General features: G+C 34.3%; 5 protein-coding genes across 6 annotated transcripts; 3 read left to right on the forward strand and 2 right to left on the reverse strand.

The window, feature by feature from the left end:
* Positions 1–10,383: 10,383 nt before the first annotated feature.
* LOC143557846 (sodium/hydrogen exchanger 2-like) lies at positions 10,384–15,384 on the forward strand. 2 transcript variants are annotated; one of them, XM_077046818.1, is made up of 14 exons: positions 10,384–10,748; positions 10,844–10,962; positions 11,611–11,708; positions 11,820–11,879; positions 12,066–12,112; positions 12,200–12,394; positions 13,095–13,141; positions 13,225–13,291; positions 13,371–13,471; positions 13,550–13,651; positions 13,733–13,871; positions 13,971–14,033; positions 14,916–15,002; positions 15,073–15,384. In XM_077046818.1, exons 1-14 carry the CDS (start codon positions 10,584–10,586, stop codon positions 15,379–15,381), a joined length of 1,599 nt encoding a protein of 532 aa, XP_076902933.1. In that variant the 5' UTR covers positions 10,384–10,583; the 3' UTR covers positions 15,382–15,384. The 2 variants fall into 2 exon arrangements, with proteins under 2 accessions (XP_076902933.1, XP_076902934.1); XM_077046819.1 differs by having other exon boundaries at positions 14,916–14,984.
* A 1,330-nt stretch (positions 15,385–16,714) lies between these two features.
* On the forward strand, positions 16,715–17,696 carry LOC143557848 (protein NETWORKED 3C-like). The gene is made up of 2 exons (XM_077046820.1): positions 16,715–16,818; positions 16,931–17,696. Exons 1-2 carry the CDS (start codon positions 16,719–16,721, stop codon positions 17,638–17,640), a joined length of 810 nt encoding a protein of 269 aa, XP_076902935.1. The 5' UTR covers positions 16,715–16,718; the 3' UTR covers positions 17,641–17,696.
* Positions 17,697–25,090: 7,394 nt separating this feature from the next.
* On the reverse strand, positions 25,091–31,521 carry LOC143557849 (protease Do-like 2, chloroplastic). The gene is made up of 20 exons (XM_077046821.1): positions 31,314–31,521; positions 30,607–30,783; positions 30,066–30,116; positions 29,631–29,704; positions 29,476–29,539; positions 29,247–29,291; positions 28,705–28,812; positions 28,033–28,110; positions 27,824–27,890; positions 27,639–27,697; positions 27,437–27,536; positions 27,223–27,359; positions 27,027–27,130; positions 26,786–26,873; positions 26,599–26,684; positions 26,481–26,505; positions 26,323–26,394; positions 26,161–26,211; positions 25,977–26,037; positions 25,091–25,551 (listed from the first exon to the last, which is right to left on the reverse strand). Exons 1-20 carry the CDS (start codon positions 31,500–31,502, stop codon positions 25,304–25,306), a joined length of 1,884 nt encoding a protein of 627 aa, XP_076902936.1. The 5' UTR covers positions 31,503–31,521; the 3' UTR covers positions 25,091–25,303.
* Positions 31,522–32,656: 1,135 nt separating this feature from the next.
* On the reverse strand, positions 32,657–38,625 carry LOC143557835 (U1 small nuclear ribonucleoprotein C-like). The gene is made up of 5 exons (XM_077046808.1): positions 38,563–38,625; positions 38,414–38,456; positions 36,584–36,625; positions 36,281–36,509; positions 32,657–33,030 (listed from the first exon to the last, which is right to left on the reverse strand). Exons 1-5 carry the CDS (start codon positions 38,568–38,570, stop codon positions 32,756–32,758), a joined length of 597 nt encoding a protein of 198 aa, XP_076902923.1. The 5' UTR covers positions 38,571–38,625; the 3' UTR covers positions 32,657–32,755.
* Positions 38,626–45,756: 7,131 nt separating this feature from the next.
* Positions 45,757–49,203, forward strand: LOC143557836 (RNA-binding protein BRN1-like). Its single transcript, XM_077046809.1, has 9 exons — positions 45,757–45,997; positions 46,153–46,235; positions 46,925–46,976; positions 47,104–47,229; positions 47,313–47,392; positions 47,460–47,639; positions 47,730–47,934; positions 48,640–48,783; positions 48,864–49,203. Exons 1-9 carry the CDS (start codon positions 45,829–45,831, stop codon positions 48,995–48,997), a joined length of 1,173 nt encoding a protein of 390 aa, XP_076902924.1. The 5' UTR covers positions 45,757–45,828; the 3' UTR covers positions 48,998–49,203.
* The last annotated feature ends 22,886 nt before the right edge of the window (positions 49,204–72,089 follow it).

A 72,089-nucleotide genomic window follows, 5' to 3' on the forward strand; every position in this document is an offset into this window, starting at 1 on the left:
CTCACCAAACCTAGATAGCTCTTAAACGGGTTATAACATCTCATTATATTAAAAAAATAATCTCATCAAATATTTGATATGAAAATCCTATAAAATAGGAATATACTAAAAATTAATATTCTATTTTATTTAAAAAAAGATATTATTTATAATTAAGAAACAATTTTATAATAAAGAAAATAAACGGGTAATGGGTATCACCAAACCCAGATAGCTTTTAAACCGGATTATAACATATCATGTATTTGTGGAACCATTTTATCTCAAACCTCAAGTATATTAATTATTAACATAATAAATAAAATTAAAATCCAAATATAAATATATAAATATTAAAAACAAATAATTTAAAACAACACCCGTAATACGGGGGATAAAATCTACTTTAATATTATATATGTATACTAGATTTTATCCCCCGTATTACGGGGGTTGTTTTACATTATTCGTTTTTAATATTTATATATGCATATTTGGATTTTAATTTTATTTATTGTAATAAAGTTAATAATTAATATACTTGAGGCTTGATGATAAAATGGCTTCACAAATAAATAAATGATATGTTATAATCCGGTTTAAGAGCTATATGGATTTGGTGATACCAATTACCCGTTTATTTTCTTTATAATAAAATTGTTTCTTAATTATAAATAATATCTTTTTTTAAATAAAATAAGATATTAATTTTTAGTATATCCCAATTTTATAGGATTTTCATATCAAATATTTTATGAGATTAATTTTTAATATATAACCCGTTTAAGAGCTATCTGGGTTTGGTGAGACATTTACCCGTGAATTCGGGTCAAATGCGTGAGAAACCTTCATTTACAAATAAAGCAATCTGATGACTTGAGAGAATGGTTGTTTTACATTTTTCGTTTTTTAATATTTATTTTTTGGATTTTAATTTTCTTTATTGTAAGAGAATTAATAATATACTTAGGGTTTGATGATGAAAGGGTTTCATAAATAAATGATATGTTATAAATCGTTTAAAAGCTATTTGGATTTGGTGACCCATGACCCGCTTATGTTTTTTACTGTAAAATTGTTTATTAATTATAAAAATCTTTTTCTTTTTAAATTGGATATTAAAGTTTAGCATATCCCTATTTTATAGGATTTTCATATCAAATAATTGGTAAGATTAATTTTTAATTTAATGAGATGTTATAACCCGTTTAAGAGCTATCTGGTTTTGGTAAGACCCATACCCATGAATTTGGGTTAAATCAATGAGAGACCTGCATTTAAAAATCAAGCAATCTGGTGGCTTTCATAAAAGGGGGGAGCGACCACATCGCGACACGTAGGATTTTAGGGGCTTTGTTTATATATATTATAGATATAGATATTTTGTTTTTAAATCTATTAAAATGTATTTTTTAAATATAAGGACTGTTTCAATTTATTGTGTTTTTATATTATTTTATGCTAGGGCTAGTTTGGTAATTGGACAAACAACGGGGACCAAAACTGTAAATTGACCAAACCATAAGGACTATACGTGCAAATAATTTTAACGGGGTTAACAATCTGTTAAATTAGGAGTGTTGTTGGTAACAAAAATGAAAGTTGTGATTAATACTAGTCACATTGTTAGTTGGGATTAATATTGGTCAAATGTCAATAGTTTGTATTATTAAAATCCAATTTACCTAAAAGGGATTAGTATTATTCCATTATCTTGTTTGATTACATAGGAACGAAATGAGTCATCATTTATTATTATTATTATTATTACTATTAACTAGTTTTAGGACTCCTACGTTGCGACGAGATCATTAAACCGAATAAAAATAATCATAGAAACATTAAATCACGCATTATTGTGAAACGTTAACTCCAATTTAATATAAAAATAGTTCTATTATAAAAAATAATAATGATAGTGGTTATAGAATAATTATAATATTATTTACGGTAATATAATAAAATCTAAACGTACAGTAATAATTATATCATAATAATAATTATAATATATTGAAAATTATAACATAACTAGTATTTCAACCCCCGCGTTGCGGGGGTTTGTGAAACCATACTCGATACTCGAAACTCAGATCTTGATGATCGAGAGTCAATCGAATCTTCTTGATACACGTTGACCCGCAAAGTAATGTTCACATAAAAGTGGATCATATATGTGCGCCACTTCTAGAAATGAATGAAAGATGGAGTTGTCCCATCTGTCGGGTATGTGACAAAGGACAAATTAAATCAGCTAGGCTCAAATCTTCGCTACGGTTGCAATATGCCTTAGCGTTTCATAAACATTCAGAGCATCATCATACCCAAACATACTATTCCTTTAAGAAGAGGTATCTTTTATGTTTTACCTAAAGTTTAATAGACATTTGATTGTACTTAGTAGTGTTATCCATGTAATAACAAACAGCAACTACACAAATACTATGTGAAAACATACAAAAATTGGCTATGAGAATGAAGACACGAAACTCTCCTCAACTATTAGCCAGTAGATTCTGCAATCAGTTAAAAAAATCGGATTAGCCAATGTATCAGACTAAAAAGTGATACTGGATAAGAAAATCTAAAATCAAGCAAGAGAGAATAGCATCGGGAGTGCAGTTAGCACAAATAAAAAATCAAAGCATTAATGGGCTTCATAGGTGTTGACAATTCGTATTAGAACTGTATGTGGTTTTCTCACTTTCTATCAGATGTAGTAAACACTTGGTTGGTGGTTGGTTGGTTGGTTCAAGTGTGTTCTTCAACCTAATTTCAAATCAGAAGTAACGTTTGAAACATATGGTTGTTTTGTTGAAACTTTTTATAGTCCGAATATCTTTTCCGAACAATGTTTCAGATTTAGTGTTGGGTGACTGTATAAGTATGCAGTCTCTATGAACATTGTTGATCATCATCTCATTAAATGATCCCTCAATTATATTAAAATTTATGTTATAAACTTAAAACACAAAGTTCAACTTTTATGACTTGTGACCAAACCTTTGCGATTTGTAGCATGGATTGTGCAACATAGTTTCCAAAAGGATGTTGCATAAGCCTCAAAAAGTTTGTAATGTTGATAATATTGCATATGGTAGGGGCATATTGGTCATCTGGAGCATCCTTGAAACACTTATCTTGCAAAATCCCCAAATTAATAACAGGTTAAATGACAGTTAAATTGTCACACCCCGTCAAGACGGAAGCGCAGGCGTTCGACGTCATGTATACCATAAGCATATGATTATCGCAAACATAATAATATTAGGATGCCATTAGTAAATAGTTTTACAAAAACAACTTGACTTTGAAACATTAAACACTAAAAATAGGATTTTCCAACTACTACAAAAAAAATCCCATTAGGTTATAAGCGCAAATGCTTTTCAAAAGCGGCATCCTAATAGAGCAACCTTTGGTCTCAAAACGTGGTGGTCCATCTTTAGTTAATTCACCTGAAAAACATACTAGAAAACGTCAACACTAGGTTGGTGAGTTCACATATTTATATATAAAATTAGTTTTCTTGTGAATCTTGTATGTGAAAAAAAATAACTATTCAAAGAGTTTTCTAAGTCTTGTGTATAATTAAGCCAACAGTTTAATCCTAAGTCTTATGTAACAGTACGTAGAATAAGTAGAGCTATTAATAGTGATCCATCACAATTTCGCAAAAAGAAAAGTATTATTAGCCAAACCAAAACGTTTTTGGTATCCACTTTTGTGGCGCAAATATTCTTGTGGTCTTGTTAAGCCAAGACATCGGGTGGCGCGAATCTTGTGGTCTTGTTAAACGCAAGACATCTTGTGGCATTATTCTTGTGTTTGTATAAAACTTAGTTGTATTGTATATAAAACTTGCTTATAATATGTTTCTAGCATCATACAGTCTTGTGATCGTATAAAAACAGGTTTTAGTATGTTTTTCCCCCGAGGTTATAAAAACAATAAAAAGCGTAAAAAAGGGTCGTGAACTCACCTACCAATTTCGTTCTGGTGTTCTCAAGAATATGTCTGGCTCTTGCGTTGTCCTAAATATGTAAGGACAGTCAGGGTCTAGTTATTATCTTACGAGCCGGTTTATGCCAGTTGTTCACTCAAGTTTGTTATATTCGTTTAATTCTCGTGCTACGTTACGGACGTTACTTGAAAATAAATGTGCTCATACTATGTATTTATTATGAGCACACCGTATTTTATTCTTCTTGGATTGCTTATTTGGGTACACTTATTAGCAATTGAAACTAATTCTGTCTTATGGCTAAATATAGAATAAAACTATTTATTTTCATAAAACAAATATTCCTTTAGAACACAAGTGTTTATACCAGAGGGTTCATCTTAAATTTCCATAAAGATGTTTATGGTTTTATAACCATATTTTGTACCATAACATCACATCTTTTTACAAAAACTTAGATACGTAAACTTGATGTTTTAAGAATGTATCACCATGTTTTAGTCATATATATATTATCCTACTTATTAACATGTAATTTACTAATGTGTTTAAAGTTTCTAGACTATGAGCTTTTTAAGACATCCAGTTAACTTTTGGGTGATGATTATAGCATAAACCTTAGATTACATATACGTAAGTATGTAACATAAGGCACTAGAAGCTTACTTATAACTATAAGTGGTGTATGTAGGTGTGATTAGGAAGAAGAATAACACAAACTTGAGTTTGGATCCACTTCGTGATGTCCGGTTCTGCAACTCGACACTCCAAATCCTTGCCTTTGATTGAAAACCGGTGACGGGTTCGATGTGTTCGGTTTACGGTGAGAGACCGAAGAATATTTTGGACCGAGTTCAGATCTAGTAGTGGACCGTAAAGGTGTATCGGGTCGGTTTCAGAGCTATAAACTTGTGGTTTGCTGGTGGTGAGTGGTGTTAATTGGCGGTGGAAGGTGGTGGTTCCTGGTGGTGCTTCAAAAGTGAAAGAGATGAGAGGTGGTGGACTGGTGGTTCCCGATGGTTTTGGAGCTAGACGCGAAACAACAACAGAGGGTGACAAAGGGGTGCTTGAGTGGTGATGCGGTACTGGTTGTTCATGGTGGTGGAGGGGCGGTTGGTTGTACGGGAGGTAGTGTACCGGTGAAGGTGGTGTCACTATGGAGACGGCGTACCAGTGGAGGTGGAGTGACGGTTGTGGTATTGTGCAGGTGGTAGTGCAAGGGTTGAAAGGGTGGCGGATGGTATTTTGGCAGGGGAAGGTGGTTTCGTTGGGTGGTGAAGGTGGTGGTTGCTGGCTGTGCGATGTGAGACAAGGTGCAAGGGTGGTCGGTGTACAGAGTCAACGAGAGAGCGAGTGTGTCTATTGTGTGGTTAGGATTGTTGATATAAACCCTCTCAAAGAGCATGGTCTTGCAATTAAACTATTACACATATAGTGATGTTTGAGTAAAGATCTAGTAACAGGTGTTGTGATATTCAATTGGATAAGAATGCAAGGATTGAGATTTGAAATTTGGAACATGAGAATGGTTGGGGTTGTGTGTTTCCAACCGAAAATTTCAAATTTCAATCCTTGCATTCGTAGAGAAGGTTAAATATTAGTGGATAACATTTAAGATTGGTGGTCAAATATGTATGTGTCGGTTTAAATATAATATTTTTCTTTTCTTCGTTTCCCATAAAACGAACACTCGTTTATTGAAAGATATTATACTCACTCTTATATTTTTATAAACATATGTTATTTCTTTTGTTTAATACTCCTCTAGTATTTTTATTTTATTATTATTATTATTATTATTATTATTATTATTATTATTATTATTATTATTATTATTATTTTTTCCTTTACCAACGTTTAAGTGGGCTGGTCATTCCGAGTGTTTGAGTAGCTTTCTAGAATGGCTTAAATGCATCTATATGCACGTGCGGCTTCTTGTTAAACATATGGTGATTAAATCGCAAAATATCATCTAGAGAGAATTATTGCAAAGAAGTTAGAATTAAGGTTTGGACGGATAACGACTGGATTAGCATGGTGTCACATAGATTAGGTGAAACCACCTCATACCAATTATGAAGACAATTTACTACATAACTCAAAAGTCATACAAAATTAGAGTTCAATAGTTCGTTACTTGATTACTTATGCATGCATCTATGCTCTGTTTGTAAGAGGTTAAGCAAATTGAACATATATGACCTAAATGAAAATAGATAAATATTATTAAGGTATAAACCCTAATCTATCAAACCAAAAAGCGAGTCGACAAATCTAAGCCATAACCTGTTCTGAAAATCGAAACCCACATCTGAAACATCCCGAATGACAATGAATCACTCCCACCTGCCGATTACAAAGAGCATAAGCACATGTAAGGAACAATTAAGAGAACTGAAACGTAAAGAAGAAACATTGAAAAACACATACAGAGAGGAAGCCATAGCTGGTAAATGGAAGGGGGAAGGGGACGGATCATCTGAGATAAAAACCGATACTCAAATAGGGAAGAAAAAAGGTTAACACGTAAGAAGGCACGCGTAAGTGCAGAGCTAAAAGTAAATTGTCGTGGCAAGTTCACCAAACACCTGCATGAAATGTTATACAAAAGGCTTACAAACTTGAACACAGTTGCTACAGTAAAATCACTCACATAATAAAAAAAACTCATTTTTAATGTAATATAGTTTATACAAAACAGAAAGCCTACCGTACAGATGCTAAAGCGTATTTTGCAAGGAACAGTAAACCTTACTCACAAACCAAACTTGAAAAATAATATATAATAATAATAATTATTATTATTATTAGCATTGACTTTTTTCTGTTCCATGAAGGGATGAAAAAAAAAAACATACATTCTAAACCAAGGAATGAAAATCCTAAAACCGGAAGAAGTTGCTTTCTTTAGGGAATGAAGCATTTCATTAATGCATGTCAATCAAACATATTTTATTTCATTTATTTGGAATCATATTATTTTTTTTATTTATTTATATCAAACACTACCTAAGAACTTTCACTATTCAAATAAATAAATTTTGTTATTCACTAATTTTCTCGCTTAATCATTATTAGGTTGGTGATTTTAGCTTAATTGTTATCATTTTAATTACCTGGATACACTTAATACCAAAGAGAAATATGAATAAACATTGATACGATTTAATTGGTAGGTATGAAATACTTCTAGTTCAAAACTACTCTAATTTCAAGACGAACTTTGGGCGTTCAAGGGGCAACGCCTTATAGCATGGTCCAAGACTTGCTTCTAACTGATTGTTTATTCACCATCAGGAAATGATCCTTTAGTAAGAAATGAAGGATCATTACAAATTGTTTGATCATTAGTTATTGAGTAGTAGATGTAAAAGCCGTGGCGGACTTATGAAGTGTTCTCACATGAGTCGGAAAATCAAAAAATTTCTTAGCTAACTATAGCTATACATTCACAGAAGTCGGGCGTGATTTTTACACTACAATAGTACTAAAAATTATTTTTTCACATGAGATAACTGACCCTGTATAGATTTGGCTTGAAATCTCAAAGGTTAATAGGACTATTTCTGAAATGTTAGATTTTCAAGAACTATTTTAAGAATCTCACTTTTCTTTTGGATCATATTTATAATTTTCCCATAATTTATTCTTCTCGTACGTTGGTTTCTATTTGCACATCTTATAGCATATGTAGAATAGATCCGTTGACTTATTCCTAACCGGCTCCCCACTACATAGACATGATGTTGGAATCTTTCAATGTGAGAATCTTTCAAATTATAAAAAATTGCATGGTAAAGTTTAGTATGTGAAAAATATTAGTACATTATACTTTTATTAACCTTTTAGTTTATTGTTTTACAATTGGTTAATTTGTTAGTCATCGGTTTAAGGTTTAAGTTGTCAAGGTTGAGATAATTTTTATCATATTTACAATTACTTTATAAAAATCATATACTAATTAATATTGGTTCACACTCAAATTTACACTGAGTTGCAACTTGCAATTCACATACGTACATAATATAAAGTACCCATTTATCAAATGGTACTTTATATCAAATTTCAATCACAAGTGAACACAAAAAACCATAGTTGAATAATGTAACATGCAATTCTAATAAGATCTAGTAAAAAGATTACCGAACTCATATTAAGAGTGTCCGGGGCACTGACCGGGTACCCCTTTGGGTGGGGTTGGTATGGAGCACCTCTTCAAATCTCTAAAGCAGTGCTTTGATCCATTTCAGTTTCAAGAAATCGAATGAAAAGAGACATAGCATGGACCATGCAGTGGTTGGCGTACTGTGATTGGTATAAATTTAACCTTTTATATTAAATAAAAAAATTAATCTCCATAATATCCATCATCTCTATACATTCTTTGTAAACCCCTAACACCCTAAAATAAATATTTGTTATTAAAAGATATGTATTTTGTGGTTTAACTTTGTTTGGTAAAATATTGTATATATTTAATATATTCACCCTATATTATTTATCAAAGATTTAGTGTTTTGAAACCCGGACCGGTCCTACCGGGGACCCGCTAAACATCCCGGTCCGGGTTGCGTATTTAGCCCGTTTTCTAACAACCCGGGCGGTTTTTACGGTTCACGGTCGAACCGGACCCAGTGACCCGATGGTTGAACCGGTAAAAGCATTTTTTTTTATTGTTAGTTTTAATCGAAATCCATCTTCAATCTAACCTTAGAGAGTTAGAGTAGCTATAAAGAAGAAACTATGGTAGGTATACAGAGGAAGACGTGGTTTAACAGAACATTAACGGTAAAGAAATTCCGGCAACAGTGGCGGCTGAGTATGTGGCTGTATTTGCTTTAGTGCAGAACGTAAAGAAAGAGATAAATGAACAAATGGTGAAGAAGGGTTAAGCTGTGAATAGAATTTGCCAGATTAGACCTGGGTGTGTTTGTATTAGTGATGCCAGTTTGCCATAGTAAAAAGATATATATCTCTACTATTAGTAATAGCAACTATTAAATGGGCCGTTTATTTATTTAACTGTTAAAAATTTAACTTATGTCATTCAGTAAACTATTATTTAACGTAATTTCTTAATTTTTATTTACCTTTCAACTAGTCTAAAATCCCTCTCTATATATTTATAAATGTATATTAAATATATATTTATATACGTCATCCAGGTCAAACACTTGTCCGCCCTCCCAGATCGGTCTGACCTTTGACCCGATAAGACGTCCGGGTCAACATCCAGGCCGGGTCTGAAAACATTTAGATTTGTCTATAAACAAAAACACTATTCTTTTTAGACTAATTTAAAAGGCAAATATAAATAAAATAGTCTTATTAATGTTAAAATGTTATTTAATTATTATTATTTATTAGCTTTATTTATTTAGCTTAAAGAAAAGGTCAAAGATGGTTGTTTTGTTTCCCGGTCTTTTCCGAAGTTGATTTATCCGCTTACTTATTATTATTTGATGGGTTTCATCGAATCAATCATAATCATATGAACCCTAATTCTCCATTCAAGTCTTCTTCTTGGTCAATCAACCCTGTTACCTATTTTTCTACCAAAATCGTTAGATTTTTGTTTCGTAAGCTGCACGTCATTCATTCGTCACAATCAGCAACCGATTTTCAGGTATAAACTCTTAATTTCATCTCATTTGACGTTATTATTATTATTAATGTACGATTATTATTAATATTGTTTGACTTCATTTAGGGGGCAACAATTTGTTAAATTAGGTTTGCATTTTAGGTGTTTGATTTAAGTTGACTTTCTGTTTGACTTTTTGAACACTGTTACAGGATCTAATTTCTATTATAAATTCTAGGTCAATGAAAAAATTGCTAAATATTTCTAATTTCCTGAACCAAACTCGTTGCATTTTTGCTCCGTAAGCTGCAGTTCAATCATTCGCCACAATCAGGTAGCAATTTTGAGGTAACAACTCTTAATGTTGCCTCATTCGATATCATTTGTCATGATCAGCAAGCGTTCATTGTTTCGCCTCTATATATTTGTGATTATCTGGCAAATCATTATTACTGTTTAATATCATAATATTATTTGATGTTGTTTGATTTCATGTGGTCTGAATTTAGGGAGTAACAATTTCTTAGATTAGGGTTATTCAGTGTTGTGGAAGTCGCTAGTCGAGCGGTCGGGTGTCGCCTAGGGTTAATCGCGATTAATCGGATTGGAATTTTTATATGTGATTTTTCAAATTTTTATACACATCAATATGAATATAATACTTTAAAATAGTTCAAATTTCAAACATTTAACCTTAAACATAACAAATCAAGTACTTAAAAGCTTCTGGTCTAGCTATCTAGGTCAAAAAGTGTATTTGGGCCGATTTTGTTGGGCCGCATTTCACTAAAAAACTACTGGACATATGGGGCCGGGTTGGACGATTTGGCCGAGCTAGGTGATTTGGACTGATTTTATCCAACTAGTACCCATTTTGACCGACCAGGACTGATTGCAATCGACTAGCGCCTAGAGCCTCCGGTTAGCCAAAATCAAGGCGCCTATGCCAATTTTTGCAGCACTGGGTTATTTACTAGGTTTAGGTTTTTGACTTTAAGTTTACTTTATGTTTGACTTTTGGACAGGAACAATTTCAATTAACAATTCTAGATCAACAATATGATCCTTCTAGATACAAATTATGGTTTGATGACATCAGAATCAGAGCCAGATTTTGTTCATCACATAGCCTTATTTGCAGCACTTCTTTGTGCATGCATTGTAATCGGTCATCTTCTTGAAGAAAGTAGATGGATTAATGAATCTATTACTGCTCTTGCAATTGTGAGTTATGCAGTTAATAATTTCATGTTCAGTTAAGGCAAGCAATTTGTAACTTTTGAGAAGGGGAACCTTATGACATGGTATTATGTTGACAGGGTTTAGGGACAGGAGGTGTTATTTTATTAACTTCTGGTGGTACAAGCTCACACATATTGGAATTCAAGCAGGAGTTTTTCTTTATATATCTTCTTCCACCAATTATATTCAATGCCGGGTACGTATATTTTAAAGACATGAAAAACTGTTATGATTTGATTACATGCTATCAACTATGGATATTTGGTTAGACTGTAATAATATTATTTCATCCTGTCAAAATTATATAGATAATGCTTTTTGACTATTTTTACCTGTGTAGCTGTTTGCTTTAATGTGAAAGTATTAGTAGATTTTTGGTGAGTGATGCTCATATTGAATCAATCAATAGTTGCTGAACCAACCAACAGATCTACTAAACCCCTAATTTGAAGATACTGCTTATAAATCTCTTGGATCTACCATACTTCATTTTGATACCTTTAGGTGTTAAATGTTAATTATATGTTCTACATTTTTCTACGAATGCTTATTTGACCAATTTGATATATATTCACATCACAGATTGCAAGGCTCCCCTGTCTCACAAGTAGTGCAATATTATTCTTTCTTGGAGTAGATTTTTATATAAAATACCAATATCAGTGTTTTATAGATGTAAATGCCATATAAAGTGGACATTTGGCTATTAGTCTGCTGTTTATCTCTGTTAAAATGCATATATAGTCACAAAGTGTTATGCAGAATATTTTCAAAGTTTCCCTTAACATTTGTGTTTCAATCTATCAAATTGACGCACTTCTGATCTTGGTTGATTATTTACCAGGTTCCAGGTTAAAAAGAAACGATTTTTCCAAAACTTCACAACTATTACCTTGTTTGGAGCCATTGGTACATTGGTATCCTTTGCCATTATATCACTCGGTATATTAAGATGCTTAAAATTTCTTAGATTACAACATTGTTAGGTTTTTGTGATTTAATATCGCCAGCATTTATTTGTCAGATTGTGAGTTAACTTAACTTTCAATTCAGGCGCAACACGTTTGTTTCCTAAAATGGGCATTTATTATCTTGATATGAAGGATTATTTTGGTATGTTTTCTTTTCCCTTTTCCTTTTTGTTTTTTATATACATTTTCTTTCAAACTCCATAACAGAACTCATGTGCTTGTTCATTCATGCTACAACATCAGTATAATTCACTTATATGTTAATCTAGATCGTGGCTTGTTAACTTAATTAATTTAAATTGTTGTCTTTTGGTTTAATTATGGGAAGCACTTGGAGCCATATTTTCTGCAACAGATTCTGTTTGCACCTTGCAGGTAAATATGTGTTATTGAAATAGTGATTTTTAATGAGATGGAGAATAAGGATATATCATTATTTTGATTAGTTTGGTATTTGAACAGGTTCTTAATCAAGAAGAAACACCATTATTATACAGTCTAGTGTTTGGGGAAGGCGTGGTTAATGATGCCACATCTGTTGTTCTTTTCAATGCCATTACAAAATTTGATCTATCAGACATCAACACTTTCACTGCCTTCAAATTTGCTGGAACGTTCTTGTCATTATTCGTATTAAGTACTCTTTTGGGAGTTTTGGTAAGTACCCTCATCCCCCCCTCCCCCCACTCCCTCTCGTCAATTTTCGTGTTCGTTCGTTTAACTTTAGCTGAACAAACAATCATACACGAACAGTTTAACGAATAGGGTTTTCTTGTCCATGTTCATTCGCTTAACTTCAGCCCAACAAACGATCTTACACGAACAATTTAACGAATGGGGTTTTCTTGTTCGCATTTGTTAAGAAAATGAGTGTGTTTTGTGTTTGTTTATGTTTGTATTTATAGCATAAATGAACGGTTCACGAACACAATCTGTCGGGAAAAAGCATAACCAAGCGAATACTAATTGGTGTTAAATATGAACTTCAATCTGTCCGGAAAAAAATAACAAAACTACAATAAATTGTAGCGGGCCTAAAAAATTTAACTGAATTATATAAACAAACTTAAACGCATGCAAACTAATGAACATAAATGAGTTAATGAACGTAACTGAATGAACATAAACAAGATTAAATGAAAAAATATAAATGAACGTTCACGAACATAAACAAAAGAGCGAGATTTGTTTATTAAATAAATGAACATACACAAATTTCCTGCCGAATAGATTACGAACGGTTCACTGAACTTTCGGTTTGTTTATAGGCCTATCTCCCTCTATATGTATACACACATGTATGCTATATATATGTTTGTGCATGCGAGTAAATGGCACTTTGTTTTTGCATTTATAGGTTGGGTTGCTTTGTTCTTTCGTCATTAGAACACTGTATTTTGGAAGGTATGTGGTTATCTTGTATAACTAACTTTTATGTCTTGGTATTTAAAATGATTGACTGAAATTCACATGATGTGAATTTTTAGGAATTCAACGGATCGTGAAGTCTCTCTTATGATACTCATGGCTTACCTTTCATATGTTTTAGCCGAAGTAAGTGTTCCGTAGCAGTTATTGTTCATTTATGACATTTCAAATTTGGTCACAATAATAATGTTATTTTTCCTTCCAGGTTTTTGGATTAAGTGGAATCCTTACTGTATTCTTTTGCGGTATTGTAATGTCACACTATGCTTGGCATAATGTCACAATCAATTCACAAGTAACTACAAAGTGTGTTACATTTGTTCTTACAAAAAAAATTGTTTTTAGGTTTTTATTAAACTGCTCATATGATTTTGTTGATTGCAGACATGCTTTTGCAACAATGTCATTTATTGCTGAAATCTCCATCTTCATGTATGTTGGTATGGATGCACTCGATGTTGAAAAATGGAAATTTGTAAGCGACAGGTAACCTTTTTCATATAATATTGTTTTCGAGATCATGATAAACACTTTCATTATTTATAATTAAAAAATTTAAATCTGCAGCCCTAGAAAATCTTTTGGTGCAAGTGGTGTACTGTTCGGGCTAATTATGGCTGGTCGAGCATGTTTTGTGTTCCCTATTTCAATAATGTCCAACTTAACAACAAAGAATATCGATAACAAAATCGAGTTTAAGCAGCAGGTAACAAACTTTAACTACCTTTTGAAGCTTCTTGGCCCATTGATAATCTTTATAGATGCATATTATATTAATCAACTTACTCTAATTAATCTCTGACAGATCACAGTTTGGTGGGCTGGTCTAATGCGAGGCGCAGTCTCTGTGGCACTTGCTTATAAAAAGGTAAACACTAAATCCAGTTTAAATTAGGGATTTGCACAGGTAATTTTTGGGCTCAAACCGAACCCAAAACTGAAAATCGGTTTCTGGGTTTTTAAAAACCGTTCGGTTTCTATTATTTTCGGTTTTTGGCTTTAGGTTTTCACAATGGTTCGATTTCGCGATTTTGCCATTAAGCCTGAAATTTTTGGGCTGAAAAAAAGATCTAAAATAATTAAACATTTGGGTCTAAATTCTAAAATTTTTGGGGCTACACCATTTATTTATTTATTTTTTTTGTAAATTACTTAACATTCAAAAATAAAAATTATAATCCAAAAATTTAATAACAAATGTCGGGTTTTTTTGTTTTTGGTTTTTACAGGTTCGGTTTGTTTATAAAACTTGGTTCAGTTTTTATGGTTCGAGTTGATTCTGCTTTTTTGGTATATGCAAAACCAAACCGAAAATTTGGTTTTGGGGGAAACATAAAACTAAAGCGTCGTTTTGGGTTCAGTTATGTCGGTTATTTCTGTTTGGGACTGTTATTTCGGTTTCATGAACACCTCTAGAGGTGTCAATCGTGTCAGGCTGAAATGATGAATCTGAACATGACTCATATGTTTATTTGCGTCAAAGACATCAATCCCGACCCACACTTAAATTTGTGTAACCCGAACGCTACTTGTTAACCTGTTTATTTAAACGAGTCAAACAGGTTGTGATAAATGAGTTAGACAGGTTGACGTTTTAAAACATATAAATTTTATTCAAGTTTAAAAGGGTTGATGGGCCAACCCGTTTAATAAAAGGGGTCAAGCAAAACCTGATTATTCTCGTCGTGACAGGAATTACTGCCCCTAGTTTTAATGTTAATAATCCTGTTGATATTTGAAACATATGCAGTTTACTGGGTCTGATGAACAACATATGGAGCCAGCAAATGCACTTTTGATCACCACCACCATTATTATAGTTCTATTCAGCACTGTGGTAATTATCTTACTTTTTCATTTTATTTATAAAATATATTATAATAAATTGCTTGTTTTATTATTTATAGGTGTTTGGACTGTTGACTAAGCCTATTATAAACTTTTTGTTTCCTAAATCGTCGCAACCATCGAGTCCAATGTCAATAATGATGCCACTTATAGGCCATAGACTTGATGTCGAAGGTGAAACAGGAGATGATGATGTTGATGAAACAAGTTTAGAGACTACAACCAATTTTAAAGTGATGTTTAGTAATCCTACTAACACAATTCATTATTATTGGAGGAAGTTTGATGATGCTTTCATGCGCCCGGTTTTTGGTGGAAGAGGGTTCATTTCTTACGTTACTGGTACCCGTGACGTGGCGTTAACATGATGAGTTGGAAGTGTGTTGTTGTACATATGTCTATTTGGATTAAAATTTTGTCTAGATGAAGATTTTCGTTTGTGATTTAGTAAATGAAGAGGTGTATTCTATGTATTATACATGAGTTACCATTAAAGATAAATTAACCGTAGTTAGTTACAAGAATGATTCATGCGTTTAATATGTTTTATGGAATTATTTATTTGTTTTTTTTGTAACATTTTTTTGTATTCTATACGTGAAGTAAAATTTTCAAACTATAATGCTTTTTAACATTGAAAAATATTCATGAGAAGTATAATTTTTCAAGTAAACTTTAGGCTCACAAGAGTACAAATTGTAACAATGCTTTATACTGTATCCAAGGAAAAAGTTTCATGAGCCAGCAAGAATTGCTTTAAAGAACTGTGTCAAAAAGACATTTTTGTTCGTTCAATCTTAACCGTCGAACTTCTTGTCAGGCCTCAAGCTCTTTCATTTACGTTTGTATGAATTTATATCTGTTAGTTATACAAGAAAAAGAAAAAATATATATATGTTCCATGAACCAATTCAGTTGTTAAATAAATGACCTTAAATACTAAGTAAACAAAAATGTTTATGTTGATAGCCGTTGAGGTGATGATTAATGGGCCTACTTTCTCGACCGTTGGGCATAATAATCCTTTCATTATTATTATTTTGCTTTTATGCTTCCTTTTTGTCACTATTAACACACACGCTCCTCCACTTTGTACCGTTGTGTGTGAAATGCGAAGCTTAAATATCACAACTAACTGTTAGCAATCATCTTCTTCGTCGTGAGTGTGTGAGGGAGAGAGAATAGATTAACGGTCTACTTCTGTTCGTAAGGTTAGTGATTATTAATAATTAATTTGTATTAAATGTTAGAAGATTTCGGTACCGGTTTTGTTAATTCGCCCAGTTATGGAGTTATTGATTACTAATTATGGTTAACTTTACTAAATTGCAACGTATTTCATTCATTTTTGTGCAATTAGTTTGCATTAAGCTAGGCAAATTATGTTAGATTTTGGGGACAATGTAAATACCTGTCTTAGATTAGTAATTTTGATAACCGAAAACCGACCCAACTGAAATTAACTGAAATATGTACCCTCTTTAACCAAAATTAACCATTCATATTTTCATATATTTCTAGTTTTTATACCTCAATTTCATGTTTTTATATCCTCATTTCATGTTTTTATACCTCAATTTCATGTTTCTGCTTATACTGAACCGAGCTGAAAATCAATACTTAATAATCGGTTTTACCCATGAATTTTAGAGGGAATCGGTTATTTTGAGGTTACTGATTATGAAAGTCTTTTTATGATGAAGTAATGGAGTTGAAGAGTAAGTTATCAGCACAATGGTGGTGGTTTGACAGTCAAAGCAACAGCATCCCTAGAAAATCACCATGGTTACACTCCACTCTTGCAGGTAAATTACTGTTTCTTGTTATCAAATATTGTTTGTGATAGAAATCAGTTTATCTGAATTAATGTACAAGAATAAAAAGTCCTAAACTTAAACTATATGCATTTGATCATAGAACTGGATGAGAAGACTGAGGCAATGCTAAAACTGATCGAGGAAGACGCCGACTCATTCGCGAAACGAGCAGAAATGTACTACAAGAAACGGCCCGAGCTCATTACCATAGTCGAAGATCTCTACCGGGCTCATCGCTCATTAGCAGAAAAATATGATCAAGTCAAGTTCGAAAGCGGTAACCGCCACTTGACTCCATGGACATCTTGCCCCTCACCATTATCCAAATTCAGAACTTCCCATTTGGTTAAAGAATCGGAGAAAGGATACGACAGTTATTCCGAGTCGATTGACTTTGACCATGATTATTATGATTCTGATGATTCTGTGGTGATTGATGATCTTGAACCACAACAAGAACAAGAACAAGAAGACGATAATCAAGTTATCCGATTTTATGAAGAAACCGAAAAAGTTGCGAATTTTGAAGCGGAAATGATGAAACTGAGGGAAGAAATTGAGAAACTGAAACAAGAAAACAAGATTCAAAAAAAAGAGTTGATTCAAAAAGATGAAGAGAAGAAAGAGGCAATAAGACAGTTAAGCTTTTGTGTGGATTTTCTTAAGCAAGAGAATAATAATCTGAAATCAAGAATTGCTAAAGATTCAGCCAAGAAGCAAAACAACAGTCAATTTGAGTTCACTAGACTAAAAGGGGTATTTTGGGGAATGTTTTTTAATGGTGAAGCAACCACTGCTGTGCCTTTGTAGAGTCATATACAAATAGTTTCATCTGCAGGCTACACATTCAGGTAATTTGTGTCATATTCTTTCAAAATAATATGCCCATTTTGTCCCAAAGAAAAGTACACTTTCACAAACTTTATATAAAAGTATTTAAGTTATTTCATATGTTGGGCACCATTCTTTAAAAGAATTGAGTAAAGATTCATTTTGTTTGTTTAAAAAGTTGTGAAGTGTGATCTTTTCTTTGATGGGTGGTCATTTTGATGTTCATTAGTATTTGTGTTCAATCATTTTATGAGTCATTTTTTCTTTTGAAAATTGTTATAATTTAAAGTGTATTCGTGTTAGAATGGGAATAGTAGTCGTGTTCATGTCATTCTTTGTGTTAGTTATTCTGTATCGTATAATTTATGAAATGGATATTTTTTTCAATGTTTCAACTTCAAGCACAACCGTCTTGTTTTTTTTTTTTTTTTGCTGTACTTTGAAATTTCTGGGCATCAGAGAAGAAGCAAACACGGTTGATAAAGTTATAACACGTCGCAACTTCTTAGTCATTTGCAAAATTTTCATCACGTGTTTGTGGAGAGATTTAAACTAACAATTTTGATTGCGAAACCCTTATGCACTACTTTAAAACCTTAATGGAAACCAAATTATCAATCATAACTTCTTTGAGATCCATGGTATATAAAATAGGATGACGATCCAGAAAACTAGTTATGTATTTTTGTAATCTTTCCTGGCCAGTCATGTCAATGTTACATAGACCGTCACGTATTCCTCTTTTATTTTATATGATTAAATTCTCGTTGTATACTTGTGTGTCACCTTTTCACCACGTATAATCAGTAAAACTCAAGTCATGTATGGATTATCAGACTCATCAGTAAAACTTTCACGTATATGGTTGCTATTTAATGTGTGAAGTCTAGACAGATTTGAAACTAATTTCATATCTCATAAAGAGGAAGAGAGAGAAGGGCACACCTAGCCCGAATTGTTATCGTCGTTCCAAAAAAAAGAGGAACGATTAGTGGCTCTATTGAGCGGTTGGAATCCCGTCTGAGGTATGGGCACACCTAGGTATAAAGAGGAATGCCACTAAGCCCGAATTGTTATCGTTGTTCCAAAAAAAAAAGAAAAAAGAAAAAAAAGCCTAACATAAGTTATGGATTCAGGTCACGCGGGCTTGATTAGTGGGCCTAAATACAGATATCATGACAACCCAATCGGCCTCAGTAAAAACAGCTGATCAATTGCTATTAGCTTATAGCAGTATAACATAACTTATCCATGATTAAATATGCCAAATAAAGCTAACATATATTTCTCAAAAATAAATATTGTGATTTGTGAATCTTGAAAACATACAAAAAAAAACCAAACATATTTGATTAGTAGCCTCATCATTATTAATCATGGTTTTGAATGACCATGAAACCGATTTAGCGGTTTATCCTCTGCTTCAACCAGTTTTGACAAAATTTCTTTAGCATATCACAAACGATTTTGAAACACAACACGTTCTATCAACCCGGTTGGTTAGTCGTCAGGTGGACATGCTAAAACTTTTTTTTTTTAGATCGGTGGCTTGAATTGTTCTCTAAGAAGAGAAATTTTTTTAATAACAATAAAATTGGTTGATGAGTTATATACATCTCCATAATTACATGTTACGAAAAAATTTAAAAAGATGAACAAAAAAAGGCTAACTACAAGTTACAACTTTCAGACTGTTAACCAAACAATAAAACCCGACTTTTTTGAACATGAAACGAGCATAATAAATCTCTAATCGAAAAACCAACCGATACATCATTATGAAAACCCTAAATCCACATTTTTAAACCCAAACAAAAGGTTGTGGGGGCATTGATGATTCAAGTGGATATGATCACTTGATCATGGGTTTATACTTCTAGTACCAAAAACGAAAGTTAATCATGCTTTGCTTGGCTTGGTCCTCTATGACCCAAAAGGGGTTTAAAGAAATGAGGGAGATTAGTTTTGGCCTTTGGGGAAGAAAGCTTTGATTTATTTGAAGAAAAAAGAGAGAGTGAAGGGTAAAATGACAAGTTTGTCCTCAAGTGAGGGGTGTTGTCTTTTTTATAAGGTCGTCAAGGGAAAGTACATGAACTGTGATTACAAAACTCTATGGACATTCTTTGTATTTATTAAAGATAAAAGACATGATTTGCTAGTAATCCAATATAAAGGCTAAGTTATCCTATACAGTCTTCTAAATTTAAGAATGGCAAAAGGACGCAATAGACCGCAAACTAAAATAATGTCGAGCAAAACCTAACACAATATCGAGCAAAATATAGCACAAATATAAAGCAATGTTGCGGAAAAATATACAATGATGAAACAAAAACAAAAAACACAAAAATAAATAAACAGACACAATGATCTGTTAAAAAAATTCTAAAATCTACAAGCTAGAAATCAAAAGGTGAGAACCTAAATTTTAGTATCATAGGGTTCGACGAAGGGATTTCAATGCCTCTAGTTTGAGTTCAATCGAAGTCCATTTGATACCCTTTGTACGAGTTTCTAGTTTGAGAAGACCTTGTTTTTAAACTCAGCCCAAGGACGAAAATGTAATTTACCAGAAAACATATTATAAACCCCACAGGCCATAGGCCGTAACCCTCGGGCCTCGAGTGTGTAAGTTGGGTCCCTTATCACTTTATATTTGGATTGAGATTATTGGGCCTAAATGTATGGTGTAGGGCCTTGAGTTGATTGATATCCACGTTTTGTCACATCTACCTGTCTTGATTCTTTTCTTTGCTAGACTGGCGAACCCCAAAATGAAATAGTTGATCATAACATTTTAATCATGGTTTTGAATGCCAAGAAAACACAAATTGTGAAGACTTTAAAACTCTAATCTAAAAGTTGTAGAATCTTGAATGAACATTACTTAACCAAAAGGTCACTTCACTTGGTCATGGTTTTGAGTATTAATTTAATGTACAGTAAAATACATAATAAATCAAATCATATTTTCGTCAATAAACCTTAAATTAGATTTTCTTGATTTTGATTCCTATATCTTGAAAAGATTTACTCCGGCAAACATGATTAGTTGCTATATCATAACTTAATAATCATGGGTTTCAAATGGCAGTGAAATCATAAGTAGATGTGACCTCAACTGACTTTGACGAAATTTATAGACGAGCGTATAAACTAAGATTTTGGAAAACACTTCCAGTTGAGTTGGTTTGGTCGATCGTACCAATCGAGTTTGTTCGGTTTAGCGAATTGGGGGTTTAAACTGGGTTTTAAAAAAATAAAAATCATCAATTTGTATTAAAATTCTAAAAATATCAATGATATCTTAATAATAAATACGCATAACTACATATACACAAAATAATTAAATGATAGGTAAACAACAGCCGGTTACAGGTTTCAAACCTTATACCGGACAAGCAAACATGATTTTTCAAACTGCATCCCGTGAACATAACCAAATAATTCTCTTACTATGATTTAAATGCTTCAACTTATTTTAACAGTTTACCAACTCCCCTTAAAACCACGACTCATATTTTTAAACCCCAAAGTTGTAGAGCATTGATGAATAAGTGGATATCCACTAGACTAATGATCACTTGATCATCGGTTTGAACTTCTAGTGCCAAAAGCTAATTGTTCTCTAATCCCAAATGATTAAGAACTAATCATGCTTTGCTTAACTCAGTCCTCTATTCCCCAAGAGGGGATTAAGGAAATGAGGGAGGCTGCTAAAAGCCATGCTTTTTATTTGTTTTTTATATTCTATAATAAATGTACTTTTTAACTACTTTAAAAATAAAAGACAAATCTTATCACATGAGCCAGCAAAGTAACATGATCACATGAATCATACAAATATTACAGTAAAATATTTTATATACTCCTTGAAAAGACAAGGAAAATTAAATCTACTGAATTACAAAAAAATAAAATAAAATTTAAATAAAAAAGAAAATTATTTTATTTTCTGCTAGTCCACCAACTCCATTCACAACCAAACAAAAGAGTACCTAAACCACCCTCACAATATCTTTGAAATGTCTGAACTGCCCTCAAGAAACTGCCAACAAACACCCTCAAATCATGAGATGAAATGACAAAAATACCCCTAAGAACATGGCCATTGAAGTTGCACCAATTCTTGAATTCCAAGAAGCAGAAGAAGAGGAAATAGGGAGTGAGCCAGAAGGTGAGATGGCCATGGTATTGGGCCCAAAAGATGATATGTCATCAGGGTTAGGTGGGCTTGGGCTAGAAGGAATGGTGGGAAGTGATGACTCACTAGGTGAAAGTTCACCTCCACTAGGTGAAGGAAACAAGGGAGTGATGTCAGGGGATAAGGCAGGAGAAGGAGAAGATAATGGTGGTGGTGATGATGATGATGATGAGATTGTTGGTAGCAATGCAGGTGCTGCAGAGATTGTGTTTGTTTCCATTTGTGCAAATGGTAATTTGGAACAAGTTGAGAAGGATAAAAGGCAAAAAGCCATAAGTAAGAAAAGTGTTGATTGTGCCATTAAATGATGAGTAAATCAACAAAGTGTGCTTTTGTAGAGAATGTAGAGAGTAAGGGTGATGAGAAAGAGGTTATGTAATGAATGTTAGAATGATTGATCATCAATTATATGGGATTGGAATCTTTTCTCTTTTTGGAGGGAGGACATGCCCAACAAAGTAACATGTTTTATGTACTTTCTCTCCCAAATATCACACTGGTTTTATTAAGTGAATATAATGATTTTAGCTTTTATTTTCTTAAATTATGCTATTTATATCTAAAGTTTTTTATTTTCAAAAGTAGGTGTTGTAAAAATGGTGTGTTTAACATACAAAGAGTACAAAGTCTTAAATCTAAATTGCGTGATTATTAACATAGGTTGTGTGAATATTTTTAATAAGTTGTGTAATTATTTTTATATGCTGCGTAATTTTCTGTGTGTAATTAGTAAATTTTTATGATAATTTATTTACTTAATGCGTAATTATTCTATTTCATGTTTAATTATTGTGCTTATGATCCGGCCGATGTGTGTGCAGAGAGACTTAAAAGAAATTCTCAAGTAAACTAGATAAGTTTTTGTGTATTTAGAAGTGACTCAAAGAATCAATCTGTATGTAACAAGAAAAAAATTATAACACACCCAATACATACACATAGAATAAAGGCATGTGTTTCTATATCATTTATTAGTAAGTTTTGGTATGGATAAAAAGTGTCACAAGTTGGTTGGGTTAGTATATGTGAAAACAGGGTGTCAAATAGCAAGGGGACGAGATTGTCCTGGTGTATCATGTGATGGACTCTTGTCTTCTTACCCTAAACAGATTTTTTCAAATATATAAATCTTTTAAAACTACTTTTACAGTTAGTTTGGTTTATATAATGCCTTATTTTTAAATCATTTAACTTATAAATATTATCCAATATTTAAAACTATAATTACCTAAGATGAACCCCATTAATAAAATCAATTATTATTCAACTTATGAATATGATCCAACCTTAAAAAAATCACTTGAGATGGAACTCGTACATGAATAAACGCAATTATTTGGATGAAACACTTTTATAAGTTATGTGACTTTAGATGTATAAAAAGTGTTTCATAATTCATTACTACATTTATGAAAATTATGAAAAGAAATGAGAAAATAGTAACCAAGTCTAATTTGTCAGTATGCTCTTTCTAAATGCAACCAACTTGTAAGTAACTGAGTATTGTTGATTTGTTATGTTAAAAAGGCTGATGCATATTTGAATCATAGCATCCGAGAGGAAACAGTTCCAATATACATTGATACCATCAAGCTATAAGTAATTTGGTGACGGAATTTTATATAACGATACTTAAAAGAGTTGTAAAAATGACTAAAATACATATTTAACAGAAATGTTGTAACAGGTTGAAAATTATTACAGATGGCCATAGGTGATTTGCTAAGCTCTCGGACCTACATCCTTCCATCTAGACCCCTTATGTTGACGTTCAAGATTTGTTATGGCTTACTTTATGGAGGATTTCAAAAGTTATTTTATAACAAAAGCGATACAAATAATCATTTAAAATTGTCCCTTAATGATCCAGTGCATGCATAGTAATAAACCATTTGAACTTATCCATATATTTCACATGGTATCTCTTTTTACATGACACATAAATTATGAAATATACAGACGATTATGTTAACATAGCCAAAAAGACTTATTCGGAGTGGTGTATGTTGCTTGCATATATAGTCTTGGTTTTCATAATCCGTTCGACTCATCGTTAACTATTACTCAATATGGCTATGATATACAGCTTTTATCTTACGTTATCTGAATGATATGCTTCTTAAGGGCTCCTCTAATTATCTGCTAGATGGCACTATCACTTTTTTTAGCTCAAAGTTTGTCACGAGTGACTTGCATCCTCGTTATTTTTTAGGGAGCGCTGCTGCTTGCAATATGTATCTTTCTTTCTGAAAAAGAGTTTGCTAAAAACTATTTTGATTATGCAATAATGTCCAATGATAAGCCAACTACTCCACCAACTCTAAAGTTAGTTTAGGGCCCTTTACTTATGGACCATATCTATCGCTTTTTTGTTGGTGCTCTACAATACCAAATTATTACTAGACGAGACATCTCGTGTATAATTTAACATATTTCCTCATAAACCCAAATTTTAATGCTCTCAAATGTTTTTTCAAAAAAAATTTTGGTTACATTTATCGTACCTTACATCATATGGGATGCAATTGTAGCATAATTAGATGGCCATTTCCGGAGGCTCTTTGTATACCCAACGTTCCCCTTCTGGTTATTGTTTTTCCAATTGCCAAAGGAATATGCTTCAATATCTCCTCAGCTTTCATCATCCTTTGCTCTTTTTTTTAACCATGTAATTTAAATGATATCATGGGAGTCTCACAGCCAAAAGGTTGTGAGTTGTAACTTGTAACCTTGTCCAAAGGAAAATTAGGCCCCAACCCCCATCCCTTCATTATTCTTTGCTATGGGCCTTTTATTCAGACAGAATCAACACTATTTTCCTTTTATATAACCTGATACAACATCAATACATCGAGCGTATTGAAATATACACTTTTGAGTGGTGAAGATAAGTTGCGCATTCTTCATGTTCATTCAAGCACATAAAAGGCTCCATATTTTATCCAATATTCCTGTTACAGTTATATTTAGTCTCGGGCTTGTTATGTTTCCTACTCCGCATATTCTTCATGTATCTCAGCGTGTGATATGCGCATAAGTATTAAAAAACATTATTTTGAATAATCAATTTAAAATGCAAAATCTCAAAATACTCTCAAGTAGCACAAAAAGAGGGTTGAATTTTTTCCAACCATAAACCCATTACCCATGTGATAATGGGGATTATAAGCTAACTGAACTAAATGAATTTTGGATGTTTTCCTATAAATAATTAAAAATAAACTAAAAAAAAATCATCAAATAACTAACTCAGTATACAAATACAACAATTTGCTTGCTTGCTGTGACGTTTTCACCCCCGCAAAGCTGCAACTTCTACAATTCTCCAGCAGAGCGCTTATGAAAGTTACAAAATTTCATCAATTTGCAGCCAAACTCGAGCCTAAAAAATATGGCTGCAATGTGGGCCAAGGCTTGGATTTGGGCCAGGAAGAGAAATCAAGCCCATTGAAGCCCATCAAACCCGAAATCTGAATTTGTGACAGGACTGTCACCAAGATCATGGTGCTCGATTACTTGGTTTTCACCAACTGGGTTCACGTATGGTTCTAGAAGGTCAGAAGATCTCTCGGATGGTATGCCGTAATCTTTAAGGATGTATGGTGAGGCAGATGAAGAAGCATCTCGTTCCAAAACCGCAAGATAATTGTCTTCAAATTCAAATACCAAGTATTTGTCTGTGCATGCTGTGAGAAACAAGATCATAAGGATCATAAACAACAAATATTTTATCAGAAGGGGCAGTTTTGTCATATACAGGAAACTATGTATCCAAATCGGCTTTTTTCTTAATCTTTTGGGTTTATTTGGTGAAATAATGTATCCAAACTAGGGGTGTAAACAAGCCAAGCAGCTCATGAGCTACTTGAGACAGACTCGCTATAAGCTCGAACTGAGCCCAACTTAAACGAGCTCAAGCTCGAGCTTGAGCCTAATAATAAGCTTCTTTAGTAAAGGAACCCGAATTTCACTTAGCCAAGCTCGAGCTGGCTCGCGAGCCTAAACGAGACTATTATTTATATAATAATTCATCTTATATATGTAATTATGATAAAAATTAATAAATAATATATATTATTGTATTTATAAGTTTAGCTTTATGTGCACTCACAATCGACAAGATGAGCAAGATGGTGAATATTCTTTATTCGCGTTCCATTGAACTTCAGAACCTGTGGCATTTTTACATAATAAAGTTAGCTTTTCAGAGTAAAATAACTATGGAAAGACAAAAACAATAATATGAAATAATAATATAGTGATACATTACTGATCAAAAAAATGAAATTACTTGCCTGCTCATTGCTCATATCCTCGTACCCGATGTTAACTTCATTTGCCAATACCTGCAAGTGTAATACAAGATCAGTAAGGTAAAACTTTAATAAAGCTCTATTAACCTAATGTCATGTTTGACCCATTTTTGCATGTTTCTATTTTTCAGTTAAATACTTTACCTGTGATAAGATCACAATCTGTTCTCCTTTGAACCTCGCCATAGAGTAGCGTGCCTTTGTCAATAATTTTAACTAAAAAAAGAAAAATAACCAAATGAATTTCTAAACAAACACATTTACCGAAAAATCACCCCAGGATATAAGAAAAAAAAGAGTACCCCTATGCTGTCTTCACATTCCTCACTGTCAAGAAGAAAATATGAAAAAAGAATAAAAGCATTAAATCAATATATATTTAAATAAATCCTACATGAATTACACTAAATGAATACATACTCTATTAGTGGTTCTGATAGAGGAGTAAAAACTAAGCCAGCTACTATCAAGTATGACGGTTGACCACCTTCAATATGATAAGGTACCTACAGTGTAAAAGCCATGTCATCAGGTATCAAATTAGTCACACCATGAATTTTCATATTAGCAATTAGCAAGTAATTTAGTGATTATGAGGATTACATACCAAATGATAACGCGGATTCATAGCAGTGTTAACTTTCATAAAAGCCCCTGATCTGATGATTCCAAGCTCTGCCATATCCCCAGTGAATCTGGAAATCATGATGTTTCACATGTGAAATGAGTCGAAATTTAAGGTTAAAAGGTTGTTAGACATTGAGTTTGGATGTTAGTTTATTAATAGGATTATCGGTTTTCGATTGTTTATTGGTTTAATTAGTTTTGAGTCATAAAAAAGGCTTTACTTTTGACTGATGAGGTAGCGGAATGCAATGCGTTCGGTTGACCGAAACGGGACCGTCCCTTCTGACCCAACTTCTACACCATCAAAGCTTACAATTACATCCCCCTGAAAAGTAAAAAAAATAAATATTAGTATTCAAATTTCACTTTATAATAATTTTCATAATATGAGTATGTTAAGTTTAAATAATAGTATACCTCCTTCAAGACATTACTGGCACCAGAAGTGGGCTCCACACGGCGGACAAGTACACCCTCATTGGATGGCACTTTTAAGCAGGCACGTAAGGCGGGATTCTCTAACTTTTGTAATAATATTCCAAGGGAAGGAAAACCTGAAACTGTGAGTATTAATAACATGATGATGAATGAACGAAAATAAGCGTAATCAGTAAAGGAAACAGTCTCTCACCGGTATACTTCCCATTTCTCTCATAATCATCTAAGAAATGTGACACAACGGTTGTTGGAATTACATACCCAATGTTTTCAACATCATCAGACCTGTACACCTAAAAAGATAAGCAGGTGAAAAATAACATAAGATATTAGATGATAATTTGACATAAGGCTCTTTTCTGAAAACATATAGAGAATAATAAACTCTACTTTACCTGAAATGCTACACCGATGCATTCTCCCTGATCATTGAAAGCGGGACCACCACTATTACCTACAAAATAGCTGGTATAAGCGTTGGTTACCACAGGAAGAAATATGAAGCATCATTACATAATTAATAAAAAAGGAAAAATAATTACATATTATCTTAAAAATAAATGAGAAATGTAGATTTTACCAGGATTAATTGCTGCATCAATTTGAATGCCCAACAGTTCAGCTGACCCATGAGCATAAGAGGTAACCTACCATTGAAATCCAATTTCCATCAAAGCATGTGTCATATAACTGGACTTCTTTATTTTTACCACAAACAACATTATTATGGCGATCTTCAAGTTCAAGTGATAATAAAAAACTGCAAAGCTAAAAGATCGTAGAACAAACCTCTATTCGAGACACAACCCCTTTGGTCACTGAAATGGTGTCTCCACCAAGTGGATACCCTACAACAGTAACTGGATCCTGTAGACGAAAAGTTTGTAGTAAACTTTTAATTTTGGTTCAGTTACTATTTTCACGTTACATTCTAGAGATTTTATATCTAGAAAATAAACTCCCGCTAATTTATATCTTTGTTTTAGGGAGGGGGGAAAATATGTACACGAACCGAACGTTCAGTGAACAGTTTGTGAACCGTTTGGCGGAAAGTTCATCTATGTCCGTGAGCGTTCATTCATTTAATTACGTTTATGTTCGTTCAATTATGTTTGTTTAAGTTCGTTAATATATATTTAAAACTTCTGGCCCATAACCATTACAGCTTAGTCTAGCTCTAATATCTTTTTAGGCCGACACATTTTTCTTCACGTTACTTTTAATTGGGTTTAGCTCAATTATTCGTTCATCTATGCTCAGTTATGTTATTTATTAATTTATACTATTAGTGGACAAACATGAGCATGTTCATTTTCTTAACAAATAAACTCAAACAAGAAAACACTGTTCATTTAATTATTCGTGTCCGGTCGTTAGGTTAAATTTTACGAACGGACATGCTCCGTTTGTGTTCGGTCGGTTTGTTTGCAAGCCTAGAGGAAAGTGTGCATGGAAATTAACCTGAAGACGGGGCAAATGACCGAACTGAAGTGGCTCGGCTCCTTTCCAGAATTTCTCATTTTCCACCGAGAGTAAAGCTATGTCGCATTCCAAGCCTTTAGCTAAAACCTGTAAGTGAATTGCTAATAATAACATGAGAAGCAGTATCTACGATAATATATTTACTTACAAGATACCAATAATAAAGTTAGGGTGCGCATAAAACTGAAATAACAGACATAACTGAACCGTAATAACCGAACCCACCCTACAACCCAGTGAATTGGTTTTATGTTTCTTAACAGACTGAAAAAAACCAAACCACCCGTAACAACCAAACGAACTTTTTTAACCAAGCAGAACCTGTAAAACCAAAAATCCAACTTTTGTTATTATATAATTATGGTCTGTAACTTGTAAGCCCAAAACCAATCTAAACCGACCCATGCACACCCCTAAATAAAATTAATAGTGTGATAATAAGTCATGATAACTTTTGAGATTATATTTACTTTGGCATGATAAAAATGAGTTTTACTCCTCTATTCTATTAATAAGAATACCTTAGCCACATACTTGGTATCATCCCCCCTTCTCTTGACTTTGACCTGAAATCAGTGAAAATGCTGGTACTCAACAATAGAAACATATGCATCTTTGTGGCATCAACAACTAAAGCTAAAGAAAGATTTTTTTTTTTTTGGTTAAATTATCTTCTTATTTTACATAACCTGGTTTTGAATTAAAGTAATATCATCTTATTTATCAAAAAAGAACAGTGAAATAACCTACTTGTGTGTTATGTTCAACACAATGAGCATTTGTCAAAAGCTTTCCGTCACCAATCATGAAAGCACTGCATCAACAATGAGAAAAGACTGTTTTGAGTATTGGCATAGAAAATTATTACAATTTTTGCATGCACGAAAAGAAATAGATGCACGTACCTTCCTGTACTTGTATACTGTCTTTGCTTTTGCCAAGGGAGGGAATAATCAGGTGCAGTATGAGTACAGTAAACCTAAAATAATTAAACAAACAACAATATTGTTAAAAGATGCAAACATATAAATGATGAAACTATACAAATGCAAACATACACCCTTCATCTCAAATTATATATGATTATCACCATTTTCTTGGTTCCAAATTAAATGAAACTATGAAGTTTTGGTAGAATGTGATCATCTTCACATTTTACAAACAAAGCCAAAAGATAAGATCGAAGATATCTTTAGAACCTTTCTCTGGAAGCAAAAGATAATATTTTTATTTTCAAACAAAGAACATAATATAAGAATGCATAATCATTGATGTGGTTTTACTATTAACGAAGGGTGGAGTTTAAAATTATCAAGTAGAAATTCTTATATTATACTTACCTTCACAACAGCGTTTAGAAAAGAAGCATCTTGAATTTTAGCAGTCTCGCCCTGGAAAAGAGAAGGCGGTTAAACTTGCAGTTAATTAAGGGTCACTTTTACAAGTAACAGGGTCAGACAAATGAAACTGGATGATGCAACTTAGATAAGCTAAAAAACACAGGCAAAATCATACAAAATGTGATTATGTGATTATCTAAACTTAGAGAAATGTATTTGGAACATTAGAAATTTAGGACATTCCAACAAAATAATAAATAGCAGAAGATACCGACAAATCATTCATCCTTAAAAACCACACATATCATAGAATCTAATGAGATGTATAATGAAATTCAAAAAACAGACAGCTAGAAATTATATATTGCAATAGTTGTCGTGAATCCAACTACATGTCTCATCATGGAATCTACTAAGGCATGTAATGAAATTTAAGAGTTAGAAATTATATAATGCAATATTTTGTCATGAATCTAACTACATGTCTCATCATGAAAAGTAAAAAAGAATCAAATCATGAACTGGATTGATCTCACAGTACCTGTTGATCCTTTATGTTACCCATAAAACCTTTGGCATTTTTTCTCTGTGTACCAAACGACTTGAAGGCGGTAGACTGAGGTTGTTCTGCATTTTTTGTATCACTGTAATCATCAGCATTGGAATACTGTCTTTCATCTCTTGACCTTCTTGAAAGCTTTTGAATATTAGCTTCTTTCTGGATGCAAGTACACCAACACAAACAAATTACTCAACATGTCAATGAGATTTGATCTAAAGTTCCAAAAAGAACAAGCAACAACCGAAAACTTATTACAATGAGAGATGTTTTCTTGCGTTAACCATATAGCACAACATTTCTACAACTATACAAGAAAATATCTGATGTTTAAAATATCTAGCAGCTAAAATATCTTGCGCAGTTGCATAACATATTAACATCACATATATGAATGTGTTCTATAAGTCAACTTAGTCAAAACAAAATAAGCCATAGGTTAGGGCTAAGTTTAGCTTAACATTTCATCTAATCTGATCCATTCACAACAGCAGCATACTCATCAACTAACCGATAAACGACGAATTAGGTTTAATCACCTCCAAAATTATCAAAAACCTAAAGTCAACTAACAAACAATTAAACTAACACAATTACACTGAAATTCAAAATTATCACACACATACGCAGCTGAAATCAACTAAAAACAAGCTAATAACAATTAATAAGTGAGCGATTGAATATACTACCTGAGGTGATGATTTACGAGGAGTATGCTTCTTCTTCTTTGGATTTTGACTGTTAGTGGTGGTGGTAGCTGCTGCTTTAGGAATGACTAAACGAGTAGCTGAAATTTGCGGTGAGAAGAATAGACGTTGAGAGGAGGAGCGAGAAGTACCGAGGGCGTTAAACCAGGAAGATGCGACGGCGATCGCCATTGTTCACGGCGGCCGGTGGTGGTGTCTCTGTTGTTAATTGAGCTCGCTCTCTGCCTTATCCGCTCTTTTCAGTCAAGTTTATTTAACATCACTTACCACAATAGTCCCTCTTCTTTTATTTTGTTACACACTTGATATATAACATATCCGAGACTCTCATGGAACCGGCGTTATGGTATGAATTAGGGAACTGGACGCTATGATATCAGGTGATATTTTGCTCAATTACTCGTAAGCATACATACATGTTTGCCAAAGCCATACTCACAAATAATTTATTGTTATTTGTTTCACCACCACCACCACCACAGATGGGTTGTAAATAAAGAAGGATAAACCGTTTGAATGAAAGAAGCATATATCAAAAGGTTATAAACTCACTACCCAAAATAACCAATAAAGAATTACAGTTGATCACGTTCTGAATTGCTATTATAAAATACTAGGTTCTTAATTTGCATTTTGTGTACTTTTGGTTCCTTGTGGGTTATACACTGGTATCAAATGATGGTTTCTTGGTTTGTATCTTGAGCATTATAGCATCTCCAATGGAGATGGAAACGGACTTGCCACCTCACCTACTAAGCTCAATCTTTCTCCTCTTTCCTCTGTTTTTATCTCTCCTCTCATCTTTTCTTATTCTCATAACCATCATAAATCAATAACTTCTCACACTCTCTCTTTCATATGACACACTCTCTCTCCTCTCTATTTTCATACGACACCATTAGAGATGTCCTTTATGAACGTTTTGTTGTCTTTTATCTTTTGATTAATGATTTAAATTAATGAAAGCCTATGTTCTTGTTTGTGTCATAGATGTCTCTTAGTAAACTGATATATGGTATTTGTGCTATTTTGACCCATTACCCTATTTCACAATAGTTGACTTTGAGCGTTTTTAGAAGAAAAACACCAAATAACAGGTTTTATGAGTGAAGGAGAGAGGGAAAGGATGTTATTGTAGGTTTTTTTAAGCTGTTTTTTACTGTCAGATAAACAAAGCACTGATATGATAAGCAAGCGCTTATGTGGAGGCAGTTTTGAAGCCTCCTATTGAGAATAGTGTTACACAAACTGAAAATTTATGCAATAAAACTTGTGTTCCACATTTAAGATACAGAAAAATAGATATTATAGATTCAAGAACACATCTCATACAAAACCAATTCTAAAACATGAAAAAAAATGGAATGATAGTGTATAAGGCAAACTTCATACAAACCCAATTCTAGACCAAGAAACAAAAACCATTAATCTTCCTGAGGTTGGCTACCAGGAGTTGGACTTTCAAAACCCCCCGACAACGGTGCTGGTCCTGTTGGGCCGGATTGATACATCCCTGGTGTAAACATCGATGGTGGTGCACCCGAAGTAGGGGTCCCTGAGCTCCCTGGAGCCATCATTGGGGCACTAATAGTTATGGGCCTTGGCACACCATTGTTGGCCTGACCGGGTATAGCTGGGTTGACCTGACCGGGTATAGGTGCACCAGGCGGTGCCATAATTGGGGGCATGCCAGGATATCCTAGTAAAGCAAAAGGGTAAAAAGATGGTTAAACGCAGTTTAACAACAGTCACATATTTATAGAATAATAATAAAAAAAAAAAGAGTGTTGGGTTCATGTTGATGCATCGCCAAAATGGGCCCGTTTGGTGGTATTTTGCTACTAGCGGGTCAAACAGGTTGAATGGTTTGCAAGTCACCAAAACTATACAAGCATTTGCAAATTCCTAAATTTTATTGAAAAATGGGCCATTATTTGGATACAGCTTTTGTAATCATATTAATTAGGTCTGTAAACAGACCAAACCAAACTGAACAAGACCTTCTTAGTGTTCGTTCGTTAAGCTTTAATCAGGCAAATGGCTGTTCACAAACACATTACTGAACGAAATTTCGTGTTCGTGTTTGTGTTCGTTAAGAAAATGAACCTGTCCGTGTTCGTTTGTGTTCGTTAGTTTACTTGTTAAGCAAACACAAGCGAACATATATTAATCTGAGAATGTGTTTCTTGGTTCAAATGAACAAACAGAAACAAATTTCCCGTCAGATGGTTCATAAACGGTTCATTGAACGTAGGTTCGTCTACAGCCCTAAATTATTAATACAATAACTCTTTATAAAATTAAAAACATGGGCAACATACGGTTTTCTTTTTCACTTGCATACGATATATCGTTTTATCGTTTAAATACTTTTAACAACTTCTAGTAGTTATATTTGTTGGGTTATGAAGGCCTTTGGGCCGGTTTTATTAGAAGGCCCGGTTTTGGCTCCTAATTATGTTTAACCCTAATCTTGTTTATTATATATATCCCATCATGTAATTGTAATCTTGGGTTCTGAGCTAATAAGAAAACCTAGTTGCAGCCCGTGGACGTAGGTCCCCTCGCGGGGACCGAACCACGTTAAATTCTTGTGTCGTTTATATTTTCGTTTATGTGTGTTTATCGTTGTGCATGTGTGTGCTGTTTCGCTTCCGCGCGCCGCTTTGTTCCTAACAAGTGGCATCAGAGCTTTGGCTCGTTGTTTACACACGGTTTTGCACGGGTATCGATCGAAAAAAAAAAAAAGGTAGAAGAGGCTGGTTTGAGAAGGGCTGCTACAGTGCCGCCGCTACAGTGCCGCGGTGAACAGTATCCGGCATGAACAGTGTTCCCGGCCGTGAACAGTGATTCCGGCGGTGAACAGTATTGTCAGAGATCTTCGTTTTTCTGGTTAACAGGGCTGTTCGGGGCTGTTTTTCAGGGCTGTTTGGGACGGTTTTCCGGGTGATTTTGCAATTAGAATTCCTGTTTTGGACTTCTTGGAGTTGCAGGTTTCACTCGGGCGTTGCAGGTGAAGCACCGGGTCGGGTGTTTCGGGTTTTAGGGTTTTTCTTTGGAGGTTGCTCGGCTTCAGGGAACCGGGTTTTGTGAAGACCATTTAGGTTCGGGTTCAGATTTGTTTGCAAGAGATTAGTCTGAGTACTGGTGATGGATAAACTTGGAGAAAATGGAACCAGCGGGTGTGCTGGTGACGGCATAAGTGAAAAAAAAAAATGAGGTTAGTGGCAAGTCATGTTAACTATTGCTCGTTTGGATGATCTTTCGGTTAGGGTTTGAGTTAACTGATCGTGTGTACGGTCATAGAACCCTTGGTACCGCTTGATTTCATGAAAGTTCTACTGTTGTTATAGCTGTTTGCCTGTTAGCTGGTTCGAAACTGTGATTATTACTTCTTGTTCGTTTGGAATTGTGAAGTTATATATTGTTTGGTGGTGATCAGTGGTACACCATTTGAGAGGTTCATAATCTCGTGTTGGGTAAAGTTATTTGCCGGGATAGTACGAGTGGGGTTCATCTCATGGAGTGTTGGTGTGGCATGGGTTGGGATAACAGGAACAGTGGGAGCTGGGCATAGTCGACTTGATAGGTTGCGTAGAGGTGAGACATTTTAAGAGTCGATGTCGAAAGGTTTGGAATTCTGCTTTTGAGAATGTATCTGGGGTTGATGCATTGAGACTCAGTGAAGGCGGTGAAGACTCTTGGGTTCAAGATTCTAGTTTGCTTTATTTCTTGTTACTCACTTCAATGAAGCATTTGTTGAATCTTTTAGTTAAAGACTTTTGGAAGATACGGTCTCTGTATCGTCGGAAGAAGTGAACCAACTTCCGAGTTATAAGGTCTTGGCTCGCTGAATCAGGTAGAGCTAAGGGGTTTCAGTTTGCAGACATGAAGCCTGGAGCCACAGTGATGTTAGCTTGAGCGTATTCGGAGGTCTGAACATGTTCGGGGTTTTGGTAACAGTGGGAGCACGCGGTGTGTTCTAGGTTTGTTTCCAAAGGGACGTTGAGTTCGGAAGACTGGGAAATCCGAATGTGAAAATCTCTCCTGGTATAGTCTGCTGATTTTTGGAGAGTGATTATCCTCTGGAAGTCTTTGGAGCCGGTAGTGTGAGTAAGTGAGGGCCGGTTAAGATTGAGGATGAGCCATTGGCGGGTTTTGTCATGGCTGGGTCTGTGATGACCGGATTGGAGCTCTCGGGAGCTTCAATGGGCCTTTCAGGTAACTGATGGGAAGGGGCGCTGCAACTGGTGTGGATTGGTAGAAATCTTAGTTTGTTCCTAGAGAACTGGAGGCTTGGAGAACTTCTTTTATTGAAGTTTTAGCTTGTTCTTGGAACTGGAGGCTTGGTTGATTTCTATTACTGAAGATTACTAGAGTTACTGGATGAATGAGATTGTTATATTTACTTGGATGGCAGGCTGGAATTTATCGCAAGGCCTTCAAGTGGGAGATTGTTGGGTTATGAAGGCCTTTGGGCCGGTTTTATTAGAAGGCCCGGTTTTGGCTCCTAATTATGTTTAACCCTAATCTTGTTTATTATATATATCCCATCATGTAATTGTAATCTTGGGTTCTGAGCTAATAAGAAAACCTAGTTGCAGCCCGTGGACGTAGGTCCCCTCGCGGGGACCGAACCACGTTAAATTCTTGTGTCGTTTATATTTTCGTTTATGTGTGTTTATCGTTGTGCATGTGTGTGCTGTTTCGCTTCCGCGCGCCGCTTTGTTCCTAACAATATTAGTCCATCCTTGTTGTCCAAAACTAATTAACTTGAATATAAATCACCAATAAGCTAATAACATTTGTGAACAAAACTGATGTTATTGATGTAACTGTGATGATACAAGTATGCAATTGATAACAACTTTATCTATATTTAAAAATAATAATAATAATAATAATAATAATAGTAATAATAATAATAATATACGAAAAGCATAGAGTACCAGGGATAGGTGGTCTTGGCAAAGGGGCAAGTGGCCTCATTCCAGGAGGCATTTGCATCATTGGCATCATAGGAGTTGGTAGAACAGGAAGACGAGGCCTGAGTTGGTTGTAAGCGGCACCAACCTGCTGATACGCAGCGGCTTGACCGAGATGTTCTTTGACTTTTTGGTCAATCAGATATTGGTTTTGTTGTGCCTCATATTGTTGGTAGTAGATTCGAACGTTTGCCTGCAAATAATATTATTATGTATGTTATTAGAAATTACAAGTTTGTTGTATGTTGTATTTCGAATAGCATGTACCTTGTGTTTGTATCCTGCATTGTGCTGCTTCCTTACAGAAGGCTGAAGAAAAAGAAAACTATCGATCAGATAAATACGCTAAAAAAGGTCAAAACTGATTAAAAAAAAAGCATCAAAATGGAGTAGGTTGGCAGACCAACAACTCAAGTATTTTCTTTTGGTCTCATACGTAAACAAATTAATATGATTAAAACAACTATTAATAAAATAATGGTCCAATTTTTTAAATATAGCAATTTAGGAGATTGAAAACACTTCAGCATGTTTTGGGAAACTTTTTTGAATAGGTCTTTAGCTAATTTTCAATTTACCTATTTGAAATCTAATTACCAAAGCAACAAAAGGCAAACCAATTTGACCAATTGCTTCCTCCAGAAGCAGGTAGTTGCAACTAGCTTCAAGTAACTTCTGCACCAATAAAGTATCCACCACAGTAAAATCTCCATCTCCAAGGATTTGCTAGACTTGCACCACTCCTAGGACATGATCAGGGATTGAAATTCTTGGAGATGTCATGTTAGGGTTATGGACTTTTAGGGGAGTCAGTAGATTTGTCTTAGAGAGAGTTGTCTTGGGGCTTTAGCTTTTTCTGTTTGCCTTGGCCTTGGCCATGCATTAGTGTTGTCTTGATGTTTAGACCTTTATTAAGGGGGGTGCATAGGTACCTTCATAGGGGTCACTGTCTCTTTTTCTCGTCTTTTTGCTCTTTCATTTGTAACTACTATAGTTTATTCATTGCTATATGTTAATGGTAGTTTACAAATATCATTATTAGTACTTTTGTTGTTGTTGGCTCTTCTATAATTGGGATTATACTAACTACGTTTGTTTTACACATAGTTTTCAAAAACAAAAGGCGCAAAGGGTGAGTCTTGGGCCTAGGCAAAGCCAAGGCCCTGTAAGCAAGACACATAGCATAAACATACTGTTTTTGGGGGGCTTTAGACATGTTTTAGGCTAGTTTGGGGGCTAGTTTAGGCTGGTTCCACGCCATTTTGGATGTTTCAAACCAGTTTGTCCGAAACTTGAAAACTTTGCCAAAACGTTCAAAATTTGGCAGAAATCTGGACTGAAAGTCATCAGCGCGCTTGAGTGGCAACATGTCATTGTCCCTGCGCCTCGCATTGTCACACCCAAAGGGCGATGGATAACATAGGTTGTCTGTTTGTGTCAGAAAAGGATCTCCCATCTAATATTAGTGTATCACGCTCTCCTAACCAATAAAATCAAGCATGTCTTTAGTGTTATTGCCTAACTAATGGTATTTTGTCCAGTTCTTGGAATTAGTGACTAGCTTGGTTTAAAAAGGGTTTGGGTCCAAAAAGTCGAGAAACATACATTATGTACGTAATAAGGTATGCTCCAAGTACAACCAAATAAACTGTTTGCGTCTCTCTCGTCTGTTTTACTTATCAACCTTTTTTATATGTGTCATAATGCCCTCATCCCATTGGTTGTTTTCACAACTCAGCATCCTGCATACCCTAATAATGACCAATTTGACCCAGACGTAGATGGGGCGTCACTTCAATCCCATAGGTGTATTCCAACTCAGCGGAGACACAACTTTTAAACCCAGGGTGTCTAGCAATACAGAACACTCACTATTTGCTGGGCATTACCGATCACGCAATGTACTCAGCTAAAGTGCAACTAAAAGATAATAGTGTGAATCTAGAATGGCAAACTTGAATGAAACAATGGTAGTGCTTTATTTTGTCAGAAATAATACTAATACTCCATAACAGATAGTTAAATACCATATAAACGTATTAAACACAAATTGCAGTATCTAAAAAAAAGGTAGAAAGTGGATAACAGATGGCTTACAGAATCATGTGTTAAGTAAGTATCACAGTAATCACAGTAATACCTGCAAATTTGGGGGAGTTAGGTCAAGCAATTCATATCATATCATGATGTGCATCACATGATTCACATATATCAAATTCAATTAAAAAGAAACAAAAAAAACTCACCGAGGCATGATGGCGTGTGTATAATCTGTTTAAATTGTCTGAAAATTAATGTGTGTGTATTAGAATTTGAAGCATCGTGTATAATCGTTTGCATAAATTTGACCTAGAAAAGAAATTGACTAGAAATGGAATGATTTAAAACGAATACATTTGCTTACGTGGATGGTAGAGGATAAGCTAAAAGCCTAAAGCCCTAGCTTGCTCGGGAAAGACGATGAATGAGACTATTATTATTATTATTCGTACCGGGAAGTTTGGTTATGGTTGGGAGCCCAGGTTGCACATATGGAGTTTCTTTACTCGAGTCGCCCTAGAGCAGGACGAGCGGGTAGGGGCACGGGTACGAATTCGGTACTTACATCTTGATCTTGATGTTTTGGGATACCACTCTACTAGTGCGGTAAAGTTTGGCATCGAATTATTGCCTTTGATAGCAACACCGAATGAAGATTTTCGATATCGGTACCGGTACCAAGATTTTGAGAAAATCAGGATCGGGAATTACGTTACCGGGCTTATCCTTAAGCTAGAGCGTTTATCTGGTTTGAGTTTGATTCGAGTATGAGAAATAAGCTCAAAGCATTATTTCTTGTTCTGAGTCGAAAAACTGAGGATCGGCCCAGACTAGACCGGCACGAACTCGAAATTATTATAATAGGATCGGTCCTCGATCTTAGACGTCGTGGCAAGAAGATTTCGAGTCGGTTCGATTTTGTCACGGAGAAATAAATTAAATCATTATACATTCTTACCTATTAATCGAACAATGCGCTTGTAAATCTAAGACCAATTTAACAATGCCCATGTATGACTTATTAGGTTTGTAGGTTTTGTGGTGGCAAAATCAGAGCTAGTAAGTGGTGACCGGAGTGGTAACAAAATTGGATTACTCGAGCGGATAGGGTGACCAAACGAGAGTTATATATTTACATATGTTTTTCTTTGACTATAAAAATACAAGGATTGTTATTGTTTTTCAACAAATTTAACCTCAAAAATACATTACCTATAAGACTCCACATTGTGGACTTCAAAGGGGGCGTTAAAGTCCTGCCCATTGCGACGGGGCTTCGTAGAGGGGTGGCGTAGGGGTGCGCGGTATTATGTCAACAATGCTTCAAAGGGAAAATTGGTGGGGCTATAGGAATTTTGGTGGGGCTTCATAAGGAATATTTTTTTAAGAAAAAATAATTTTTAAAATCTCTCAAGAACTTCATAGGCTAAGAGATCTCTATGTCTATATGACAATGACATGACATTGTGGAAGGGTTTTAAAGCCCCATCCACAACACACAACCTAAGTAAGCAAGTAAACAACTAAAACTAAATGTGTAAATTTAAATTCAAGTCGTAACATATAGAGATGGTCCCTAATTACTTGACATGTGTTCACTCGATACAAGAAGTCTTTGTACCTCATCAAATTACAAATTTAACATTTTACCATAAAGATAAAACTTTGTCTTCATTTAAGATGATCCCTTTTTCTAATCATTCTAAAGTTGGATACTCATAGAGATTTGCTTAAATTAGATATTTAAAAATTGCAACGCTATGAAATATCAAAACATGATAAAGTTATTACAGTCACGTTTGGTATGTTCCAACGATTTTGTACACACTTATGGTGATGTCAAAAGACTCAAAAACAATTAGGGGCTGCTTGGTTCATTCAGCCTATGTCCCGTTCAACAGCAACACGAGTCTGACTGTTTCAAATATAATTTTAGCTATTTAAATGTTTTTCTGTATGGAACCAAACAGACTGAAGTCTGAATGAATCAGATGTTTCTATTTAAATAGTTCTGGTCATATGTAAACAACCAGCCCCTTAATAGAATCAATGATATGTAAGATTGTAAGGGAATCAAGAATATGTATGTAGGCCTATAAAGGTATCCCTTCTTTAAGAGCATCATGTGGCATAACTTGCTATTAAATATTTTAAATAATACTGATTAGTGAATTGCCGACTCGTTCTTTATAGATATGTGAGTAAATTGTGTAAATTATATGGTATGATTATAAGTGGTTCTGAGTAGAGTAAAGATAAAATGTTATATGGGGAAATTAATTTGGGTTTACACAGTTCACACTGTATAATTTTTTAATATTTTCTTAAGGTGGTTGTGAGCGGATGAGATAAAAGATAATGATAAAGGTATAAGAGCATTCTTATCCTTTCCCTTTTATCCAAATCCAAAATTGCATTAAAAATCACCGTTTTTTCTCTTTTTTGTTCAGTTAAATAATATTTTTTATACTTTTATCATTACTTTTTCACTCTACTCACAACCACATTAAAAAAATATTAAAAAACTTTTAGGGTGCTACATGAACTTTTTAAATATACACTCTCCTCCAATCACAATGCCCTAAACCACTCTCTACATTATACAAAGACCACTCACAAAATATGATGGATAAAATGTGAATGCTCCAAGAAAATATTATTTAATTGAAAAGAAAAGTTAAAATATAGTAATTTTTAGTGTAATTATAACATTTTCATCCATTCCTCAATCTTTAAATTAAAAATTACACTAAAAATAACTATATTTTCTTTATCCTAATCAATTAAATAATACAAGTTTTATATCTTTATCATTTCATTTCTCTATTCTTTACTCACAATCACTTTTTAAAAAAAATATTAAAAATTTACAGGGTGATACAAAAACTTTTTAAATATAAAAAAAATCATAACATGCATATCTCATTCACTCGTAAAACCCTAAACTATTTATTATATTATGAAAACCTCTCTCGTATTATATGGATTTTGGATCATGAATGGCCTGGGAATTCTTTAATTGAGAGCATTCATATCTCCATATATTTAATTACAATAAAAAACACATCTTTATCTCTCCTTATATTTAATTACAATAAAAAACACATCTTTATTTCTCCTTTTCAACTAAATAATATTTTTTTATACTTTTATCAATATATTTTCTTTCTCCTCTACTCATAACTATTTTTAAGAAACATTGAACAATTATAGAGTATGAGTATTGTTTTTCCAAATTACTCGTCAACAAAATTTTGTTTATTTCTTTCACTCACAGCTAGTTACAACTGTTCTATATAATTTACAGAACATAATATGAAGAACATACTCACAACTACCACCTGGGAATTGTCTAAAAAAGGTAATCTTTCAGGATTTTATGTTGAAACTGAATTGATTGTTTGCCCCATTTGTATTTTAATATTTGTTGAAAGTGGCTGTAACGATTTTAACTTTTATTTATATATACAACTAGGAAGATTCCCGACGCGTTGCGCCGGGTTGATGTTATTGACAGTCGTACTCGTACAACTTATCAAATCCTGCAGTGTGTCTGCGAGTCGAGGTGAATTCAATCGGTGTCTGGTTACGAGCACTAATAAACCCCCCAAAATAAACTTCGTTAACGCAAAAATACAACAAATTAACACAACAAAACACGCGTTGCGGTTACGAACCGATGACACTTCGGTTGGTATTTGGTTACGGTGCCAAAAATAAAGCGATCTATAAATTCGTCCACACCCAAATACAACAAATTTAACATGTTTAAAACATATAAAAAAAAGTGGCGAACAAAAGTAACACGGGCGCTGCAGTTGCGAATTGATACGAATTCGCTGATTCTGGAATCGAGGGAAAAAAGTGATAAAAAAAACCTGCGCTTTGCGTTTATGAACTAATGCGAATTCAATCGGAATCAACGTTGTTAGCACTAAATCTAAATCGTATACAGAAAACCATATGTTGTGGTGGTGAACCGACACGAGTTCGATTGGTATCATGTTACGATACCGAAATAAAGCAATAAGTTAATTCGTGTACACTTATAATACAACAAATTAACATATTTACATAAAAAAGACCATGGCGAAAACAAAAAATATACGCGCGTTGTGGCCATGACCTGACGTGAATTCGTCCAGAATCGATAGACAAAACAAAAAATCTCACCGGGAAAAAAACCTTAGATTGTGATTGCGAGCTGACGCGAATTTGGCCAGAATCATTTGACGGTATCAAAGGTAAAAAAAACCCCGTATTTTACGACAGCAAACCAACGTGAATTTAAAAACGAAAAACAAATTAAAAGCAAATAAAAAGGGCGACCAACCACGCGAACTAATTACGTGATTACGTCACCAAACTTCTTGATTATTATATATAATTTAATTGGTCGATTAAAAAGAAAGGTGACGAAAGAAATAATGTAATGATAAAGACATAAAAATATATTTATTAATTGAAAAGCATAGAAAAAGTTTAATGATTTTTAATGTATTATAGAGATGAGGAAAGGGATTTCGGCATACCAACACTGAAAATTAGAATTCCGTCAAACTTGGCGGCTGGAAGTTAACAAAATATTTAGAATGATATCTTACATCTTATCTTACATTTTACATATTACATCTTACATAATAATAATAATAATAATAATAATAATAAGTAATAAAAGAAAACCTCTAATGCCACATGACATCTACTAACACCTCTTTATCCTATGTGTCACTTCATAAGGCTTTCTAATTATCCACTTTGTCACATGTGCACTAATAAATACAAATAAATAATAAATACCCATAATCAATACAAACTAATAATTAATAAATACTAATAGTAACAATGAAATAAAAATAATATTATTGTTACTAATATTATTATATCTTCAGTATTACTATTATAAGTAGCATTTTCGTAATAAAAAAGAGGTGAGAAAAAGCAAAAAGTAGCTAAGAAAATAAAAATTGATCATTAGAATTTTATAAGTTTTTGAGTGCAAAAGAATATTTTGTCATAGCCAATTTTTTACGGTATATTAGTTAAAACTGAATCAAGGGTTTTGGACAATATGAAAAAAAATAGATTTCGAGTTATATTCTCTAGCAAGGGCAGTTTAGGAACAACGATTTTTTACTACAAAGTATTGTTAATCGGATCAAAATTTGATTCAGGTTAAAAGCATTTTCATCTAAAAAGAGTTAACGGGCCAAAGTATATTTCAACTTTCAGGTCATGACTTTGGTGACAAATATTTGGGGTCATGACTTTGTGACAGATCAAAAGAATGATTTTGGAAATTTAAAATTTGGTATCGAATTAGATTCAAAGTCAATATTTTTTGTCACGTATTTTTATTTGATAGAGGTCAAATTTCTAAAAATAACATCTTATGCATCTTGGTTTCTTTTAAACTACTAATGGGTCAAAAAAGAATCAAATCGCGAAGAAGTTTGAAGAGGTACATATGTTAGTCTATTTAGGTTATATGCTAGCCCTCGATAATATCTCATTGTATATATAAGTTGTCTGAGTTGCTAAAATTTGTGACATGACGTGGTGATATAGGCCACAAGAAAAAAAAAGTTAATAATGTCATCTATTTGCAGAAGTTTGAAATGATTTATGGTTTAAATGTAATTTGGGGATATGCATTTTTATTAAACATTTCATATATGTCGAGTTTTTTATTACTTACATAATTTAAATTGTTAAACTCGTGTAATACACGGGTAGCTAAGCTAGTATCATATATGTAAGATTTCATAATTCTTGAAAATCTGAATTAAAGAGATTATGGACTGTTTTAAGGAAGTAGGTAGATTTGGAGAAAATGAAAAATGACGCGTGGAAGTGAACTATTTTAGTAATCAAGTCATTTTAAAATTTATGAAAATAATAAAAAAATCAATAAACTTCTTATATGGATCAACTAAAGAAATACAAAAATGTTTTTATGGGCACACCACTGATCGAATGACCCACTAATTTATTAGTTGATATTTACTGTCACAAATTAGTCGACTCACATGAAACTTCTAGTCAACTAATTTATTGTTAACATAAATTTAATCAGTTATAAAACAAGTGTAATAAGCCTTTTTATTTATTATTATTATTATTATTTTGTGTATATTTGCATTTTGCGAATTTATTTAATTGGATTTTGACCTGTATCCATTGATTTTAAAACAACCAGCCGGTCAATTAGGTAATCTGCATATAACATAACACAATTTCGCTTATGTAATTATATTAGCAATGTAATATTATAATTAGTTACATCATGTTTGATAAGCTTTATGTAAAACCTTACGGCATATTAAAAGTTGCATAACTTTGTTGCTAAAATGTTTTCTCACATATAAAAATATGTATGAACTTTCTCATATTTCAATATCCAAAAGAATATTACATGGGCGGTATTAATATTTCAACAACAATTTAAATAAATATTAAATAACACTTTAAATGTGGGTAAAAATCAACATCTCCACAACAATGTACTATTTATATAACACATAATAAAAATATTAAATAACATTTTATTTTAGATAAATAAAAAAGAAATAAAAAGTTTGACCTATTTGGCTATTTCATTCTACGCTTTTTGAAAGATTTATTTACTTGTTTCTTTGTTTGTCCATTTACTATTAGTACAAACCACAATATATTAGTTAAGTTCTCTAGTCAATAAAAAAAGCTCTACTTATAGATTTATAATAATAATAATAATAATAACAACAACTTTTACGCATGACAATAGTTTTTAAATTATTACATGACTTGGTGATTGTTTTAAATATTGGTTCAGATTGATTTTTTCAACAAGTTAAATTAAAAATCATGATCATTAAGATTTAAGGACAACCCCCCCCCCCCCCCCCCCCTCATATTTTCTGAGAAGCCAAATAACAATAACAGCAGTCGCATCACCACCTGTCCAGATTACCCATCTTACAACTAAATATGTCGCTTGTTAATATCCTCTTAAAAAAATCAGTCTGGCCCATCATTGAACACGAACATGCCATCAAAAAACACCAAAAAAGCTCATCCGCTTAACAACATTCTAAAAAACCAATGGAAGATGTTCTAACCAAATTTAAGTTAATTGTTAACCATGTCATAGTCCCAAACTAATACATCCTAGTGATAATGATGTATTCCCCTAATCCGATGACTTCAAATCCATGGTAACCATGTGTATGTTTGATGGTATTGATGATAATAACTAGAAGTAAGTTCAAATAAAAGTTAAACCGATCAGGCAATGAGAATAAAAAAGATATATATGCATAGTAGAGGGGCGATATATGAATTATTATTTTTAAAAACCTCCCTCTATTTTCTCAAACAGGAATGAGAGAGAAACCAAAGAGAGAGAGAGAGAGAGAGAGAGAGAGAGAGAGAGTCAAACCGAGATCACTCTGAATCTTAGAGAGAGAGAGAAAGCAACAACCACGGCATTAATGGCGGAAGGTCCGAAACCACGACAACACAGCGACGAAAGCGTCAAGCTCTTCGTCGGCCAAGTCCCCAAGCACATGACCGAACAACAACTCACTTCAATGTTCAACGAATTCGCTCAAATTGACGAAGTCAACATCATCAAAGACAAAGCCACGCGGCTCTCTCGAGGTTAACCACATCACATTTAACCAATGTTACTTCCGGATCGCTTATTCGTTCTTTGTTATGTAATTGATACTGTTTTACATTGTGTGGTTGTTGTATATATGAGTGCGTTTGTAAACCCTAATTAATTGGTACATGTTTTGATTGTTTGGTATCAGGTTGCTGTTTTGTTTTATGTCCGAGTAGAGAGGAGGCGGACAAGGCTGTTGATGCGTGCCACAATAAGAAGACTCTCCCTGGGGTGAGTGTTGTTGCAGATCTTTGATTCGAATAATATTGTTAAACTTGATTCGGTTAGTACGGGATAGCTCGAGATATCAACTATGCAAATTTGTACTTTAGAGTGAAAATTGAAACTGTTTTTGATTTGTTTTGGTAGAACAAGTTCACTTAGGTATTTTAAAAAATAGTGAGCCTTCCTGAGACGGGATGCCAACCGTCCATACTAATTTTAGTTTTGACGCTTGAGGCCTGAATCAAGTCATCAACCAGGAGGAAACCACCAATGTGGGAAAACCCCCTTGAGTCAGGTTTCGAACCTCAGACCTTAAGATCCCAAGCCTTAACCATCATCACCATGCCATTTTACCAGAAGGTCAATGGCACATTTAGGGCAATTATTATGCTTCATATAAATACAATCAACTGTTAGCGTGAGAAGCGTACAAATAGCTAGGGTAATTATGCTAACACTAGCTTAATTTTATTACGTCATAGTTTCTACTTTCTGAAGCAGGGTAATAGATATTACGCTACACCAAAACTATAAGGTAATAGTTATTAATGGAGATAAAGCATAATTACTCTACTTATTTGTACGCTTCTCGCGTTAAGATCTATTTGTATCAGATGCCACCCTATGATTTGTAATGGTTTCCTATTTGTGAAAATGTGAAATAATAATAATATGTGTCTTCTGTTGTGTATCAGGCAACTTGTCCATTGCAAGTGAAATATGCAGATGGCGAGTTGGAAAGACTAGGTATGACATGTCACCTGCTATTTTATTGCATTTCATATTACTAATTTTGTCTTTCATGTCTACTTAATTCACCGTTGTTCAACATAATTATAAACTTTCACTTAATATATCTGATTATTGTTCCAAGAGCACAAACTATTTATTGGCATGCTCCCGAAGAACGTTTCCGAGAGTGAACTTTCAGAATTGCTTACTCAATATGGAACCCTAAAAGACCTACTAATCTTGAGAGGCTCCCAACAAACAAGCAAAGGTGCAGTATAATATATTTTATGCAATGCGACGACAATAAGTTACGCAAACTTTTTATTAATGTTTTAGAAACAATCGTAACAGGTTGTGCATTTGTGAAGTATGAGACAAAAGAGCAAGCAGTTGCAGCTATAGGAGGCCTTAATGGGAAGCACAAAATGGAGGTTGTGTATATTTAATAAATAACTTAACTTCGTATGTTATATACTTATATGCTAATTGTACAAATAGGGTTCAACTGTCCCATTGGTGGTCAAATGGGCCGATACTGAAAAGGAAAGATTAGCTAGAAAAGCCCAAAAAGCACAATCATGGGCTTCTAACTTTGCAAATGCTGACATGACACATCCGTCTTTATTTGGAGCTATGCCAATGGGTTACGTTTCACCATATAATACCTATGGATACCAGGTTTGTTGGTTAATTTTGACCAAATAATCAATGGTTTTATCAACGGTTCAAATGGTAATGAATTTATTTAAAAGCTGGTTTTGTATGTAGGCGACCGGAAGTTATGGGTACATGCAGTATCGGCTTCCGCCTGGCCAGAATCAACCTTCTCCAAGAAATTATCCTGTGCAAGGTTATCCGCCTGTTCCTATGGCTTACCCTCGGGGCATGATGAGTGGGCCGCCTAGTCCAGTTGTGAACGACCTCCCCGCAACATCTTCAAGTGGTGGTGCGAGTCCTGCTGATCGTGTTGAAGGTTTAAGATCTTTATGACATAAATGACATAAATACCCTTCCTTTATGTAAATATGTACTTTATGAGAGTTTTAAGTGGGATTGTAAACGAACTGAACGAACACAAACAGAGTGTGTTCGTGTTTGCTCAATTAACTTTAACCAAATGATCGAGCAATTTAATGAATTGGGTTTTCTTGTTCACGTTCACTCATTGAGGAAAGGAGCATGTTTGTGTTCGTTTATGTTCGTTTGTTAGCAATATAAGCGAACAATGAACATAACTGAAAATGATGAACTTACATAACTGAAATAAAACTAGTTAAAAGTAATGTGAAGAACAATGTGTTGGGCCTAAAATTATTAAAATCATACCAAGTTGTGATTGGCCAAAAATTCAAATGAATATATATTAATGAACATGAACGAATACACTTAAAACATATGTAAACTAGCAAACATAAATGAACGAAAAAGGCACGTGTGCATAACCCATCGAACGCTTCATGAATCGTTCACTGAACGCTTGGTTCATATACAAGCCTAGTTCTTAGTGTGAAATTACATATTTACCCCCATGGACTCAAATTTGTGTCTAATGCAATGGGCAAATAAGAAGTTTTAAGTGTGTTGCTTGAGCAAACATGATATTATGTAAGTTTTCAGGGGTATATATGGAATTACTGCTATTCCCTTATTATTTTTTAACAGCCCTTTTGTTATACAGGTCCACCTGGTGCTAATCTATTTATTTACCATATTCCTCAAGAATTTAATGATGAAGAACTTGCAAATGCTTTTAAGGAATTTGGAAGAGTTTTGAGTGCTAAGGTTTTTGTTGATAAAGCAACTGGTGTTAGCAAATGCTTTGGTATGAATTACATTTTTATACAACAACAAAAAACCAATTTGTTATATTTCTCCAACTTTTAATTATATTCTTGTTTTCAGGCTTTGTAAGTTATGACACGTCAGCTGCTGCAGAATCTGCAATAAATAAGATGAATGGATACCAATTAGGTGGCAAAAAGTTGAAGGTTCAACTCAAAAGAGACAACAAACAAAATCAACCTACATCAATCTAAAGTTTAAACACGTATATGTTTCTGGAATCGAGCTACTGTGGGGCGGATCTGGGGAAGCAAATGACTATACTGCCCCTATTCCATTCCACGTGTAACCGATTCATGAGATCAAAAGTCAAAACCACTGACACTTGTAACATTTAGTTGATTGTGTTGTAATTTATAATTGTGCAACATTGGACGGGACTCGTATAGTCATTGACTTTCAATTGATTTATTTATTCTTATATGTTGCCTTTAGTTGTGTGAAAGAATATGTTACATGTCTATATAATTGACTGTGAGGTAATCAACTTGAAGTATCATAAGTATTTCTTAATCAGTTATGACTGTAGCTAACCGGTTGAGGCTTAAGGCACTCAAATGTTGATTGTTGAATTGAAAATTTGATGGTCATTTCACACTTGTTACCCCAAGTTTTATGGAATCTTGGGTTTTGAGTACCTAGGAGGAAACAACAGTTTTACCATGATCAGCCACAACAATGTCACATCATGCCAGAAATGTGTCACACCCCATGTAGGATGGGGTGATTGTGACTGATTGATATAGACCTATTACTCAGTGCATCCGCACCCATAAACCAACTTTAACCTTCACCTCATCGTCACATCATATTCTAAACTTTTCACAAAAAAAACCCATTTTTCATCCATCCATAAACCAATCTAAACCCCATTAAAATATAATAAATATGTATATATATGTGTGTGATTTGTGTGTAGTGGTTGTGGTGGGGTCACTACAAACCCACATTTCAAACGTTTGAGAACACAAACAAACACCTCCACAAACGTTTGTCTTCACCCGTAAACTTTTGTTTGCATCATTTCATATCAACAAAAACCTCCACACAAACACCGGTGGAGATGCTCTCAAAAAAATATAACTCTTATTTCAATAGATATTGTTTACATTTATTATATAGAGGATTTAACAAGATGTCATATGAATTTATCTAGGATCTCTAAGAGATTTTTCCAAGTACCTTATAAACTTTTCTGAGTTGGATTCCCTAGATACATGCTTAAAAACATACGTCAAGGATTGCTAGTGAGTTAAATAAAATAGAGTTTAGTAAAAACGTTTATAAATATATCTTGAATATGTATGAGCGTGATGCATGCAAATCATATACCACATTCTACCAAGCTACATGTTTATTGACAAGGTTTAACTTTATTTATTCACCATATCAAAATCTTACGTCCATGTACTGCTCTCTAGCCAAGTATACATGCCCGTGACAGAGAAGGGTGCACGTGTATGACATTGACAAGCACAGAAAAAACAATAATGAACGCAATTAAGTAACAATATAAAATATTTCTCGATTATCATTCGTCAGGGCCGGCTCAACACCCTCGGAGGCCTAAAACTAAATAAAATGTCGGGGATTTTTTCTTTTCTTTAAAGCGTATAGCGCTAGAGAGTATACAAGAATTATAGAATATAGATGATATGTAGTCATAATGGATATTAAGCAATCCTTCTTTGCTTATGGCCTATGCTACTAATTCCAAAAAAACTCTACTTTCAAAATCTCATAATACACAATTCCTATTTAAGATGGAGGTCCTATAAAACTAAAGAACTAAAGTCATGTCCTCATTTAGTTTACACACGAGACATCATCATCACAGATTCTCATCTACTCTATTGGAACTTCGTCCAAGGAGTTTTGGATCACATAATTAAAGGTTTTTAGGGTTTTAAATGATCACTGAGAAGCGTAATTCCCAGGCAGCACCAAATTGTCACAAAATATGATTTTTAAATTCAATCTCGGCCGAATCTTGGTCACGCCCCTTCAATTAGCATTGAATCTTAATATTTCTATAAGGAAACACAAATCAGATTCAACTACACTGACACGTGTCTATATTCCTACTATGCCATTTGTTGGGGTTGTTGTTAGAAGGAAGTCAGTTGATAAGTTAATAGCAACAAGTGCATTCTTTAGGTATAAATAGAAGATGCAATGTGATGATAAGATAATTAAGAACTTAGATTGCTTCTAAATAAGACTAGATGGTCGGATGTTGGTGAGTTTTGTAGCGGAAAACATGTTAGCGACTGGTGATTCAAGAGACACGACAAGGGAACACTAGATTGGTAGTACACGAGATATATGCTTTATATTGCTCTAGAAAGTAGTACAGGTAATTGATATGGTTAGGAACTTACATGCCTATTTGTTATTTGCATTAGTCATTAGTCTCGACAAGCAACTTCTTGCAGTTCTAAAAGTAATGTATATACTACTACAAACGACAACGAAAGTTAAGTTAGAATGGGCCCAAGATTATCAGCAGCTCGTATTTGGACTAATTGGATAAAGACTAATGAGTTAGAAAGGTGCGACTTGAAAATCCATGTAACATTTGCTCTGTCTTGAGCAACAAGGCTTATAAGACATGGATGAAACATCCCAACAGGTCCAAATTGCTCTGTCTTGAGTGACAAGGCTTATAAGACATGAAGGAAACGCCCCAGCGGTTCCAAATTCCTATGTTTGGTGCCGGATTTGACTTGAAGATCTTCCTCATTTTTGTTAATATTTGAATTTCTTCTCGGTTGTAAAAGGCAAATAATTTGAAATGTAAACTTGACACCGATTTGGTTGTTTATTTTAGCGCCTTGTCCATTAATTTATTTTTCATTTTTTTCAGATCATACTGATTGATTACTTCTGATGTTCAAGAATCCCATGAATTCTAGAAGAGTACAAAATATGATAAACGTATTACCTTGTTTGGACTTGAAAAGCATGACGTTAATGAAAATAATCTAGTAACGGAATCATACACCATTGGCCATATGAACCAATGGAATGGGGCGATAGGTGAGATTTGGGATTTTGTGGTCTTAGGTTCGAAACTTGAATACAGTGGGGTTTTCCACAGTAGTGAGTTTCCTCCTTAATAACGATCCGGATGAGCCATGCTTGAAACGTCAAAATCAATGTGGATGGTTGAAATCTTGTTTATTGAGGGCAGTTCCAAATGTTAGATTAAAAAAAAAAACCAAACATAATCATAAAGAATGGCTTGCACTATCCATAACCAAAATGGCACATCTATATCTAATCAAGTCTGGTCAATTCCAAAATCATATAGCCATGTGATGGTAAGATTACATAGAACAAAGAGTGCAGATTACACCATGTTTTAAAGGTGCCGTCACACAATTGGATATTCCATTCAAATCCACAATTTCAATGAATTGATATGAAAGGACGGAAACAATTAAATAAATATTGAAATCTAACAAGAAAAGGTGGAAAAGGACATAATATAATGGTGGGAGTGGTAAGGCCATCTCTGATAATTCTTTAAAGTTTTGAGGCTTTGGACGATAAAAAAAAACAGGCTTTTAAAATCGACTTCTCAATTATATAATAGATAATTTGACAATTTTACCAATATGATTGTCTTTTAAAAACTCAAAACAAACAAATAATAGTAAATATGTTACTAAACGACTCATACGAAACAAATGAAAGTTTTTTTCTATTAAAATGATAATTAATTGTGGGAATTGAACCCATAACATTTGTTTCTATAGTCTAGCAAACTTTCCATTCAACCGTTTGGAGGCTTTTGTGTTAAAACAACACTATATATAAAATATAAATGTTATGCTTTTAACAATTACGGGGCTCTCGAAAGAGTGGGTCTAGGTCCGTCGCCCTCCTTGCCCTCTTTTTGGACCGGGTCTGGTCATAGTCCCATCCAATATCCTTAAATATTTTTATCATCTTTTCGTATTCTTTTTCATCCATATTAACTTCACATCATTCCATTTCATAACATCTTTAAACCGTTGCAACCATCTAAACCATCCAAATCCATCTTTATTGGTTTCACAGTCGGTCAAGCTGTATTAAAAGCTGCTTCAGGCAAGGTAGCAAAACACGAGAAGGCGTGTCTTGACAACCAACATGTATTTATTCCTTTTGCTTTTGACACTTTTGGTTTCCTTGTGCCTGAAGCTGTGGAGTTATTTACCCGTGTTCAACGGATCATGCATGTTATGACTCCAAAATCAGCAAATGTAGTTTTTAAAAGATTGGGTTTTGCAATTAAGAAAAGGATAGCGGCAAGCTTGTTGCCCACTTGCCTTCTGTTTCAATATAATCTAAACATTGAAATTTTTTCTATTTATATTTATCTTTCAATCATTTTATCTTTTTCATTTCGTTCAATTAACTAAATTATTTTTTATATTAAAAAGCATAAATATAATATAATTTAAAATAACATTCTACTAATTAAAAAATACAAGACTTAAAAAAAACGTAGATAAAGTTAACAAGAATTAAAAGTAAAAAATAATGGCTACGACATCTGAAACCTTCGCCTAAAAATATCTTCATTGATTTTGGATTTTCAAACAAAATAACCTTTCATTAGTTTTGTGTCCGGCTTCACGATCTTTGTTTATATAACCTCTTGTTTCTTTGGGTTCAGGAATTGCCGTCGTCCGACTAAACCAACGAATTTGACGACCATGTGTTCGTCATCGTTGGAATCCTAGCTGGATAATGGAATACCAAAAATATTCATTTTTAAATAATATGGGCAGAGAATTTTTGTAGATAGAGTAGAGATTTTGATGTGAAGAATGAGTAATTTGATCGGTTTAAATATAGATAAATTATAAATTAGTTGTTTTCTTATATATTCATACAAGGAACGTTGGAGGCAATGTAGATCAACGCATGGCCGGCCCAATAGCCATGTTGGGCCAAGTTAGGGCTTTAGGCCTAAAAAATATAAGGACTCCTAATTAATGAAATCATCATTTAATCGCTAATGGCTCTAGAATATTAATCGTCTACTTCTTTGATTTCGTATATTCATCTTTAAATACAGTGCAAGTCTCATATTCTTTGTTTATATTGGCATTATCAGATCTACGATTTTTAATTTGTCATTGAATCGGTAATTGAGATCTTCAATTTTCGATTTTGATTTGCATGCTGGTTCATGTGTGTGTTGAGTGTTCGTCTGTGGGTAGCCGTGTATTTCAAATGTAGTATTTGACATTTTGAGATTTGCTGGTCTAAAAGAGATTTGGATTTGATTATTTCAATGTGCCAATTGGATAGAATTTGCCCATTTGAGGTTAGTATTTCATCATCACTTTATTTCAATTTATAATCTTTAAATTTTTATTGGCTACTTGTTTCACTTATTTGCTTTAAAATTTACCAATTTGTCAATTTATAATCTACTGATTGTATCAACAAATTTGTTGTTATATATTGCTAATTTAATATTGAGGTCAGCTCTTTTGACGACCGAGAAGAACTTTTAGCATAAATTGATTATGATTATTTCATTAAACAATTTGCATCTAATAAGTCTAGAAAAATAAATTTCATGTAAACATCGTTTACTGACTTACGATATAACTTAAAAAAAATTACTTTGCCAACCATAAACGCTTTGGTTTATTATTGCCGGTCCCAAGCCCGGGTAGAAAAGAAGGGTTTATATTAAAAGAGTTTGAAAAAAAGCCCCCAATTTGATAGTTAGCTTGAGGCCTCTAAAAACCATGGGCCGCCACTGGATCAACGGGATGGCAAGCTGCAACTTCATCAACTTCCGGCTTCTTTTTCGTCGGTACTGCCAGGGAGGGGCAGTGTTCACGAATCTCACGCGCGATACCAAAGGGGTCCCAAGACGCACTCTGTCCACCCTAAAGGGGTCAATCTCTCATCATAAAAAAAAGTTACTAAATAAATGTGTATATATGATGTCATATAATCGGTTCACCTTTAAAGTTTAAACTAGCACAATTTGCCGTCTTTGTGCGAAGTGTTTCAGGTTTAGCACATTAGAATTGTGTCTTCTTCAATAAATACAAGCCGATATATTTGATTTGATTTGATTGCTGCAAAAATGTCAATAAAATGCTATGGCTTTTTAATCAAGACGTATACCTTTCTTCCACTATTTTTAGCTTTGGGACCCTATAGTATATGCAACTTGCAAAGGGGTCTACCAATTTACATACTAAGACCATCCACAATAAGTACGTCGAAAAACACTTTACAACAATCGGACTAGTGTCAATCTTTTAGTGTTATGATGCCACGGTAAGGATGGATGCGGTGCGGTTGCTTATGCTTACTTGCCATATCATAAAAACATCGTTCATTAAAAACATAAAAAAAAATATGTTTTTGGCAGCTCTTGTGGAAAAACTCCACTAAAAAATGCTTGCTAAAAACCACACCCACAATAAGCAAAAACGAGTGATGTGGACAAACGCCCAAAAACACTCCCTATAATGCCTTATTGAAGATGATCTAATACTAAATACTTATGCCGTCTTCTAGAATTGTTAAAATGTGTAGGCCAAAGATGAGAACAAATTTGGGGTTCAAGCAAAAAAGAAAGTTTTTTATTTGGTTTAAATAAATAAATTTTAAAAATGACTTATTGGATTGTGCAATATTTTTTTTACAAAATTGGGCTTAAATGAATTAGATAATTGACTTTAAATATTAAGAATTAATATATTTTTAATATATATACATACACACAAAATATAACATAAATTTTTTTAAAATAATTTCGGGCCTACCTGGTTGATCGGGGCGGAGACCGTCGTCCCCCCCCCCCCCCCCCCCCAAATCCGTCCCTACAACATACACCAATATGAAGAGAGAGAGAGATTCAAAACGTGGAAGATAGAGTGATACCGTAAGGTTATTAGTCATAAATCGTCTATCACATGTGGGTATTTTTATGTGTGTCAAACTACTGGAATTAATGAATTATTTTATATGCATCAAACTATTAAAATTATTTAATATGCATCAAATCTAACAATAGGACAGAAATTCCTAATGACCTTTTGACTATATGTTAATTTTTATCAAATTCTTTGTTGTTTGAATTTGGTATAGCAAATCAAAGTGCATATTTGAATGAGCTATAAAATAGTCTTAATAGTTGAAAAAACTCAAAAAGTTTAGCAGTTGGGAGATCTTTAATACATTATTATACGGAAACTTTTGAGGTCTTGATATACAACTTTGAAAGTGTAGAGTAAGACTTATATGACCATAATATTATTTATTTTGATTATGATACAAAAGATTTTTTTTTTATAATGAAAGTAGTTAACTAAGTTTATTTATTATTTAGTTTTATTATTGTTTTATAATTAGTTTTTCTTATTGTTTATAGAGTAAAGTGCTAAAATCGTCCTTTAGGTTTGGTCATTTTTCGAATTTCGTCTAAAAAGGTCTTTTTTTGCAACAGAATCCTCGAGGTTTATCATTTCTTATCAATTACATCTAAATCATTAACTTCGTTTAAATTCATCGTTAAGTTAGGGCTATATTTATCTTTTAACCATCTACAATTTCTTATATAATTTACATAAATAAAACAAATATATTATTAATACCCAACCCCAGCCCTATATCCAACCCTCACTCACTCACTCACTCACACCTCCACCTGTCATATACACTCCGGCCAGCCACCATCGCCGACCCACCACCTGCCAAAAAAGCCAACAGGTACATCAATTTTGATTTTAGGTTTTCGTGTGAATTCAATCTGATTTCGTGTTTCACACTTTGATTGTAGAAGAAGCCCTAAAAGATTACAAGGTTATACCGATTGATGATGGTGGCAATCACAACGAGCATATGAATCTTAGAGACGTATTGGAAATCGCCGTGTCCTATTACCAGATACGTATGAGCAGCCGCGGCGGAGGGAAATGCGGCTCTGCAACCGACGGAGATGAAGACTGCGGCGGGTAAGAGCACGGTGGTGGTGGTGATGGTGTGGTTGCAACCGATACCAGCAGAAGAGGGTAGCCGGCGTGTTGGCGGTGGTGGGGTGGCTCATGGCTGGTTAGGTTAGTGGCGGTGAGAGTGAGGTTTTGGTTGAGGGAGATCGATCATTGATTTGTTTAAGGTTTTGTTTAAATCTTTTTTTTAATGTGCATCGTATAAAAAAGAGGCTTGAAAGCTGAGTTTAAATAATAAAATAAATATATATGGAAAATGACATACATGTTGTAACATCCGTATTTTGAGAATTAATAAATAACGGAAAGTTTTATTATTATCGGTGTGTCGTTAGTTTGGTTGTGTACGTGTTTGTATTTGGATAAGATTGGAATGGAGGTGGATGGTGGGACCCATGGCTCCCTATATAAGGCCATTCCCCATCCTTTCACCATTTCTTTACACAACACACACACTATAAAACACACACTTTCTCTCTAGCAATTCGGATTCGGATCCAAGCAAAAGGAATGAAGAATCTTGGGTGTAAACACTATAAAACAACAGGAAACACCACCAAGCTCCACGGATCTGTCCAGATCCGAACCCGAGACCAACAAAAGGTGAGTTTTGGTTTTAAAGGTTAAGTTTTAGGTCGGATTCGACATGCAAACCGATAGAAGGATAGATCGGGGTATATGATGGAAGAAAAACATGAACTTGATAAGTTATAACCCCACGAGAATGTTATATGGTAAAAATGTGATGTTCGGGCCTTATAAAACGCAAGTATACAAAGTTGGTACAACCCAAAACCCTTAAAAAGGTAAAATCGGGTCCTAAGGAAGTGTCACGAAGTAAAATAGCCATTAAATGGTAAAAACGAAGAAAAAGAAGAATTTCGAATCGCATAAGCCATGCAAAACGAAAAAGGCTATTTCGCATCGAAAAAAGTAATTTCGCATCGCACAGTCATGCGAAGCGAAACAGTTCCATGCGAAGCTCAACCCCAGCCAGGGGCTCTGCCCCTTGGACCCTGCTAGGGGCTGCCGCCCCTAGACCCCGCTACTAGGGGCGCTGCCCATGGACCCCCGTTAGTTGAGGGTTCGTAAACCTAAATATAGGAAGTAATGGTAATAGATAATTGACACGTGTAATGTATTGTACAGTTAGCCGTACACAACTAAAGAAGGACGTTACCATTAACGGCGAGAGAAACCGACTCCAGGTGAGTTTCTAGCCCCATTTCTGTGTTATGTTTTGGGCCTGTGTGCATACTCAATGTGATTAGTTAATTAAGTGGTAAGTGTATGCCGTATGAATGTTTATAAATATACCTAATTAGTGTAGAAAGAGTTAAACGTATGTGTGAAGAGGTATATGAGAACAGATATAGCTAATGAAAGAACGGTATGTACGATATGTGTAGTGTATGAATGGTATGTATGATATGTAGAGCGAGAGAAACCGACTCCAGGTGAGTTTCTAGCCCCATTTCTGTGTTATGTTTTGGGCCTGTGTGCATACTCAATGTGATTAGTTAATTAAGTGGTAAGTGTATGCCGTATGAATGTTTATAAATATACCTAATTAGTGTAGAAAGAGTTAAACGTATGTGTGAAGAGGTATATGAGAACAGATATAGCTAATGAAAGAACGGTATGTACGATATGTGTAGTGTATGAATGGTATGTATGATATGTAGAGCTGAAGAATTAAGGGTTGCCTACCCTAATAATATAGGCGAAGAGTAAAGGGTTGCCTAACCTAATAATATAGGCGAAGAGTAAAGGGTTGCCTACCCTAATAATATAGGCGAAGAATTAAGGGTTGCCTACCCTAATAATATAGGCAAAGAATGAAGGGTTGCATACCCTAATAATATATGCGAAGGTTATAGAGCGAAAGGCTCTTTAAAAACGTAGGAAGGTTATGTTTGTATAAAATAATGAAGGTAAGTAAAAGTAGGAATGTATGGAAGTAAGAATGTAAAGAATGAGAATGAAATGTATGTACCTGCTTAATTAGAACTCACTCAGCGTAGCTGACTTTTTGGTATGCACGCATGCAAATAGGTTGAGGCAGCTGGCTTAAGGAGGGACACATGGCATGAGCTAAAGAGACAGGTATCTATGAAGAAGCGTCATGACTGTTTTAGGTTATGTCTATGAAGGGATAATTTGTATGTTAAGACAAGATTCGATGTTTTGTAATGTAACGCATGAAGTTTTTAATTATTCCGCGAAAGTTTTAATTAACTCTGATTTTAGAACTGTGTTTATGAGTAAATCCAACGCCAAGGTAGGGTTTCCGGGATCGGGGCCTTACACATGTCCCTTATTTAACGTTAAAAATGTAACGGAGTTAGTGATTTGGATGCAAATGATAAGTAGAGGGAAACCTTGGTGGTTCAGTTGCAAAAAGAAAACATTTTGGACGAAAGTCGCATAATTAACCATACCTCAAGGACGATTTTGGCACTTTACTCTTGTTTATAAGTTTTATATTTCATGTATTTGTTTTTTTTATAAATTATACCTATTAGCATAAGAAAAAAAACGAAAATTGTTTGAAATCAGCTCTCTTATTCTCTCTTGTTTTTGGAGCCTAGCCCACTCTACGGGTCTATTGGGGAGATTGATCATCTCGAATTGTTCTCTGTCAATTTGGTGCTTTCATCAATCGTCCTCGTGCCTCCTTGGCTACGTGAAGACCTGATCAAGGCCATGGTCGAGCGACTCGACCAGTTGATCGCCAAAAATGCAGCCGCTACCAAACAAGCCGCCACCCAAGCCACCAGTCAATTTGATTCCCTTCTAGCCACCATGAAACAATACTTCGATATAACTAATAAATTGCTTGAAGCTATCACAAAAAGCAAGGAGAATAATTTCTCAACGTTCGGCTCGTTCTCCTACACATTGTCACCACCAATGCCACTAGAAGCCTGAACACATGAACCACCTTCGCTTCTTCCTTTACACTAGCCTCTGTCCCCAAAAGAGCACCTTCACCCATGTCGTCCGCACCGAAACCAGCCCTAGAAAGCCAACAGCCGACAACACCCCCTCCAACTAGTTCAAATGCCACACCTGCCACAAAGCTCGATCTATACATTATGGCCACTAATCCTAACTACCCACCACCATATGGGCCTAAAATAGTTATTATTTCAGAATCGCCAAAAAAATAACCTCAATAGCCTTGTTCAAACCATCACCTTATCCAAAAGCCTAGCGAACCCCACACAACTTGCCTCTTATGACAAACCTTAAACAGGATCGAAAATGAACAGTAACAAACGTATCCAACATGGTGCCAAAAATAACACCATCTATGGTTCCATTCTGGTTTAATCAACTTGCAAAATCGGTACCTATGGAGAAGCTAATGACCTCGTTAGAAGTCGTGACCAGAATGCGTGACTGTCGCTCGTTGTGGAGGCCAGTTGATAATACCCCTTATGTGGTAGCCCAACTAGAATGGCAGCCGCCATGGAAAACACGACCCGTTCTTAAGGATAATAACATTTAGAAGGGGTGTGGAATTGATACGATCATAATATTACTCATGCTCAACTTATTGATTATGATACAAAAGACTTTTCTTTCAAACAAAGTAATTAATTAAGCTTATCCATTATTTAGTTTCCTTATTATTTTATAATTAGTTTTCCTTATCGTTTAAGTTTCCTATTTTCATGTATTTGTTTTCCTATAAATTGTACCGGTTAGAAAAGAAAAAAAATAAGAATATTGTCTCAAATTGGTTCTCTTACTCTTTCTTGTTCTTGGAGCATAACCCACTTTACCGGTCTACTGCGAGATTAAGCATCTCAAATCGGCATCTGTGAAAGGCATACAAAGACCCTTTTGTTATGTGTTTCTGATTAATAAATGCAATGACGAACTTTATGGGTCTTATGGATCGAGTAAGTCGACCGATGTTAACCATTTAATATTTTTTCCACGACGAGCGTCATTAAAGAGCATGTTGTTGAGAAGGCCTTGAGACTTTGAGGAAGGAGATGAAGTTATACCAAAATTTTGCTAAGTGCGTTTTACTTAATGAAATGTCGATTCCAATTCACCAGGCTACTTTTTCTTTATCGTGATAATCTCTCCACCGTGTATCTTGCGAACCCGGCTGAACACCAATGCACTAAACACGTCGAACTTGAATAATCGATATTCATTTTCTTAGAGGAAAGGTACGGGTTGGTAGCATTCGCGTTTTACATGTTCCAGTAGACTATCAATATGCCGATGTTTTCACCAAGGGCTGCCTCGTCTACTTTTTATGAAGTTTAAATCCACTCAACCATTTACCACTAAGATCTAGGAGGTTTTTATTTTTATTTTTTTAGAATGACGGCTTTCTTGTGTGGTAGGCCACCATACTCTTTAATCTGGAGAGCCCCGTTGTCCCCACTCTACCCAGTTTATGTTGTTTTAACCGGGCTCACACTAGCCTCAAAGTTTGGCTTGAGCACTCCCCTGGGAAACCATACCGACGGCTGCCGCTTTATCGTTGTTATGCCACCACAAGAGTAGAACTCTCTGGCGTGATACACAATGAGACTAAAAATTGGGTGGGCTTGGGAATCGAACCAACAACCTCGCAAGGCCTAGCTCAAAACTTTTATTGTCAATATCCACATAAAATGACACAAATAAAGATCAACCTTGGGTCTCTATTAAAAAACCCAAGCCTCCTACCACTATGTCACAAGTGAGGATAGTAACATCTAGAGAGAACTACACATTATATATTGTAATTATTGTAGTTTCCTAATATTTGTCATTGATAGTTTCCATAATTTGTGTATATGTAACCAATTTTGGTTTTTGACATAATGAGAATTCATCGTTGATTCCAATCCGTCACTTTCAATAACTTTATGGGTATTATACATTTGGGAAAATTCTCAAATCTCATTTTTAAAGAGAGATTTCAAATATATTTATTCAAAATTCAAATTACTCGTTTTGTTTATTTACTAACTCGTCTTCGCTTTTACATTAGAAAATCAAGACAACATGTTTTTTAACTCGCTGCCTCCCCATCATATTAGCTCATTACCCGTCGTCTCACTGCCATGTTAGCTCAAAACTCATCATCTCCCCTCCATGTTTGCTTCAAACTCGTCGTCTCTCCGTTGTGTTAGCTAAAAAATTAAATATAATAAATCTTGTTATTTAAAAAATTATATCTAAATAAGGTACACATAAATGATTTAATGGTATGCATGAGTTTTCTAAATCATATTATTATCCAAAATACAATATACAAGAACTTGAAAACCAATAAAATTTAAAATATTCAAATATTTTTTAGTTAAGTTTTGGATCCATGTTTTTAGTAAAGATAATGTATAATTTTTTTTAGCTAACACAACGGGGATACGATGAGTTTTGAGCTAACATGGAGGGGAGACGATGGGTTTTGAGCTAACATGACGGGAGGTGACGGGTTATAAGCTTAATATGGCGGGGATAGGCGGCGAGTTAAGAAACACATCGTCTCAATTTTCTAACTTAGAAACGAAGACGAGTTAGTAAAAGAACAAAAGAGATATTTGAATTTTAAAAAGACATATTTAGAAGCTCTCTCTAAAAATATGACATTTTAAGAATTTTTCCTTTTGATGTATTGAGTGATTTGATGGTATATAAAAACACTAGATTTTATCTCCCGTATTACGGGGGTTGTTTTACATTATTCGTTTTTAATATTTACATATATATATTTGGATTTTAATTTTATTTATTGTAAGAAAGTTAATATACTGGAGGTTTGATGATAAAATGGTTTCACAAATAAATGATATGTTATAATCCAGTTTAAAAGCTATCTGGGTTTGGTGATACCCATTACCCGTTTATTTTCTTTATTATATGTCTCTTAATTATAAATAATATCTTTTTTTTTTAAATAAAATAGGATATTAATTTTTAGTATATCCCTATTTTATAAGATTTTCATATCAAATATTTGATGAGATTAATTTTTAATATAATGAGATGTTATAACCCGTTTAAGAGCTATCTGAGTTTTGTACCCGTGAATTCGCGTCAAATGCGTGAGAAATCTTCATTTACAAATAAAACAATCTGATGGCTTGAAAGAATATATGTTTTACATTTTTTGTTTTTTAATATTTGTTTTTTGGATTTTAATTTTCTTTATTGTAAGATAGTTAATAATATACTTAGGGTTTTATGATGAAAGGGTTTCATAAATAAATGATATGTTATAACCCGTTTAAAAGCTATTTTTTTCCTATAAAATTGTTTATTAATTATGAATAAAATCTTTTTTCTTTTTAAATTGGATATTAAATTTTAGTACATCCCTATTTTATAGGATTTTCATATCAAATAATTGGTAAGAATAATTTTTAATTTAATGAGATGTTATAACCCGTTTAAAAGCCATCTGGTTTTGGTAAGACCCATACCCATGAATTTTGGTTAAATCAATGAGAGGTCTCCATTTAAAAATCAAGCAATCTGGCGGCTTCCATAAAAAGAGGGAGCGACTACATCGTAACAAATTGAATTTTATGGGTTTCATTTATATATATTATAGATAGATAGATACTATAATATGATGTTCTGTGAATTTTAATGTACCAAACGAACACGGATTTCCACTAAAAAACATACTACATGAATTAACTCCTATTTTGTTTGTGCCAATTTGTCCATTTGATATTCTGATTTGGCATCAAAGTTTTGAAACAAGTGTTGTCTTTGATATGTTGTAACTTTGTATCGATTTAGATAGGCTTTTAGTTGGAACGGACGATGATGAAAGTTACTTTTTGTCAAACATGCTAGAAGGAGTATTTTCTTTAGACTTTTATATTGCTCGCTATGAGAGGCGCCATGGCTATCTCACCATGTTAAATCATGCTAAGAAAAGCACAGGGCGGCACCATGCCCCCTTTTTTCCTCTTCTCGTTAAGCCGATGATGCCCATAAAGGGTGGGGGTCCACCCGTAACAACCAATCTTTTTTTTTAAACAAAATTATTTAAACCTAGTTAACCATAACACTCAAATTAACGAGTGACTAGTTATTGTCTCACTGCCTACGTGCTAGTGACCTAACGCAATCACTTTTTTTATCACTCCTTTCCCACAAATTTTCTAGTTCAACAACACATAGTTATATATCCCACATCACAGTCTTAGAATCATGCGAAAATGTGTTTATTTGTCATGTAAGTAATTTGCAATCCCACAATAAAAAGGAAATCAGGAAATGCCATGTAAGTCCTTATACACCTAGATTGTTTGAATGAGTTTTGGTGAAGATTCTTGACTTATAAGATATATATGAATGGATTAAAATTTTTTAAAATTAATTTCTTTACATACTTAAGAAATATATTATTGACCTCAAATGTAATATTATTTGTGTAATCGTTGTGATTTGTGTAGGAATACATGTAGAAATATATTATACAAATAGATATTTAAAATAAAAATCAAACCGTTGCATTTTTAATCAATGTTTATATTTTTGAAAGTCTACTACTAAAATTCAAATGTGTGTATTATATGTAGACAAAAAAAAATGCATTAAACTATTTGTAAACGTGTCTTCTTAATTTAATGAAATAGCTACGCATGTGGGCTATGTAACTTATACTTAACTTATTCATGGTAGTTATGCAAATAAACAAATTTTTTTATGTTTATCAAAATTCAAAAAAGATAGATAAATTTATATTTTAAGCATTTTCATACATTTTAAACTTTTTTAAGAATGAGAAGAATAAATGATTTATTTTGTTTCTCAAAAAAAAAAAAATGTATTATGCATGTGTATATATTTATATCTCCTATAAGACTTTCATAGTGTAGAAAACTAACTTATATAATTCTCTTAATCTTCCATGAAACCACATTAAGTTTCAGAGATTTGAAATTTTACATCAAACAGACATAAAAACATGAAAATTATCTATACACTTTAAGAAGCCAAACATGCTTCCCAGAATTTTCTATCAATCTCTCTTTGATTCAACAAATCCCCACAAAATTCATGAGATATCTTTTGTCTCTTAGATGAATCCCTCAGCTTGCTCTCACCATGATTATTATCATCATCATCATCACCATCACCATCATCTATGTCACCATCTTCATGATCCTCATCAATTAGCCTTTGAGACTTATCATGTTGGCTATCATCACCATCATATGATCTAGTGTTTATGTAAGATGAATGATCATAACTACAAGACTGAGCATCATCATCATCCTCAACATGACCAACATCATTTTCCTCATCGAATCGAAACAACATGCCTTCCGACTCATCCGCAACATGAACATCTGATTTTTGGTCTTCAGAATCACCACTAGACTCAAACAAGAAAGGAGTCACAGTTTTCACACTCCACCAACAATTCCATTCCATCTCTTTCTCTAGATATGTTACTAGATATATTTTCTTAAATGGGGTTTGTGGACTTTGAGAAAAGCTAAGAACTTTAACATGTTTGTGTGTATATATAAAGGTCTTGATGGGACTTTAAGCGTTTGGGGTGGGGTATGGGTTGATTTGGCCGACTTCTTGGTGATTGGTCATTGGTAAAGGTGTAAAGATCTCTTCTAGAAGGAGGGAAGCTAACAGGAATTTGACTAGCACGTGTCTATTACTTTTGTTGAGGATTAGACAAATTTAGTTTCGTTAATAGTAACACTTGGAGATTTGTGTATCTATCCACACGTGTTAGGTGTAACAAAGTGGAAGTGATTCTTGTTAAACAAATATGTATACTTTCTATTATATAATAATTATATCATTTTACTATATATAGAATAATAAAAATAATTTGTCTTTAGATAAACCTTAAAAGAAATCAAACAAATATTGTCATCCCTACCGGTTCAGAAAAATTATGATTCCTAGTAAAATTCAACCGTCAAGCTCGAGATTTTTAGGTTTTGATCTGACATTCGTGTCTGCATTTCATGGGAATGCAAAGTTCAAATTATTTAGACTATTCAAACAGTTTTTTTCAGCACGCAAAACGGTTAAACCAACAAAAACCAAAAAAAATAAAAAATAAAAAATATGGACTCTTACTTATAAAGCACTTCGTGGTTCGTTCTTGCATTTATGTGAGATAAGCTTACACGTTTCTCTTTCATCTTATTCAACAAAATTAATGGTTTTACTTTTAGTATTGATATCTTGTTATCTGAAATCTACTTTAAACGCACCTGGATCTCTCAACAATGATTGATGATATGGGGCATCTCGTACGTTAGACACTTCAAGAGATTGATACAATGGGGTATACAACTCATCGATAAGATTAAAAAACAAAGTTTATGTGGAATCTAAATAGACAAGTTAAGAACATACTACAAGTCTACAACATGACTAACAAATACAGATACAAATCGAAGGAAGGACCGGTTTTATTCTTCTAAAAATTGGTATAAACCTCATCATTTTATTATGTTCATCAAGTAATGAAGAAACACTATGTGAACCTAGAGTGGTCAAGTTAGTATCCCGTCCAAGTATAAGACTAATGTCAGATCTTTCAGGGTTTCTACCAATGATTCCTACAAAACAAAACACCGTAAGCTAGTTATGAGAAGGAGAATGAAGGGGTTCTTCTCATAACCACCCTCCGCGTGAGAATCAGTATGGTAAGTTGTGAGTATTAAACGGGAGAGAATAGAATGCCTTTACCGTTGGGTTTACCTTTCTACTTATAACCGAAAGGGTGGAGAAGATTTGGCCAGCTGTCACCGTCTTTGGATACTTCTATTAGTTGTGCTTTTGCACATTGCAGGCTCCTGATTGGTTAAGACAAGCTGGGTGTGCATAATGTTTCTCCTGATAGTACGATACTGGCCTTCTCTGATAGGCCTATCATAAACATCTGTCCTTTGTGTACTATCTGCCTCCTTATAGGGTTCTGCTGATCGTGTTTGGCAATATCGTTCCACCGTCCGTGGGTGACTATATGTTTCCTATATAACCTTTTCGTGATATTTGGTTTTTGTCCTTTCCATGAGGGACCTTACCTCTATAAGTAAGATAACTATATTACTAATAGGAAAATTGCTTTTTATTGGTCCCAACTATTTCATTTTTGTCGGCGCTAGTCCCAACTTTCATTTTGGCTGGCAACGGTCCCAACTTTCACATACGTTTCTTTCACCAGTCCGCGACTAACGGAGTACTAACTCCGTTATGTCATTGCTGACGTGTCCATCCTACTTGTCAAAAACATATGACATGGCAGCCTACGTGGATATTAGTTTTTATATAACAATTTTACATTCATAATCAAAATCCCCAATTCTCTCCTCCACCAACTCCGGCGACGGTTCTTTTCCGGCAACCAGAGAAAGAGATCGCTAGCCATCCTCCAAGATCGCAACTCATCCGCAGTACATATCGGAGGCTTATTCACAACCTTCTCACCGTTAATCGTAACCTCGTTCATTTCGTCGGAAGAGAAAGCCCTGACGAATGACGTCATCCGGACCAGAGGACGGCGACATCGGATTTGAACGCCGATGCGGCAGAGGACGGCGACACCGGAGTTGAACGCCGATGCGGCGGAGGAAGTTGAACGATGACGGTGATGACGGCCAAACATTGTAATTGATTCAATGATTCAATTTGGGTTCTTGAGATAAATTGGGGATTTTATTTGGGTGTGCCTTTGGAGTCAAACCCCCCCAATTTATCATATATATGAATCGGGTTCCTGAATCGGAACACGGGGGTGGGTCGCTGGAAAAACGGGACGAGGCGATTGGATATGAACTGAAATGAATATTGAATATGGGGGAAACGGCTCGAGCAGATTCAAAACTCCGCAAGCATGATGGTGGCTGGAAATGGTGAACGTGACGGTGGCCGATGCGGCGTTGGGCGGTGGTGGTGGGGGTGGCGGGAGTGGTGGTGGGACGGTGGTGTGGGGAGGTGGGTTTGAGTTTGATGGCGGCGATGGTGGGAGGTCAGAGTCCGGTAGGGGTTTCTGATTCTCCGGTCTTTGACAACTCAGATGACTGCCATGGTGGCTGCCACATAACGTTTTTTTGACAAGTAGGATGGACACGTCAGCAATGACATAACGGAGTTAGTACTCCGTTAGTCGCGGACTGGTGGAAGAAACGTATGTGAAAGTTGGGACCGTTGCCAGCCAAAATGAAAGTTGGGACCAGCGCTGATAAAAATGAAATAGTTGAGACCAATAAAAACCAATTTTTCTTAATAATATCATATCATTAAGTATATGAATAAATAACTTAAACAAAATTAGATTCTCTACTATCATATTAAACCTAACGGGAATCATGGTAGGAGTTGTTAAGGCCAGAACATGTGTGTTACGTCTTACTCGTTTAGAAGTTTCTTTTTCATATTAAATAAATACAAAAAACGTTATCACATATCAAGATCCATCTATGATATTTAAATATTATTACAAGTTTTATAGTGGTTAGTTAAATAGTTAATTTATTATTTGTTATATAAAATCAAAATGATAAATGACAACTTAGTCCACAAGTAGCCTCCATAGTTGAAAAGACCGAAGACTCCATATTAATAACTTCTTATTATATATACACTAATGTTACACATGTATTAGGTTAATGCTTTCAGGTGTCAAAAGTGTTTAAAAAATAAAAGACTTCGAAAGATCGGGTTCTATGTTTGTCCGTTTTAACTACTTAATTACATGTTCAAACTTTTGTTATATCAAGATAAGCGGTTTTAAATTTTTACATTTTTCGACTCTAACCTTAACTACTTTTTCAGTTACTACTTCACTACATCTACGTGTATGATATATTTGTTGACATCCACCAGAATTAGTGATTCACTATGCACATGATTATTTTTACAAATTTACTTTATATTTTGTATACTTGCAAATCATTAAGGTTTATTGGATTTTAATAATCCATATTGACTGGTATTGACCGATAATAATCCATATTCATTTTATCACTAATGACGGTCCCAAATTTAAAAAAGTTGGCCCCCCATTAAAAACTAGTTTTATACCCGTCCGGTGGACGGGTAGTTTGAAGACGTAAGTGCTAAAATATCTTTACATTCTAAACAGATCACAAAGTGCATAACTTTTTTTAACGGTCATTAAATACAAAACTTAAAACTTACAATTTACACTATTTGAAATTTTAAATTATCAAAAAATTAAAATGGGATACACAAGAAGAAATAGTAGTAGATCTAAACACATCACCAGTTGCTATTTTGCTTTATAAACCACACAATATCCCTCAGTTTGTGGAATATAATCTGGAAACAAATAATATCAACATGGTGACAAAATACAAGCCCTTAACGAATGCTATAGCATGTGAATGGTTGGAAACATCTGCTGACATATATCATCTAACTCTCTAAAAGCATTCCGATGGGCATCCTTCAGACTGACTTTATTTGCTGGAGTTGACAGCTTCAGCAAACCCACCAACGCAAACTCCATAATTTTCTTGAGGTACTCCATGTTTACAAAAGTTCAACCGAAAGCTAAACTTAGCAGTGTCATGTAATGGTTATTCAAGTAAACAAACTTTCCAATTTTATTGCCATGTAATGGTCCAATTTCTACATCTATGTAATGAAAACAAAAGTTTGACCGAACCAAGTCTGAAGTCTGAACTGAACATGTTTTAACCTGTCACCCAACCCGCCCGTTTTGCCAGACTTTATGTTGTGTTCGTAAATGTCTTTATTGAGACATCCTCATCTTTTCCAAAACCGAACATGAGCATCATTTACGTTCCATTCTCGATTTCCTAAGAAAAGAGCAACTTTATGCCAAATTCTCAAGCAGGTATCAACCACATCGATATGGTCTCCAGCTTCAGTTCCCACACTAGGAGCAACTTGGAATTCCCAGTGGAAAAATCTAATGTTTGAGTGATAATTTTCTTTTTCCCTTTTTCATAATTTACTAAAAGCGAAAGAAATTGAGTAAGAAAAAACCTTTATCTATACTGATGTTATAATCATGTGCAACTTGAATTTCACAAATAACCTGTATAGATTAATAAAGCAAGTAGTTGATTAGTGAGTGAGTGGTAAATTTGTTCCATGATGCACATAAGTGATCTTAATGTTGAACTAAAAGCCAGTTAATATGACTTAAGAAGCTGAACAACGAAAAGGAACCATCCCAATTTCCTTCTCTAAGTGTTGCTTGCATACCTTAGATTTAAATAAAATTCTGAAAAAAAAAAGAATGAAAATTAATGTCATATACTTAACTTAGAGAAATTAAGATCCAATCAACTCAATAACCTCAAGCAAACCACTGCACCCCGATTTATGATATATTCTGATTTCATGTAAATAAAAAATAGGGTTTATGTTTATCGATGTCAATTTCGATTTTGAATGGCCAAAGTGCAACCCTCATAACCTGAAACTTTGATATTTGGATACACTTAGGTGCTGTTTGTTTTTCCTCAAAAACACTTCTCCACCTCTTTTGTCTGCACTGAGAAGAGGGCGCGCAGACGTTGGGCTCTGCAGTGTGTTTGTTTTTCCGAAGACGTTTCATTAAAAAACGTCTGCACGCCCTCTTCTCCCAGAAGTGTTGGTATTGTTACTTCTCACCTCTTCTAACCAATTTCTTTCCATCTTTCTTATTCCATCAGACACTCCCAAACCCTAATCCCCTCATCCTCTCCACTGCCACCCAACTCACCCACCATCAACCCGTCACTCCACTGCCGCCCAACTCTCCCACCGCTGCAACCCCATCTCTCCACTGCTCCAGCGCCGCCGCCCCGCCGCCGCCCCACCGCCGCAACCTGCCGCTGCCGCTCTACTGCTCCAGTGCCGCCCCACCGCTGCAACCCCGCCGTCCTCTATTCCCCCATATCAGGTTTAATTTCATACCTTTTGTTACTATTGATGTTTGGTGTGTAGGTTCTATTATTATTGAGTTTGGTGATTTTAGGGTTTATTGAACCAGATGATTCTATCTCGTAGTGGTTAATACATGTTTTGATTGATTTTGGTGATTGTTAGGGCTTATTGAACCAGAGTGTGTGTTTGTTTGTCTCGTGGTAATGAATACGTGTTTTGATTGTTATTTTTATGCTATAAACATTTTCATGATTTTACTTGATAATTGTTGCTATGTTAGGCGTTAGTTTGTGGAAAAGATAATTGCTTTGAAGTTACTTGAACTGTGAATGCTAGCTAATATATCAAACATTAACTTGTTATATGTCTTCTGAGATTAGATTAGATTAGATTTAGAATAGTTTTGGTAGTCTGCAGTTATTAAAAAACAAACAGTCTTCTTGTTGCAGACTGCAGAGTTTTGGTCCACCTCTTCTGCTACAGATGTTGGCAGATGTGGTTTCGCAGTCTTCTGACATTTTACCTCTGAAAAACAAACAGCACCTTAGTAAGCTATTAATCAAAATTTAAGCAACAAAACTGAATCGGCAATTTACCTTTCTAATCGAAGGCCAGCGATGATGGTGCAGGGGACAGAGAGAGAAACGAAGGTGCTGGTGGTGAGACCGTCGGTAACTTAGATGGCAGGAGAGAAGTGGGGAAAGGAATTTTGATAGTTTAAATGGCCGAGATCAAAAGTTAATTACTTTCAACGGCTAGGATCTTCTTAAAAGTTGGTTACAATTAGGGGAACAATATAATATATAATGACTTAACGGTTTTCCGAATTTCAAACTAATGCTTTAGGGCTTTTGATCGGAAGAATGGTACAATTCGATTGATGTAACACTTAGGTCGAAACGGTGCCCAAAACGACGAAACAATGCTTCAATTCGGGTGTTTGAGCTTAAAATTAACAAAAATCAAGTCGTCTGGATCACCGTTTCGACCTAAGTTTTACATCAATTGACTTGTATCCTCCTTCCGATCAAAAGCCCTAAAACATTAGTTTAAAATTCGGAAAAAAGTATAACGCCGTTAAGTCATTTTTAACGGGGGACCATTGGGGGCCAACTTTTTTAAATTTAGGATCGTCAGTGGTGATAAAATGAATAAAGATTATATCGGCCAATACAGTCAATAGAGATTATTACAATAAACCAATCATTAATCTCATGTATTATTCCCGTGAACCAAACTAAAGTTGTTGAAAACCAAAATAAATAAATAAATAAATCTATCCACGTTTTCTAGGTTCTTACAATTGCTATCTTTGGTTTAAATAATAATATACAATTTTCGATCTTAAAATATTATGTAATTGCGTATCTTAAATCACTAGACTATTAAATATAATAGTAATTATAATGAATCATCAATAAGAAAAAGGTAA

The sequence above is a fragment of the Bidens hawaiensis genome, unplaced genomic scaffold (assembly GCF_021521415.1).
Source record: "Bidens hawaiensis isolate Kalapana, Puna unplaced genomic scaffold, B.hawaiensis_p1.1 tig00019201_1, whole genome shotgun sequence".
NCBI classification, from domain to species: Eukaryota; Viridiplantae; Streptophyta; class Magnoliopsida; order Asterales; family Asteraceae; genus Bidens; species Bidens hawaiensis.

What these genes read in the sequence shown, in the direction of transcription:
- LOC143557846 (XM_077046818.1), top strand. Translation starts at nt 10,584, where the DNA reads ATGATCCTTCTAGATACAAATTATGGTTTGATGACATCAGAATCAGAG. An exon ending in TTTCATATGTTTTAGCCGAA is followed by an intron (nt 13,292 to 13,370) that starts GTAAGTGTTCCG and finishes TTTTCCTTCCAG; the next exon opens with GTTTTTGGATTAAGTGGAAT. An exon ending in TAGTTCTATTCAGCACTGTG is followed by an intron (nt 15,003 to 15,072) that starts GTAATTATCTTA and finishes TATTATTTATAG; the next exon opens with GTGTTTGGACTGTTGACTAA.
- LOC143557835 (XM_077046808.1), bottom strand. An exon ending in CTTACTTAACACATGATTCT is followed by an intron (nt 36,626 to 38,413) that starts GTAAGCCATCTG and finishes CTTTTTCTTCAG; the next exon opens with CCTTCTGTAAGGAAGCAGCA. An exon ending in GCCAAGACCACCTATCCCTG is followed by an intron (nt 33,031 to 36,280) that starts GTACTCTATGCT and finishes TTGCTTTACTAG; the next exon opens with GATATCCTGGCATGCCCCCA.
- LOC143557848 (XM_077046820.1), top strand. Translation starts at nt 16,719, where the DNA reads ATGGAGTTGAAGAGTAAGTTATCAGCACAATGGTGGTGGTTTGACAGT. An exon ending in GTTACACTCCACTCTTGCAG is followed by an intron (nt 16,819 to 16,930) that starts GTAAATTACTGT and finishes ATTTGATCATAG; the next exon opens with AACTGGATGAGAAGACTGAG.
- LOC143557836 (XM_077046809.1), top strand. Translation starts at nt 45,829, where the DNA reads ATGGCGGAAGGTCCGAAACCACGACAACACAGCGACGAAAGCGTCAAG. An exon ending in ATAATACCTATGGATACCAG is followed by an intron (nt 47,640 to 47,729) that starts GTTTGTTGGTTA and finishes TTTTGTATGTAG; the next exon opens with GCGACCGGAAGTTATGGGTA. An exon ending in TGGTGTTAGCAAATGCTTTG is followed by an intron (nt 48,784 to 48,863) that starts GTATGAATTACA and finishes TCTTGTTTTCAG; the next exon opens with GCTTTGTAAGTTATGACACG.
- LOC143557849 (XM_077046821.1), bottom strand. Translation starts at nt 31,502, where the DNA reads ATGGCGATCGCCGTCGCATCTTCCTGGTTTAACGCCCTCGGTACTTCT. An exon ending in CAGTATACAAGTACAGGAAG is followed by an intron (nt 29,540 to 29,630) that starts GTACGTGCATCT and finishes TTGTTGATGCAG; the next exon opens with TGCTTTCATGATTGGTGACG. An exon ending in ATACCAAGTATGTGGCTAAG is followed by an intron (nt 28,813 to 29,246) that starts GTATTCTTATTA and finishes ATTCACTTACAG; the next exon opens with GTTTTAGCTAAAGGCTTGGA.